Source organism: Rhipicephalus microplus, chromosome 6 (assembly GCF_043290135.1).
Source record: "Rhipicephalus microplus isolate Deutch F79 chromosome 6, USDA_Rmic, whole genome shotgun sequence".
In the NCBI taxonomy this organism is placed as follows: Eukaryota; Metazoa; Arthropoda; class Arachnida; order Ixodida; family Ixodidae; genus Rhipicephalus; species Rhipicephalus microplus.
The window spans coordinates 196819371-196891459 of record NC_134705.1 but is presented as its reverse complement, the minus strand read 5'-3'; the positions used below and the strand labels follow the sequence as shown (position 1 = coordinate 196891459).

At 47.2% G+C, this 72089-nt stretch overlaps 1 protein-coding gene across 1 annotated transcript; it reads left to right on the top strand.

Moving 5' to 3' along the window:
- Positions 1 to 15653: 15653 nt before the first annotated feature.
- On the top strand, positions 15654 to 60162 carry pros (homeobox protein prospero). Its single transcript, XM_075867470.1, has 4 exons — positions 15654 to 17593; positions 25534 to 25860; positions 58864 to 59008; positions 59789 to 60162. Exons 1-4 carry the CDS (start codon positions 15783 to 15785, stop codon positions 59966 to 59968), a joined length of 2463 nt encoding a protein of 820 aa, XP_075723585.1. The 5' UTR covers positions 15654 to 15782; the 3' UTR covers positions 59969 to 60162.
- Positions 60163 to 72089: the final 11927 nt, after the last annotated feature.

The window sequence follows — 72089 nt, the reverse complement described above, 5'->3', positions numbered from 1 at the left end:
TGCACCTATATATCTTTGAATTTCAGTATCACTCTTCTCCATAGGACGATCAGATTCCAAGGAGGTTTAAAAGTCAGATTCGTAGAGTTCATACACTGTCTTGCAAGTGTCATACGACGCTCTTCGCTGTTAAAGAGCGTCCCCTTCTTTGTATGCTACATTATAATTATCCCACAATTCTCATTATACTCACTATAGTAGACCTTTCAACCTGTCTGTGTGTCTGTATCCACTTCTAAATGAAGCCGCGAAGCAGCCTCGTTGTCTCTCTGTTATTCTCCTTCTCTCTCGCTTTGCCTCTTCCCTTTCCCGCAGTCAAGGGAGCCGTCTTTTGACACACGCCAGGCAAGTGCACGGCATCCGGTGCTGCGCGTTGTTGCCCTCGCCGATCGAGTCATGCTCGCGTTCGTCCGGCGACCGCCTTTTACGATTGAGACACCTGCACGCTCGACGATATCGCACAGGCCGCTCTGCGACCACAGGTGGAACTTCGGTGAGGAGGATTGCGAGCACTCGAAGAGCTGTTTTAGACTCTCTTTCATTACTGCTGGAATAATGACAAAAATTTGAAAAAAAAAATCTAAACAACACTTAGACCTATCTCTCGTCAGTCTCAGCGGCGGAAGGTTTTTGCAGACACTGGCATTCGTAGTGCGTGTGCGTATAGTGTGCGAATGCTATTGCTTTGGACCCAACGTTCTTAAATTTCTATTTTTTTCTCTCTTTTTGTCCATGTCGTTTTGCTGCGTCGCAGACTCTAAATGAGACGAGATTGATTGTCGCGCGGTCTTTTTCTAAACTGAGCGTCCGGTGGTCGCAAAAGGTTGTGAGATAAAGCGGAAAAAATTGTTGCGAAAGCACCTAGTGGCTTCGAGAGTGAAGTTGACGTTGACGGAGAGCCTCGTTTCTTTCTGCGAAACGACACAAGATAGAGAGAGAGAGAGATGTAATCGGAAAGACAAAAACCAATGAATGTGTTTTTTTTAGAATAAACTCGTTTCATTTCCTCTCCGTTAGAGAACGTGGGGGAAAATGTACGACACGTGTTCACCGTCTATTGCTTAAGTTAGAAGTGCGTATCAAAAAGAAAATGTCAAGTAGAGCAAAGAGGCAAGGACCTACGTAACCGCATTTTTACTACAGCCAATTAAACCAATCCGAAGTAAAATCATCCATAATTTTACTCAAGACACATTGGCGCAGTTATCTTGGGCTTTCAAACGACATTTTTTTTTTAATTTTGTGCATCGCGAAGGCCATGACACAAACTTCGAATGCCCCAACCCAACCGTTTTCGGGCGTCTGTACCGTATAGCACTCTTCACTGACTCGTTAAATGCACGAAACGACAAGGCTTTAGAACAGTATGGTGGCATGGAAACACATTCGTAAAATAGATTGAAGCATGAGTACTGACGGTTTCGTCAAAAGTCCTTGATGTGGCCAGCTGTACCGACTAGCTAAGGCCTCTTCACTTCTCGTTGACGTCACCACACTACGACGGGCGCGGAGGAGGTGCTCTCAGAAATGCCCATTGCTGCTGCGTGATCGCTGGTGTATGCTGACAAAGCTATTATTATTATTATTATTATTATTAATATTAATATTATTATTATTATTATTATTATTATTATTATTATTAATATTATTATTATTATTATTATTATTATTATTATTATTATTATTATTATTATTATTATTATTATTATTATTATTATTATTATTATTATTATTATTATTATTATTATTATTATTATTATTATTATCGTCATCGTGGGTGCACGTTAAAGAACCCCAGGTGGTCGAAATTTCCGCAGCCCTCCGCTACGGCGTCTCTCATAATCATATGGTTGTTTTGGGACGTTGAACCCCACATATCAATCAATATCATCATCGTCATCATCGTCATAATCAGCAGCAGCCTAACTGTACGTCCACTGCAGGCCAAAGGTCTCTCCCACTTTCCGCCAAAAAGCGTGCGCTTCCTGCTATACCTGCAACCTTCGCAATCCCCGATCCGCCCACCTAATTTTCTGTATAGACCCATATACCCAGATTTAGGTGTGCACGTTAAAGAACACCCTGGTAGAAATTACCGCAGCTTCTCACTTCGGCATCCCTCTGAAGCGTATCGTTGTTTCGGGACGTTAACCCCCAACAATCGTTATATTTTCAGTCTCCGAATAAGCCCATTTTGTGGTAATAATACTGAAGGGCATGAAGGGCAAGCGAGTTGGTACTGCATTGTAAGATGGCACAAAAAAAAAAAAAACCGAGGATATTTACATTTTGAAAGAGGTAGTACCTCACGGGAACCGGACCGACCCTCAAGATATTTACCAACGCGAGAATTTTACAACTTTGCGGATTGGGAGTAAAGTTTTTCAAGACTTCTTCGGGCACAGAGCGCCCTGTGTCGGCAAGTTTCGTTGAAAGTCCTCGAGGTGACTAGATGCGCCGTGTCGCGCTGCGCAGCAAGCCGCGGCTCATGTCAGACAACCAGCTGCGCTACGCAAAGGAAACGAAATGGAGCGCAAAAACGCACGCAAAAAGTAAAATAAAAGGAGTGCAAGTAAAAGACGGCAAACGACGAGGACGATGGTTTATCGGCGCTTAGAACAATGCACATCCGCCTCTTTCCCCAGCCTTGTACAACTCTTACTCGGCGCTTCGTTTTGCTTGGCGCCTGCCGCTGTCGGGCGGGCCCCGATTTGCGCTCTCGCCACACGCCACCTTCCCTTCCCCTCCCTACACCTTCTCTTCTAAGCCTCCCGCGCAAACACACTCACTCACACCCTCCCTTTCCGGCAGGTACCACCTTTTGTTCGACGCCTGCTATAGCAAGGAACTCTAGATGACTCGAGTGCCGATGTTGGGGTGAGGGCGAGAGAAGATCCGTCTGCTTCCCTCTCTGTTCCCCTCTTTCCCGATCACTATTTTGCTGAGGTCTGTAGCGGGTTTAACCTATATATAGACCTTTGTGCGCTGTACAGCCACGGAATTCTAATTAATCAACACATGCGGAAAGTAGAAGAGTAGGACTGAAAATTAACATACACAACGCTAAAGTAATGTGCAACAGTCTGGTCAGAAAACAGCACTTCGGGTGGAGAGACGCTGGAAGTTGTAAAGAAATATGTCTACTTGGGACAGGTACTAACTGCTGAGCCTAACCATGAGAGTAAAATAACTACAAGAATAAGCATGGGGTGGATCACATTCGACAAGCATTCTCAAATCATAAATGGAAATCTCTCACTAACCCTCAGGAGGAAGGCATATAACAGCTGCATTTTGCCGGTACTTACATACGGAGCAGAAACCTGGAGGCTTACAAAGAGGGCTCAGCTTAAATTGAGCATGACGCAGAGAGCGATGGAAAGGAAAATGATTGGTGTACAGACAGGAAGAGAGCAGATTGGGTCAGGGAACAAACCGAGGTTTAGGATATCATAGTTGAAATCAAGAAGAAGAAATGTACATGGGCCTGGCACGTAACACGTAGGCAGGATAACCGGTGGTCATTAAGGGTGACATACTGTATTCCCAGAGAAGGCAAAAGGACGAAGGGGAGACAGGAAGTTTGGTGGGCCGATGAGATTTAAAAGTTCACATGTATAACGTGGCAGCCAAAATCACAACATCGGGCTGATTGGCAGATCATGGGAGAAGCATTTGCCCTGCAGTAGGCTGCTGCTCATGATGATGATGATGATGATGAACACACCATAACCCTCAGCTTGCTTGTAAGCGTCTTATTTGTGAACACGCAAGAATTGGCAGGCATATCGTGGATTATTACGGAAAATTGGATGTCATGGCCTCTTTATTCACTAGGCACAGTGGGTGGAAAGATTTTCGTGGCGTGCTCTGAAGCCCTGGCCTTTGCAGCGGCGAAGTTTTTGTGTCGCACAAGCCGCACACTTGCTGGTCGTGCGATGTGAATTCAAGCGGTAAACCGTCGATGAAAATAAGTTTCATCAAGAGGTTGCCAACTACAACGAGAGCAATTGTTTAGGCTTTGACGAGCACTGATAAGGAAAATTTAATATGATTTTATTGTTTATTCTTTCGCAGCTGATTATTTAGTCAGGTACGTGATTACTATAAAATGCATACAGTTTGGCTCATAGCTGATTGAAACACGTTTTTTTTTTACATTTTGACTTTTATCATTGCGGCGCGATGGGGTGTCTAAGCTCTTCAGACAAATATGTCGAGAAACTGCACTTCCAGTACTTTGTTCCTGGTGAAAGGTGGCTCACACGTCCACAAAACTAACTAATTAACTAGCCAATTAACTAACTTACTAACTTGCTTACTAACTTAGTAAGTAAATAAATGAATTGAAGAAAATAAAGCAATGGTTCTTGCAGATATCTCGTAGCTCTTTTTATAGAGTTCCGAGTCGCATTTATAAAAAACCTCTTACACTTCCAATATTCCAGAGATAATGTTTCAGTTAATCGCGATGGGGGACATGTAATTGGCAAAACTGGCTGACCAATGAAAAAAAAAACGTCCTCACGAAAGAGAAGTTTTGTGAATTTGGCCTCTATATGCTGTCGCGTCGAGAATACGGTGTGAAAAACTAACAAAGAGAACAACGTGGGTACAGCATTGATTCGTACCATGCTCTCCTATTGTGCATATAACAAATGAAAGAAGACGACAAGTTCCTTTTGTCCCTTTGTTTCGTCGAGTTGTTTGCTCAGCACAACTATACCGTCTATACCAATTTGAAGCTTTGCCGAACAGAGTTCATTAAATTCTGCAATTACACTTTGACACGCTTCGTAAGCATATGAGCAAAGAAGTGTCCTCAAGATAACTGCATGCACATACAATCCATCACAACATTCAATTATGTTTCCTCCGGCATCGATTGATAACCTACTCAGTACTAAGCATATAATGTAGTATTTTCTTCCTGCGCGACAGCATAGAATTGAAGAGACAATGAGTCCAGATTAAGGGCCGTTCTTATATTGCCGCGACATAGTGCCTATTCGACATAGTGCCTATATGCGACATAGTGCCAATATGACCTATTCGCAGTTTCTTGGTTCGCGTAAGCTCGGTATTGATCAGTGAACGAAATCGCTCCGGCTTGTCTATACGTGAAATTCGCGTGAGCGATTGATCAGATTGCATGGGGATTTGCCGCCGTCCTTAAATCACCCTCACGTACTCACTGCACATGCATTATATCATCGTATGTGCTCACACTTTGGGTCACTATCTCCTGTGACGTACGTGCCAATCTTTCAACAGCGTTGCTGTCGAAGTCATCATACGTTACCGTTATATCTACCGGTCATTTTTTGAGAAACTATTCTATAAATTCAGTCCAATGTTCTGTTCAACGTTGGAGATTCACACGAAGCACTGCTGATCATGGCCTAGCCTGTTCAGAATCAAATTTCTGAGCTCTGATTGCATTCCACCTGCAACTTTCGAAACGGAGCCATTCGCGATCGTGAAATTCGATCAGAATCGGGTACGATCATGATCGCAGGTGACCGTGTTACATCGGCATAAATCAACGTGTGAAGGCAGTACGGTTTCAATAATTCAGACACTCAACATCTTCACTCATTAAAGTCCCCAAAACAACAATAAAAAAATTTAGCACCGTTCGCACAGAGTCACTCAAATGACGGATCGCATCAGGTCTGGTGGATACCTAGCTCTTCGTGGCTTGGCTAAGCTTCTATAGCCTTCTACCCATTTCAGCAGTCTCTTTTCCATTCTTTGCTATACTATATACTAAACTAAACTAAACTATGCTCTACTGTAAAGAATATAGGTGCAAACCACGTGGTGTAAACTTAAAGACTCGATTTCTTTATTAGCCACAGTATTGATCAGAACTAACAGACAAGGAAGGAAGGAAAATAGCAGAAAAAAACGACAGGGAGGTTAACCAGCCTATAGACAGCCGGTTTGCTACCCTGCACATGGGAGGGGGATGGGGAGATGAAAGATAGAGAGGAGAGAGGGAAGAGAGATAAAAACAGCACATTAGGCATGCACACGCGCGCACAGACAATGATGTCAAGTAAAGTATAGGGGTGTCATTATGTTCGGTTCCTGCCAGCGGCAAGCTATCTTTTTGACCCGACATTTCTTTCTCCACATTACAACTATTTTTAATAAGCATGCTCTGTACTTCCCTTGGTATCATTGTTTGTTAGTTCTCATCAAGGTATATTACTAAACTGTACCATGCATACTATACTACATGCTTGATCTCTTCTGGGACCTTGGGCATCTGCCTCAATTGCGCAGAAAGCGACTAAATCACTCCTACTTTACTTAAAGACAACAAACCTGAGGGACCGCCTGTAGACTGTGTGTGCTCCCTCGAGTGTGCTCGTGATTGTGTGTACCTTCTTATCTCTCTGCAGCCTCTTTTCTCCCCTTCATTCCTTCTCCAGTGCAGGGTAGCAAACCGGATGTGCGTCTGGTTAACCTCCCTGCCTTTCCTTGCATCTTTATTTCTCTCTCTCTCTCTGATCTCTTTTTCACCAGAACAGTTCTGCTCTAAAGCTTCTATAACACGTATGTGCCACTGAAATTGGGCGAATCTCACTGTTCGCCATCGATTGGCCCACTGAAAATTAACGAGAGAACACACGGGCGGCAAAATTCAATTGGGGGCCTCACCTTGCAGCTTCTCTTGTTAACCATCTGTATACAAAGTGCTTGGGCGGTGATTGACCACTTACCTCTCCACGTTTATGACCATCTTCTATCTATATGACACGCGACAAGCCTCGACCCAAAACAGTGCTCCCGTGAAGCGCGGATGCTCGGACAACCCGATGACCCGAGAAGTTCCATCAGTTCCACTTGACACCCAAAAAATTCCTGCGAATAAAGCAAAAGGATGAGACAACTGTACGGTTGAAGCAAGCTATACGCCGGTGCAACGACCTTGGTTCGCTGTCTGAGCGAATATGTACGCAGCAGTGTGGTCAATGACTCCGTGGGAGTATGGTCGCGCACCGCCCTCTTCACTCGACTTCCCATTGAAGAACTCAACGAACACTTGACGGGGAATTCGGACGAAGCGCCGAGAACAATCAAACTACGTCTACATGATACCAATAACACGTAAATCGTCGTTTTTAAAAGAGGACGCGGAAGTACAGACCCGTAGCGGCGTGTGACGGTGCAAGAGTTCACGCCGTGAAGGGAGAGCAGTCAGGAAGCGACGTCGAACAATCGGTGCACCGCTTCGACTGCCGAAAAAAAAAAGAGGGAAATAAATAAGGAAGGGAAGTGCGGGGATCCCGCACGCGCCAAAACGCGTGCACCCAGCGGAAAGGTCGCGAGTGCTATACGGCGGCCGGAAGCATCCTTCGGCCGGACTTCCTCTCGGGTTTGTTTAAGCGTCCTCGCGTTGTTGCAAGGGCGCTTTTTCCGACTCCCCGCCGTGCTTGTCGCGGCGCCGCAATCATCCATGGCCCTCGCAGTCGCGAACTTATCGCCTCTTGTACGAGATTGTCTGTGAAAGGCATTGAGTTCATATTAAAGCAAAAACCAATTACGGCTCGTCAAATTGCGCAAATATATGCCTTTGCCCTGCAGTGGGTGTAGTCAGTCTGGAGATGATGATGGCGATGACGACGTCATCATGACGTCACATAGAGGGACGTAACATGACGATGTCGTCACGTGACATCGTCATTCGATCAAAGGTGGCCCTATCATCGGACGCACTGAAAAAAAAAAAACCTTGTATACGGTGCAGCAATATTTCAATGCCTCGGATCTCCGAGGCATTGCAAAACTACGTCGTTGCACAAAGTTTTCTGGAGAAAAGGGATGAGCGGACTTGATGCTATCGACTGAGAAGAAGATGAAGAAAGAGAAGATAGTTTGTGAAATCGAGTCGTCTTAGGGCAGGGCATGATGACTTTCTACCGGTTTGCTGTTGTGATGGATTTGTGTTGTGTTGTTACCCAAGAAACTTCCGGTCACTTTAATTCCTACTCCACTATACTGAAGTAAAAAGCTTGTTTTTATGTTGTGCTTGAGTAAGCTAAAGCTCCTTTTCAGTTTTCAGATTAAAAAAAAAAGCGCCTACAGTTAAGGACTAACTCTTCTAGGACTGTGTGTACATTACAAGTAGGTGCATTTGAAATATGTAGCTAGACACAGGGAGAAAACTTTAGAGCATGAGCGGGCTACTTGCTAATGCTTTTGTTCTTGCGCTAATGGTGTGTGGTTGCTAAAGCAGTTGTTCTTGCATAATGCTGCTTGGCTACGCCGGCGCACCAAACCAGAAATCCGTACAGCGTAACGGACTTGCCTCGGCACCTCTAAAATGTGACCCATAGAGTTTCCTACAATAATAATAATAATGACAATATTGTATAAACTCTATGATATGAACGTACGATCGGGAGCCTCTTACAGTGTATTTGAAAGAAGTCTTCCGTTTGCATTTACTTGTGTATAGTGTGCGGAAATATAATTTACCAGTTGTCTGTACAAGAGAGAGAATATATATTTACAGAAAGGCTGGGAGGCCAGCTCGAACTACTGTTTGCTTTGGCCTGCTATGTCTGCTGGGTATGGGGGGGACAGGGGAGCGAAAGAGTGGTGAATGACGATGGTAGAGTAGGGAGATGGCAATATAGCTCCGCAATGGTGGCGCGGATCTGAAGACGTGCATCCAATTCGATGGCTTGCAAAAAAAAAAAAATGCGTTCTACGTATGACACGAAATTAAGTTCTGGTCACTGTAGTTGAATTCAATTAATATTCGTCACTGTATACAGAGAGGATTCTGAAGTGATTTATTAGGTAGGCCGGTGACCAAGGGAAACTAAATCAATGCTTTCGCACGGGTGCTAGCAATGTTTCCTTTTTTTCTTATTTTGTCTGATATTCATTCGTTATTACTTCGTTGGCTGAAAGGTCATGCGTAAGTAAAAACTTTGTCCAGTCTCGTTTAGAACAAATGTTCGGCTATTTATAATACGTTGTACTCTACCACGGGAGATCAATAAGCAGTCCCGCTTAAGACCATCGATGTGTTTATTATCAGTTGTACACGCTTTAGAGCGTTATACGCACTCTATACTATTGGAGAGTTATAAGATGTCTGGTTAGGCACGCGAGCTCTGTGTTTAGAAAAAGTTGGTAACGATTTAGAGTAGTACAGGTATAGTTCAACTATGGGAGAGCACAAAGCCGTCACGTGGGACTTTCACTTGATGAGGCCCTGTTGACTAAATTTACGCCGCGAACGAGTTCACCACGAGTGGTTCCACATTACAAAAGACAAAAGTACGCTTTTACCAACTACTGATGTAGGTCTGTTTATAAAAAAAGGTGTTCAACGATTTCGAGTACTGCGTACTCAACTATGAGGCGTTTCTTTAGAAGAAGTGTTTAACGATTTATAGAGTACCGCACTCAACTATGGAAGGCAGTGAGCCGTCTCTATACAACCACGGTGGCAGCTGAAGTGTGTTTAGAAATAGTGTTTAACGATTTAGTGCAATGGTACGTCTACCGTGGGATCGATGTGTTTAGGAAAAGTGGGTAACGATATAGAGTACTATAGGTACTCTACTGTGGGAAAGCGTGAAGCCGTCCGGTGAGGAGCAGAAATCAATGGCCAGACAGCCTGCACAAGCGTGTGTTTAGAAAAAAAAAGTTCAAGGATTTCGAGTACTCAGTCGTACAGTGTTTTTAGAAAAAGTTGTGAACGATTTAGAGTGCTTGGTACTCGGTTATGGGAGAGCTTAGAGCCGTCCCTAAGGCCTAAAGGAAGCTCTATGTGTGTTTAGAAAAAGTAGTTAACGAATTCGAGTGCATATATAGTACTCTACTATGGGAGAGCTGAAAGCCGTCCCAAGAAAATAAGGCGCACGCAGTACACACACACCACAACGTGTAATTTTGCATTATCCTTGAAGTCAATCGTCAATGCCTAACTCTCTATGAAAATCCTTCACAAACACTATAACCAAATTAATTTGTCTCATTAATATCGTATGCGTAATTACTATTCAATTTCATTGATAGAAAGCATTTGGTGACACTTTGGACAAATGCGCATGACCTTTATCTGAGACTTTTTATAGTGGTCAAAGCAGAAAGGTAAAAGACCTATTAATGGCTTCTATGTTTCGGAAAGCTCCGCTAGGGTGATTCTTCTTGACTTGAACTGCGAAAGCCCTAACTTCTCGGACGCAATCGCCGGCGTTGTGCCACGCGCCCGCGATCCCGGAGGCCATGCTTAAGCACGCTCCGCATAGCTGCGCGGCTAACATCGCAGTCTCCCTTTCTATTTTTTTTTATCTGTTTTTTTTTTCATATACGTACAGTGTACATATACATACGGACGTGAGCTGGCCATGCTACTCCCTTGGAGTCACATGAACTGGAGGCGAATAGTTCCGATAGTTCCGCCAAATAGCGAGAAAAAAAGAAACGTTTCCTCCCCCCCCCTTTTTTTTTAGGGATAAACTTTCATATAGAACGAACATAGCGATAAGACTGCTACTTTTGATCAAATCTTACCACATTTCAAACCGCGTTGCTCTTGAAATATTCAGCACTTTTAAGTTGTTCGGTCACCAAACTTACCTGTTCTCATTAACACAAACAACGCGGCCATGTACAAGAATTGTAGATGCAGCGTTTGGTCCTAAGTGTTGTTCTTGGGTCCCTGTTTCTCGCGCAGTCCTGCAGTCATGAAGCATTTGCATTTCACATTTACGTGATTCACGGTTAATTATATCAACCCGGATTAATCAGAGACTCTTCGTAGTCACTGAAATCGATGAGAAGCTTCAGCGGTGACGATTTATTTCATACTGTTACGTCACTGCACGTACAACAAAGAACGATGCTGCAACTCGGCTTCACCCACTGCGCGCGCCGCATTCAACAATCGCGCGTGTCCAGAATGCCATTGAAACTGTCACATTCGTAGTCTATAACCGTTATAGAAGCGTATAGACCAACCCCCCCCCCCTTCCTCTCTCCAACACACACGCACCCTCTCCGTACGTGTCGTGTATACAAACTTTTGTTCCGCATAATAGAACCGGGTAACATCCGTGCTGCTCACTGTCGCACTTTCTTAAAACCTTTATCGACGACACACCGGTCTGCCGTCTCAACAATGCGGCGAAAAATGGGGGTGACTGCGACCTCTGTGTCTGAGTTTCACGTTTTTCTCTTTATTTGTTTATTTCCCGGAATCGCATCTGCGCCCCCTTTTTTTTTTCCGACTCCTATTCCGGTGTCCGACTTTACTATTCTGTGTCTATTTCCCTTCTTTTTCTAACACCTTTTTTTTTTATCCTGCTCATGCAATGCGCCGAACACGCTCGCGTTATACCCAAGCAGCGCCTCGGATGAGCTCCATGGAGTAAAAGAACCGAACGGAAACCGGTGCCACTTTTTTTTTCTTTTTTTTTTTGCAACATCGACCGCGCACGCCACATATCCACCTTGTGTGGTTGGTGCCGGGTGTCTCGAACTCTGTCCGTATGAAAAGAAAGAAAGAAAGAGAGAGAGAAAGAGAAACGTGGTCCAAATGGCCGCGTCCATGGCCTCTGCGCGATTTTTCATTCTCGCTTTGCGAGGCAGACATCTCTCCCCCTTCCATCTTTTTTATACGCCACCTTGCTTGTTTGCTTTACTTTTGCCACACGGGAACCCCTGATCCGATCTCTTCCTAGTCCTTTGGAGGGGTATGTGTATGGATTTGAGCAGAACATGGGTGGGTGACGAATATGAGAATCTATTGGTGGCGGCGCACCGACAGTTAACTATGTATGACCTCTACGACACGCCGGTGAAAATTCCGAGAAAAGTCCAACAGTTGGTGTGATATATGTTTCTACAAATGTAGCTTGGTACTCAGTAGGTCTTCATAAGAAAGTACGTTCGAGGCTAAGAGAGACAGTCACCACGAATAGAGGGGAATTTCAGAACGTTCTGTATACGGGCTGGATCCGCTCGTAAATGGTTTCGAAATTTTGTTGCGTTTCTAAAGCGCTTTCGTTGCCATCATGACGACATTACTGCGTCACAAGTTCTGGTGATCTGTGACGTTGTTATGACGTCATTTAATGTCGTAATCACGAGATGTTTTCTTTAAGTCAATGGTGTTTAACGCAGCGGGAGCTCAGTGGTCAATATATCGTGTTCGATCAGGCGTACCTATAAGTATAGAACTCTCGTTTGGGTTGTTTAAACACATTTTTGAACACATGTAGCAGGGCTGTGTGAAAACACACGAACGACTCATGTTCTCAGCTTTGTAGTCTGTCTATAGTGGCCCCTAAACTTTCGACGCTGACTGTATAGATATACTCCGTCACATCTGCGAAATCGTCGCACAGCAGATGTTCCGCACCTTCTACGAACACCGACTGGATTTCGCGCTGCGCATCGGGTTTTGTGTCACCCCGTATAGGTGCACCGTCTCCTCGGCGCCGATCGTCGAACTGCGCTACGATGCGCGCTGCAGAACACTTCATGCGTTTTCCGTATTCGCGAAACACACAGGCTGCAGGTGCTCTACGCAAGCGCTGGACGTGGCGGCGTTGCCATTAAGCTGTTCGAGCTGCACCGTAAACAAGGCGGGCGATTTGGAGAGGGAAGTCCGGGAGAGAGTGATAGGAGGATATTTAAAGCGGTACTACTGTCGACGCTCGAAGCGGCACCGTGATAGCTGCGTTCGTGAGTCGATAATACATTAACACAAAAGCCAAGCGTGTGGCTGTTAAGCGAGTATGCGGTCAAAACAGAGGGCTGTGAGGTTGCTGTAAGGTTATGGGTGATTGATATGTGGGGTTTAACGTCCCAAAACCACCATATGATTATGAGAGACGCCGTAGTGGAGGGCTCCGGAAATTTCGACCACCTGGGGTTCTTTAACGTGCACCCAAATCTGAGCACACGGACCGAAAGGTTATGGGTGATTGTTGCACGAAACTAACGCACACATTCGCTCTGATTTTATGTCAGCGTGAGATATAACCAACGGCATATGTGTGTAGTGATCATCGAGGCTCACACTTTATCGGACAACTCTCCCATCCGGGTGCTTCTGACCTTTCGCTGCCAAAGAAGGCTTAACCGTATAGAGTGATGTTTGGTTTTTATCATCAACAACTATGTTGGAAGTAAACTTCCTTGATTCTTGATCATTTTTGTGTGCACGTCCAAGAAACGTTACTCTTCAGCACTTTTTAACACCCGGCTTCTTATACGTTAGCAGAGCCACTGCCTGCTTCTCACATCATTTTTTCATGAGTGCTTTAGTTAAGTACATTCGAAAGTTCGACTCCTTGATTTAGCAATGAACCAATCAAGACTAGCTCCGGCAAACTGAGATGGAGTTCCCGTAGCGTCATTCCGCAAACGCACACCTTACAGAGTCAAAATGCAGCTTCTTTGGCAAGCCATCGCTAAATGAATTTGATGATTGTTCGCTTGATTGATGAGGTTTAGCATCAAGTGACCGTTTGTAAAGCACATTTCCAATTCAAAGGTTGCACGCTATTGCACATTGCACAACTTGGGCCTTGTTCCTCCACAAGCTCTTATTAGATAACTTCCATCACTTGTTTAGGACTCCTTTTTAGTTATTCCCGTCCCGAAGCCCCAGCAGGTGGGAAGGGTTCCTGACGCTTTGTGACGTCACAGTTTGCTTTTATACCGAAGGCGTCAACAGTGATAGATTATTTGTCTAGATGAGCCTGCACCGCATTAAACCTTTATTCGAAGGAATATACGAGGGCAAACAGGGTATCGGGTGAGCCAATAATCGAGCGCCAGTGTCTTCTTCAGCTGAGTGGTGGCGCTGCCAACCGCGCGTATACATGAATACTGAGCACCTACCTATAGACTACATAGTGTACCCCAGATCGGTGTTCTTTTGTTCTCCGCAAGCACCGTACTGCATAATCAGTCCGGGACGAGGCACGTAGCTCTAGTTCGTTCGGAGAGACGGGGGGAGTTGGCAGGGCCGTGAAATCGCCTTCCGGTTGCCGCTTTGTTTTTATCCCCGCAGCGACGACGCGTCATTGCCACACGAGAGAGCTCGTTCAGGGCACCATACACACACACGAGTGAGCTTGGCGACCCTGGTTCATCGCCTACGCCGCGCAAGGACTTGCAGTCCCAAGGACGTGCCCTCACGAAAAGCGTATACGCGCTTAACACACGCGGACACCGCCCTCAGAAAGACACCGAAAACATGTGATGGAAAAAGAAACATAAACAAATGGCAAACGGGTGTTCCCGCACGGTATAGCGGGGGTGACAATGGGATTGTATGGTGCAGAATGGGTTGATTCTTTTTTCTCCCTTCTTTTTTCTTAGTGAATCCCCTCGGGGTTCTCTCCTTGATCGCTTCGCGACTCGCATCGGTGGTTGATGCTTGTTTCGCAGTATCGCCGGTAGTTGCTGGCACAGGGAGAAAGGTAAATGCGGCGTATTATACGCGTAGTGTACGCATACGGCGCCGCGCCGTAGTCCGGGTCCCCGACGCCGGTCGCGCAGAGCAAGGGCGACGTCGCGATTCCGGGAAGTTCGGAACGTCGAGGTCGATGTTGTCGTCGGTTATTGAGAAAGAGGGAAAAAAGCACACCAAAAAAAGAAAACCCTCGGCTCGGGTGCCAATGCGAAGCCTCCTGTGGCTTTCCCTTCGCCTCCTCCCGTCCTGACGCCGTCGGCACAGACGTACGCACCCTTCGGCATCGTGAGGCTTTTGAGCGCATTGCCTGTTATGCTACTTACTGCTGCTGTTTCGTTCTCTCTCTCTTTCACGCCACTTTTCCACGGATTGCTCACTTCTCTTTGTGTATTGCGAACTAGATTATTCAGCAAAAAGAAAGCAAGCACAAGAAACGAGAATTGGAAGGTGATGAACTTAGCGCCACACGCGTACGACGTTCGCATCTCCTCCTGTGTCCTGCTCCTGGCGTGCACCACTGTTTGTCCCGGTTCAGGGAGAGTGAAATGCTTCTTTCTCTATACTACGGTAACGCTACTTCTTACTACACCATCACTACGAATGCTCGTTCTCCTCGCATAGTGCGCTCGATCGAGTCGTCCTAGGGACGCGGCGGGCGAGGGTAAGACGGGAGGGGGGGCTGTAAGACTGGAATGGGGGACGGACAGTTGTGGGGGGGATTCGAAAGTGGGGGCTCGCGATTCTAACGGGGACTCACTCTCCACGCGTCTCGCACGCGTTCTCCGCACGCGCGTGGGGGCTCATCGGTGCCCGGTGGCTACCTTCCAGACCTCCTCCACCCCGACATCCCCCCCCCCTCCCACTACTCTGAATCTAGATGAAGGAAACGAGCTCTCACTCTACCGTACGCTCAGGAGAGATTCCCCCCTTCTCAAATACGAAGAGGGGGGTGATTTTCTCCCTTGCCGATTAAAGAAAGCAAAACAGCGAGAGAAGCCGCGCAAAAGGAAAAGAAAGGTGGGTTTGCTGGCGGCGGCGGGCCGTCCCATCTGCCGCAGCCGGGCCCATTGTGGCGTAGCGCGCGCGCTCCTCTCCCTAGCGGCGGCGGCGTTCCTTTGTGGCGTTCCTTGGCGTCGCCAGCTGTCCCCTCCTCACTCTCGCCCTTCTCTCGGCGTGCGCAGGTTCGGCCAAGTGTGACACACGAATGCCGCGCTGCCGTCGGCGCTGCTCGGCGTAGCTGCTGCTCCTGAGGCGGCGGCCCTCCTCTTCCTCCCCTCTCCAGCGCTCCGTCGGTCCAATCGGAAGCCTTCGTCTTGGCGTGATGTCATCGGAGGAAGACTCGGCCGCCGAGGGCCAACTCAGTTTCGCACGCGCCGCGAAGGCCAAGAGGAACACGGCGCGGCTCCCGCGCGTCGACGCCGGAGAAGTGAGAGTCGTCGTGGCACCCCCTTCGAACGGAACCTCGCTCGACCTGCGCCCGCTGCGCAATGGCTTCATGAGCGCCGACGAGCACCTGGACCAGGTCGAGCGCGGCGGCAGCGCACACCTCCTCCGCGACATCCTGCAGGGAGGCCGCGGAGTCGAGGAGGACGACGAAGACGCCGCGTCGGCCGACGAAGAGCGCGACGACGACGACGAAGAGATGGCGGCCTCCGCCGCTGCGGACGGTGCGGGCAGCGCGCGGGGCACCTCGGACGACGAGACGGATGCGAAGAAGGCGCGCGTCGAGAGCATCGTGTCCAACATGCGCCGCGGCGGCAGCAACGGAGAGGCTCCGGTCAGCGCCCCGGCTCCGACGGTCAACGGGTGCAAGAAGCGCAAGCTGTACCAACCCCAGCAGGCACTGTCCGGTGCGGCGGACGACGAACTGCGGCTGCGCAGCCGCGCCGGGGCGGCCGACCGCGACTCCTTCCGCCAGGAGCTGCTGAGGCTCAAGACTGAGGTGGCCACTATGCAGCAGCGGTACGACGAGATGAGGAGCGAGGACGAAGATGACGAGATGGAAGAGGATGGAGTTGCGTCCGATGACTCGACCGCCGCCGGCGGCCGGCTGAGTAACAACAACAACAACAACGACGACGACTGCCGGGAACTGACGACGCCCCCTTCAGAGCTGTCGACGGACGCACCGCGCTCCTCTCCGCTGCGGGACGTCAAGCCTCCCTTGCGCGGTGGCGGCGGTGACTCTGCGATGGGCAGCCCTCCGGGCACACCACCGGACGACTTCCGTCACACCCGGCTCTCCGACGCCCCCCGGCAGACGTGCATTGTGAGACCTCCGCCCATGGTGTTTCCCCAGGACATGGAGCGGTTGGTGATGACCATAAAGACCGAGATGGCGTACGTCATTCCGCGAGTGATCGACAACGTGTTCTATCGTTACGCGCGCAGCCAGGCGCCCGACGGCCTGGCTGCCGCAGCGACGGCAGCCGCGGTTCAACAGCACCCTCCCCCGCCGGCACCGACGACGGTGGCCCGGAGACTGGACGGCGCGCCGCCGTGTCGCGACGACCAGCGCAGTATGCTGACGCAGATGCTGGACCGCAAGTCCCCGCGGACCAAAGTCCTGGACCGAAACCGACTGAACGGCCACCGAGGTTCTCCCGGCGGTCCCACGGAGCGCTCCTTCTTCCCGGGCTCTTCGTCGACGCCCCTGAAGAGCAGGCACACGCCCCCGTTCTCGTCTTCGGAGCCGGTGATGCCCGAGCAGACCGAGGCCATGTCGCTGGTGGTGCCGACCAAGAAGAAGAGGCACAAGGTCACGGACACGCGGCTGGTGGGTCGCGAGCCCGGCAGCCCCTCGTCCAAGGAGTCGCCGGGCGGCGGCGGCGGCGCGGGCTTCCCGCCGCCGCCTCTGGTCCCTGTGTCTCTGAACACGTCGGTGGCCATCCCCAACCCGAGCCTGCACCACGCGGCGGCCGACGTCTTCTTCCACCACGTGGACCAGCCTCGGCTGTACGATGAGCAGCCGCTGCCCCTGATGCTGGCCGCCCACTCGCCCGCCGAGGCGCCCCCGCACCGGTACCCGTCGCTGGCGGGCCCCAGGGTCCCTCCTCCGCCGCCGCAGGACAACGACTCGGATAATAGCCAGGAGTACGACTCCAGCAGCATGGCCATGATGTCCTTCCTCAAGTGAGTACCCGTGTTTCCTCCCATCCTCGCATGCTCGCTGTACTGCGGGCTTCACTGCCTCGCACGCGTGCATTGAGTGAGAGTGTGACTCGGTGGTTCGAAAGGGGCGGAGCTCACACGGCGATCTCGCTGGAACAGCGCGGTGTTATCATCATCATCACCTTCGCAATTTTTTTGTCACTTACACAATCGAGCCATTGCACAAGAGAGAGCGAAAGTGGAAAGCTGCAAAGTGGGAGAGCGGAGAGTAGATTGATCATGAAAACTTTGCTGCCCGAACGAACGGGACACCGAACAAATTCGTCTATCTGAACTTCTCAAAAGAGATTTATCTTCAGTGATACGTTGCGTGCAGACACGCATGTACTGAAATGGTATTTTAAAAAATGATCTAACGCGCGTGCATTAAAGTATACCGCAAGCTCCGGTAATGATAGGGAAAAAGAGAGACCGGAGAAGTAAAAATTACTGGAGTTGGGAGCGCGTTGCTTGAACACGTGCTGGTCAAAATTGACAAGCGTCGCAGAGAACGCCAACCCGCCATTTATAGCAGCTATGCGCTAAAGTACGTGGTTTCAAGCTTGCTAACTATACGTGAAGTTTGAAAGTTCGAAAGGTAGTCGTGCGGGTGTTGCGGTTTGAGCAGTTTGAACTAGTACAATATGAAATATAAGACCGGAAGTAACAGTAGGAAGGCAATCCCATCGTTTTGGGCACAATTCTCAGTGTCGAGCTGATACTGTTCACTTACATACCAACGGTAAACTAACTTTCAGACAGGAAAGTTTTCGCCATTCTCTTTACTATAGTACACCGTGCCACCAGGTTGCGTTACCGATGTAGCAATAGCACGCCCATATGTATTCGCATGGTTCAGCTTTAGGTTAGCTGTTCTGCCAAATTAAAATTTGAAGCCACCTGTATGTGACACCGTGCTTCCTTTACAGTGTGCTTCCCATCTATTTCTTTCTTTACTCTTCTTTCAATCTCCCCCATCCCTTCCCCCTGCGCAGGGTAGCATAACGGTTATGCCAAACTGGCCAACATACCTGCCTTTCCTCTCTTTCGTTTCCCTTCCTTCTACAGCTTCGTAAGTTTTACGCTATTTTCAATATGAGCAAGCGATTTCTTGCCAAACTACGTAAGTGAAGAGCGGACAAGTCCGTCAGTCCCGTATGTTGGAAGGCTAAAGAGTATGTTCTATACAGGGGGGCCTTATAGCACTTCAGTTTTGCCCGTTGTGGGTTAATAGGGATAACGGTGAGACATGTGGCCAGGCTTACTGTTTTTGAAGTATTTGATTGATTGATATGTGGAGTTTAACGTACCGAAACCACCATATGATTATGACAGAGCGCCAAATAGTGGCGGGCTCCGGAAATTTCTACTACCTGGGGTTCTTTAACGTGCACCCAAACCTGAGCACACGGTTTGAAGTATTTACAAAGAACCGCTTAAACTGCAGAGCCACCTTTTTCAGATGCTTCAGTAGTATTACTTCAGGCAATATTATAATTATGCAATAATTTCTGAGGTTTAACGCCCCAAAACCACCGTATGATTACGAAAGACGCAGTCGCGGATGGCCCAGGACATGTCGACCCCCTGTGATTCTTTAACGCGCAATTAAATCGAAGTACGTGGGCCTCCAGCTTTTGCGCCTGCGGAGAAATTGAGGGCTTCACGGCCGGGATTCGATCCTGAGACCTTTGGGCCAGCAGACGAGCACCATATGCACTGGACCACTGTTGCGGGGCAATCATTGGGCCAAGTATTTTCTATTAAACTATCAGAGGGCCTGAAAGAGAACAAACATTGACAATTGTTGTTTGCCAGCATGAAAAGCGCGACAATTAGCGCGTCATAAGCGTAATTAAGACATTCTTTATGTCAGTTCTAGTACGTCATTGTTTATAGGAGTTGTGTTAAGCTTCGAAGACATACTGTTTTGTTAGAGCATCGGACTTGTAAGAATGATATATTCTATATAACGAAAGGTGTGCTTATCCGAAAGCTTGGAGTTAACTAGCACACTTAACGTGCTTGTTGGCTAATTAAGGGATTTATGGTCGACGTGCTTCAAATTCACATAAAAAACAGCGCCAATAACGAGGCACAAGAAAAGAAGGAGACAGACAGTGGCACTGACTTACAACAAGATTTATTTGCTGGAACCGCACAATATATACTTGAGCAGTATCTGACAAAAAAAAGGGGGGAAATACAAATCAAAGAAAACTGAATTCACCTAACACCCGAGTTTTTTTTTTTTATGAGAATCATGTCGTACCAACTCGCCCAAGCATCCGCGTTAGCTTCAAATTCATCTATAACTGACTATAGGTGATACATTAAAAATGAATGTGTGTAATAACTTATGGCGTTTTACGTGAAAAAAAGCATGATATGGGATTATGGGGTGCGCTGCGGTGGAGATCTATGGACATTTTGACCGCCTGACGTCCTTTAGCGTCCACTGACACCACACACCGCACGGTCCTCTCGCATTTCGCCTCGAACTAAGTGCGACCGTCGCGACGGGGATCGAACCAGCGACCTTCGCGTCAGCAACCGAGCTATACGCAGCCACTGTACCTTCGCGGTGGACGTAAATCTCGATTATCACTTCGCAAAATGAAAGGAAAGTTCCCATTCCCTCGAAATTAGCGTGTGACTCAATATCAGTCACTTTTCCTGTGGCGTCACGGAGTTCAACTGCATTTTCCTCCCACACTAGGGATGATTTGCCAGAGAGAACAGATGTGTACCTGTTTCAGTTCATGTTGTTTTTTTTCTTTATGTGTTCATTTTTATTTTGGATAGCTACTTTTTTTTTGCTGCAGAACATACAGAAATGGAGTAGCCGCGGTAATAGGTAACCTCAATGTGATGATGTAGACGCGTCACAATCCACATCATCGCGCTCAATCGCTCCACAGCAAGCCGGTTAAAACAAAACAGCAACTTGGTAGCGCAACTTTTTGATTTCTCTTGAACTTCGACATCATTTTTCTTTATTGACCTGGTGTAAAAGTGGACGTCGGGAGTAATGAGCGATTTCGAAGCGTAAATTTTAAATTTGTTTGTTATTACTGTAATTTATACTCACGATATAGGCTATACTGTCTGGTTGGTACGGCAATTATTAGTACGGCAAAAAACAATTATTGCACTATTTCTGTTTTAAGTACGTACTTTCCTCTTTTTGTTAAGATTATTTCATACTTGAAAGGCCTGAAAATTGACATTACCGATTCTCGGTCAACCCTCCTCAATGGGTATGAGCCATGGCTGAGAACCAATCATCATCATCATCATCATAATCATCATCAATAAGGCGTCGAGTATCCTTTAGCTGTTGAATTGATGGAGCATATATACAACACAACAAATACACAAGCAGTGGAATAGCGAAAAAATCAGCGACACTTGCTAATAAGTCGCGCAAGGAAAAGTCACATCAGAGATGATTGGCACGTTTCATATTCATATGGGCACTAAAGAGAAACAATGAGTTGTTTATAGATTGATTAACTGCACTGAGGACTCTAATGTCTTAAGTTTCACTGTTGTAAGTTCATTATTAGCGGAGAAAATCGAGGTTGACGTTCGACTTTTGAATTTCGCGCCGTGATCTCTGCAAGGTGACGTAAGAAATTCCACAATGTATTTTTTCGTATTTTCGCGAGGTCGGCTTGATGTAATTTTCTGAGACTTCGTATGCTTAGTCTATGGCACCCACTGACTACAATGTACTTCAATTTCATTGAATATACGCTACGTAGGACCAGGTAGACGCCTTCGAAAATTGATGACGTCACAGTGTTTAGTGCGGGAATCTCCAGGTGGCGCCTCCTACAGCAGTTTCTTTCCGCGCGTTTCCTCGTTTACCGAATGTCGTGTCGCATTAGGAGTGGCATTTCCGGGATTGCAAAATTTTACTTTTCGGGGTTGCGAAACTGTACTTTGAAGAAGCTCTTGTAGTATTTAGCGCCCCCTTTAACCATCGGTGCAGAATGCTTGGGTGGCCATTGGGCGAGAGCCGTATCCTGATGACGATAATGTTCGGACTACGTCGTCATCATCCTCATCAGTCTGACTATACGCCTACTGCAGGGCAAAATCCTCCCTCGTGTTCCGCCAATTAACCCGGTTCTGTGCTTGCTGCTACCGCGTTGTATCCGCGAACTCCTACCTAGGAAGCACCGCAAACTTTGATCATATCAGCTCTGTTGCGAAATTTCTATAACGAACATATCTGCCACAGAAATGGGGGAAATCTCTTCACGTTTCAGCTTCTCCTCTTAAGTTGCCAACAATCCGTACAGAATGATTTCGATCCATCATCAACCTCATTCTCACCGTCGTCAACACCCTCTCCATACTTTCTTTACCACCTCTTTCCCTTACCTAACGCTGAGTAGCAGGTCATAAAATTGATTCAGGCCGACCTCTCACTCTCGTAATAAACCTCTCTCTCCTGGGCAGTGATTGGTGGCACGCTGGTTCATGATTATAACAATGTTCCATCTACTACACTCGGGAAACATCGAGCATAGCAGCTCGGCTGTAAAAACACGCATACGACAAACAACACCATCGCAACGTAAATGAAAAAATGTCGAATCAGTATTGTTTCTTCATTATTATGGGAGTGAGTCTGCACACGTGGGCAACGTAACAGTTAGCACGTCATAATAACTATGACATGTGCAGAAGAGACTTAATGTGCTACCAGCATAAATGCCTCAGTGATTTCCAGTGTTGGCCTCCGTCTTCGCATAAGTCCAAACGCACTAGAGCGGAAGCGGCGAAATCCCCATGGATGATGTTTAGGCGTTTCTGGGATTGTATACGTCAACATCATCTGGCGAGACGCGCCTCTCATCCGTCAATTATTATTATTATTATTATTATTATTATTATTATTATTATTATTATTATTATTATTATTATTATTATTATTTGGAGATTCAAAACACTTCATGACACAGATGGAGTAGCGAGAGAACAAGCAGACAGTTGCCGTGTTCGCTTTCTTCGGGATGGGGGAAACAGAGGAAAAGAAGGCAGGAAGAAAGCAAAAAAAAAAGAAACAACACAGACGTGTAATTGAATAAGTGCTTACATGAAAAAATCCTGCGTGGTGAACTGAAGCATCTACTCTATCGCAGTGCGTATACGTTGTCCGCGCAAAGAAGTGTTGATTTGAAGTTCCATTACGAGCAACAAAACACGAAGTTCGCTAACTGTGTGTGTTTAGAAAAAAAAGTGTTTAACGATTAAGTGTTTACTCAGTACTCTACTACAAGGGAGCCATCAGGCACTGAGAGCTGCGCGTTGAAAAAAAAAAAAGAGTCTAACGATTTCGAGTAGTTCGTACTCAACTATGAGAGAGCAGTAAGCCGTCCGGGCACGTGTATAGAGAAATTCATCATCATAAACAGGGGAAATTTACTTCGTTTAGGCCCCGTCACGGTGGTCTAGTGTCTAAGGTACTCGGCTGCTGACCCGCAGGTCGCGGGATCAAATCCCGGCTGTGGCGGCTGCATTTCCGATGGAGGCGGAAATGTTGTAGGCCCGTGTATACTCAGATTTAAGTGCACGTTAAAGAACCCCGGGTGGTCGAAATTTCCGGAGCCCTCCACTATGGCGTCTCTCATAATCATGTGGTGGTTTTGGGACGTTATACCCCACAAATCGATCAATCAAATCAATCAATTAACTCCGTTTAGAAATAGTTCCTAACGATTTAGCGCACGAGGTAGTTGACTATGAGAGAGCCTAAAGCCGTCCCGCGGGCATCACACTTGATGCGTAAGGATGAACGGAACGCGGTGGATATTCACGATGACTGGTATGGTTATTTCACTATATACGGTGAGAGTACGGCAGCTTCATCACTTCCCGACTAACCGTCAACGTGGTCCCGGTGAAATGAGAGCGTGACAAGCAAACGTTTCGGACAACTGGTCGAGAAGGAATGTCAGAGGAGGTCAACTGTTGTTGTAACATACGCGCAAGTAACTTTTATTTCAAGATTATTGATAATTACTCTTACAATCAAAACAGTACGCGAATGCGTGGCTGCATTGTTGTCTCATTTTACGACTTGGAATCGAGAACATTTTTGTCAGTTCTTTTTACGAGCCCCATTGCGTACTTATTTATTTATTTATTTATTTATTTATTTATTTATTTATTACATACTACAGATCCTTAGGTCCAAGCAGGTAGACAGTTTCAAAAACGGCATAGTTGATACAATAAGTGACATGACAAACGTAACGTATAATTGATATGTGGGGTTTAACGTCCCAAAACTACCATATGATTATGAGAGACGCTGTAGTGGTGGGCTCCGGAAATTAATTTCCACCACCTGGGGTTCTTTAACGTGCACCCAAATAGGAGCACACGGGCCTACAACATTTCCGCCTCCGTCGGAAATGCAGCCGCTGCAGCCGGAATCTGATCCCGCGACCTGCGGGTCAGCAGCCGAGTACCTTAGCCACTATAGACCACCGCGGCAGGGCAAACGTAACATATAAGTAAAAACGAGTGAGAAACAATTTTATATGTCCCGTCTTGAAGGGCCACGAGACGGTAAGGGATCCCTCTCCCGGTATGCATAAAATTATTTTCGACAAACTTGTCGTCTTGTAGTGACGTGTTTTATCGACTTTCATCGTCTGTCTCACGCATTTGTTATAATCACTGTCTCTCTAACGAACTAGCACAGACTACAAGTAACGTTCTCCTGAACTCACTTGCGATCTCTCTTCATCTGCAATTCATCTGAGTTTCGCGTCAGTCTCAGCATATCAGCGTCTTATACATTTGCACAAGGCACCACGCATATAGAACTCGAAACATTGAGGCTCGTGAAAATGAGTCTTTTCATTTTCGGCTTTTTTTTTTCTTACTTCTGTTTGATATGTGATTAGACAGCTACTGATGATGATGCTGATGATGATGATCCTTTAGCATTGCTGGCACTCGCCCACAAAGGGGAATCGGCCAAGAACCGGGCGGCAGGAATATCAAGAGAGTTAGCTATGAGTCAGGCATTCTGGTTAGGTGTGCATATTTAGGTGTGCATATTTGATTAAGAGGTTGATAATGTCAGGTGTGCATAGATTTGATAATGTTAGGTGTGCATATTTGATTAAGAGGTTGGCCGGTGTCACACGTGCCCGCAGTAAGCACAGGACCGGGTTAAGTGGTGGAACGGGGGAGAGAGGCCTTTGCCCTGCAATAGGTGTGGTCAGGATGATAATAATAGTAATGACGACGACGACGACGACGACGACGACGACGACGATGATGATGATGATGTTGATGATGATGATGATGATGATGATGATGATGATGATGATGAAGCGTCTGTTCTTTGTACCGTGGTTCGCGCTGCTTCCCGTTTCCTTGAGGATGTACCAACCGGTAAGCAATCCATGGCAAGTAGTGATGACGATTGCAACGCACATGTAACGCGCCTGCTGCTACTTTTTAGCTCTCAGAGGTGTCAAACATAGCGCGTGCAGGTTCCAGAATTTTTGAACATGACAAATTCGCTGCACATACCATATACAACTCGAAAAACACTGACACTGTAGAGTCCCAATGGGGGATTCTTAAGAGCGAAAGGAAAAGAAAAGTGAGCCCCGTAACTGTCTGCTTCAGTGAGCGACACCTCAACAGTTGCTCACAAGGGATGGGGGTGAGGTGGGACAAAAAGGGTAGGAGTAAAGGTGTAGAAAAGAGGAAGAGACGTGAGGTGGTAAGCCAGAAGAAGCGACAGCAAACTAAGGGGATAGGAGAGATAGGAAAGATGGAAACAGAATGGCTAACGTACCCTGATGAATTACATCAGGTTGATGAACCTCGTGATCTGTGCTCAACGTTCAAACGCGCGCTGCATTGTGTACACCATTGCGCAGGTACTTCAACGGAGCCGGTGGCCCATCGTCGCACGCCCCGGCCGCGGCCGGCCTTCCGGGAGGGCCGGGCAGCCAGAGCGGCAACCACGGGAGCAGCCGGGGCGACAACGCCTCGGTGGCGTCGGACTCGCCGGGCTTCAAGTCTCTCGGGGGCGTCGGCGGCGGAGGCTACACCACCACCCTGACGCCCATGCATCTGCGCAAGGCCAAGCTCATGTTCTTCTACGTGCGGTACCCGAGCTCGGCCATCCTCAAGATGTACTTCCCGGACATCAACTTCAACAAGAACAACACCGCGCAGCTCGTCAAGTGGTTCTCCAACTTTCGGTGAGTCCACCGTCCATCTCCCATATGCTCTTCCTGTAGCTTTCTGTAGGTCTTTCCGTCTGGTGCGATGACGAAAAGCGGCACTGAAGCACCGACGCGCGGGCAGCGAACGCGAAGTAGAGAAATATAAGAAGCACATAGTAGAACCACCAGCCAACGATCGGGCGTTGTGTCTGTTTGTCAACGTTGCACTATTTATATATGCACGTATAACGCAATCGTTTGATGACCACGCAGTTTGTCAAGGTGGTTCAGTTGCGATTATTTAGTGCCGGGTGTACGATCGCTTAATGTTGGTAAACACTGTCACAGTTATTCAGTTGCAAGGCTATATAGAGGTGACTTTTGGCACCACACCAAGTACCATTACTATTATCGGTAAACTGTACTGGCGAATTGTATGGTATATGTACCTGTAAGTGGTATTTCTATAGACATACCTCTAAATTGTAATTTATGTGTTCAGCGACTGCACTGTAAGCTGCACTAGGGAAACATCAATACACCTCGCCACATATTTCCAGAGGAACATTTGTCCACGAATATTTCCTGTCAATTTACGGGCAGGCACCTTCCGAATGTTGCCGAAATAAAAGTTGACGTGCCGATATGCGCACAAACAGGGACTACACAGAGGCGTCGGCGTTTCTTCTGTCGGACATCTTTTGTTCTACTTTAAAAAAAGGGGGGGGGGGAGATTTTACTGGGCACAGCTGCCTTTAAAGAATTTATTTGTTTATTTATTTATTCATACTGCAATCCCTATTACAGAGATTTTAGCAGGGTGGTTACAGATATAATTTTCACAATGTTGGCACTCAGGAATGCATAAACCAAACGAGCAAACAAAAAAATAGAATCGAACCACATAGACGTGTTCATTAATTGAATGGCACCGAAACAACTGCACATTTTCGTCGGGGATCCCTCTGAGAGCTTTGCAAAGAATCAGCAAAGAAACACACAAAAAAAAAGATCTTTCAGAACGAGACACGAGCGTGGCATGAAAAGCTAAACCTTTCTCTCAAGTGCGGCAGCTGAGACTATAATAGAGTTATGTACTCGCAGTTATTCGAGATTCCGACAAAACAGGTGGCCCCGAAAGAAGTGAGTGCATACAACACTCGATATGAAGAACAAGCTGTTACGAATTTGCAGCTCCAAAGAGACCACATACAAACGACAATGCCTCGGTCAAAAAAAAAAAAACGCAACGTCACAAAAGCGTACGCAAACCATCACAACCACCGCTGCCGCCACTCTTGAAGGAAGGTCCTTCTCGCCACGCGAGCTTCAAGCACCGCCCGAGGGTGCTGTAGCTCTATTGCTTTCTGTATTTGTTTACCATTTCCCTCAAGTGGCAAAGGTTGTGGTGTCCTCGCCTGAGAGAGAGTTACGGCTCCGCTCACCCTTGTTCTGCCTTTTAGGGGCGAAGCTCCTTAGGGCGTGGGCTGTGCGTCCCCTGTATGTAGCCACCTCTAGTTTAGTTCTTGCAGTGTTCACTATATGGCGGTACCGTCCCCTGTATGCAGCCACCTCTAGTTTAGTTCTTGCAGTGTTCACTAGATGGCGGTACCGTCTCCTGTATGTAGCCACCTCTCGTTTAGTTCTTGTAGTGTTTACTAGATGGTGGTACTTGTAGCTGATGATGAAAAGATGCAAGATGTTATAAACTAGAAAGCGGTACTTGTAGTTGATGAAAGACGCGATATCTTATAAAATAGGAATGATGTCACATATGGCGCGTGTCATTGGTTGAAGGCAGTCGTTCGATTTAGTGCGGCGACGTACGCTAGGGGGAGCGATGTAATAAAATCGAGTAGGCAAAATGTACAGAGGATTCATGGTTTACCAGGTTTACCTCCGGAGCTTCGCCCACTCATCATCATTCACTTTTTCCTCTACGAGGGTCTCTGTGTTGTTTACGCCAGTTCCTTTCGCATACCCATCTTATTATCTTTACATTCCCTCAACATACGTGCGGTTATCCTTGTTGAAAAAAAAAGAAGAAAAAGCTCGGCCAATAAGCGGTAAATAACCGAAAGCGCGTCGGTCCCCACCGCCACGAAGCTTGCTTACCTCGGGGGTGTTTTGGTCGTCGACGCCGCTGTCTGCGATAGAAACTTCAGCAGTTCGTCTTAAGTGCAGAGCTTGAGCTAGGCCCATTGTTTAAGGCTCCTGCTGTGTCAGTTTTTTTTTTTTTGTTCTCTCTTTTCTTTTAGGAATCTTGGCAGTCGGGGTGCCGAGCTTCGCGAAAAGATATACTCTGCATACACGGACGATGCGCACACGTACACGCACTCTCACAAAGCTCCTCGCCCGCTTCACCTTCCTCCTTTCATCACTCGTGATGACAGAAGAAAGGGGACGTGGAGGTCCCGTTATCGCCCACTGCCTAGGGGGCACGCGCGGGCAATTTAACCTGAGATTGGCAACCGTGCAAAAAACACTGTGTGTGTATATATATATACCTTATTCTTTAAGGGGAAGATGGGGAGAGTTAGGTTTGGGACTGGGGGGAGCACAATATCCAGGACGTAATTTTCAGTCCCTGAAGGAGGGCGCAGTTGACGTGTCTGCGAAAACAGCTGGCCCAAAACGGGGGAGATAGTCGACCGAATCGGGGCGTTGGTCTGGACAGCCCTTCTTTCTTACAGCGGCCCTCGGGTTGACCCCGGTCCAGTTCTAAGTAGCGTTGGAGACCGGGGGAAGGCGGGTGGGGGTGGACGAGATAGTTTGTCCTCTGACGGTTGAAAAAAAATGGTGGGACGCATCTCGGACTTTCGCGGGCTTTGTATAAATCGCACACTTGCGCGGGGACACCGAGCTGTCTGCGTTAATCACTAACCGCTCGAGTAGCGCCGAACTCCTCCGCGTGGGGACGCGTCGATCATCTTACGCTGACTGCATTTCCCTGCTTTTGTATACTGCGCTTTCGCTGCGTACTCAGCCCGTATCCCCCCCTCCCCCCGGGAGGGGGGGGCATTGTCCTTTAACTGATGGTGTGGCCGTGTTCTGACGGGCACGCCTTTGGAGTCTTGGACGGCGATGTATAAGATATGACACAAGAAGGCGAGAGCTATGCTCTTGTTGGCAGGGTTAACCGCGACACGATCGCATAGATCAGGCGACCCGTTATCACGTATTACCCCCCACCATTCTCGAAAGCGGTTAATCGTGCGCCCGTGCGAGAGTGACCACTTGTCGAGAGTGGGTCATTTAACGCGTGTATTCGTCGTTGTGTAGACTGTCATGGTAGCTGCAAAAGCCGTTTGTCAACGTATACTGAACGGAAGAGATGAGATATACCCAATAGTGTGCCTAGGTTCCCCTGCATACGGTATTCCTTATGCTGAACTATGCTGAACTTTCTTGCTGTCAAGACGTACTTGTCCATAAGCAGTGATATCTGAAGTGCAAAATTCATGGAATGTGCCGTAGTTGGTCCACCATGTAAATGCAACTTTTTACTTAGCGTACACGAAGAAGCGGAGAGGAAGCGGAACTAAAACATGGTTCCCTTTTTACATGTTTACCTTTATGCCATTGCTTGTACCTAGACTGGTCATAAAAGGTAGACTGGTCACAGGATAAGGGAAACGAACAAGCACACGCCGAATATAAACTGAAAGGTTACGTTGTAATGGAAAGCAAAGTAGGCAGAAAACATAGCTCATGATGATAAACGGCAGCACCATTCGTCATTATGGCCACATGTGCGTCTGCCTTTTCATTTTTCCGTGAATGTGCGACGTTATATCCGTTGTATGTAAAACTCAATTTTCCCTGCCATCATTCCATGCGAAGAAGCTAAACATTCTTTCTTTCCTACTTCGGTTAATTAACGTTTAACCATTTTAATAGAATTTGTCGGTGATAGTGTGAGACGGTATTCATTGCTATTGTACTGCTAGCGAGTGTTAGACGGACTTGTCTTCGTCGCGCGCGGAAACACGCGTTTTGTGCAACCGGTGAATCGATGCGCAGAGTTGGCATGGTGGCGCCGCCTATCGGCTGTTACTCTCAACAAAACGCGCCGGTCGCTCGCCACATGCTCACCGTCCCAAAAGCCAGTTGCGCTCGATTTTCATTATTAAGCCCGTGGTTTCTGGACTGGACGAAAACGTGCTTTTAGTTACTTGATCTTTGTTAACTAATGGTATAAATCTGCACAAGGTTGCAGGCAAATGAACTTGAATTCGATTAACATCATTTGATATTCATAACCGGATCGTATTATATATATATATATATATATATATATATATATATATATATATATATATATATATATATATATATATATATATATTTTCTTCATTTACGCGACTGCTGCTGTGAAATACGTTTTAGGCAGGAACTGTGTGTTCACCCAAGCATGTGATACCATAGGCGTGCGCAGGTTCAGGGAGGTGGGGGGTGAAGCTTCGTCGTAGGCTGGCATGCCCCCCCCCCTCCCCTCCAGCGTCGTAACCAGGGGGTGGCACAATGGGCGCATGCCCCCCCCCCCTCCCCCGAAATTTTTTTCGCTGTGGCATGCAAAGCGAAATATGAAAATTTCAAGGCAGTGTTCTCTCACTCCCACCCCCGGAAAAAACATTTTCTGCCTTCGCCCCTGCCCTCTTTCCTATTATGCCAATGTATGGTGTTGACCTCGCTCCCCCCCCCCCCCCCGAATCGCAGCCACCCCCCAATACCCCCGTGCACACGCCTGTGTGTCATTCGTTTAGTAAGAACTATAAATTATACAAGGTAAAGAAAGAATGATTAAACAATGCTTGCGCTCCACATAAACCCTTCCTTTGTTATTTATTTGCGCAAAAGCAGCCATACTTTCTGAGGCTTATCATTGAACGCTTCTCTGTCGGTCCATGCGTGTCGTTGGGCAACGTGTACGAAGGAAGCATTTGCAGGCCATCACGCTTACATACTCATCATCATGCGCAGTTCATCTCTTCCTAACATATACTTATCTGGGCTGTTATCGACCTCGATGACAAATGCAGCTCCGTCCAAGTCAAATAGGACTCGTACAAATCTGCCGTCAGCCAACATCGTTTCCTCACTTCTGTGTGACGTCACGGTGGCGACCAACTTTCCTCAGTATCGCCGTCAGACGGTTCCGGAATCGTGTTTCGAACGCGTACAGCCGAAAGGGACGAGCAGATGCGGTACACTTTTGTGTGGACCGAGGTCACGTGGCGTTCGTTCTTAAAGCATTCCCGTTCGTTCCTATCATCACAGGTGCGGAAGGGTATACAGTCGGTCCATCCTGTGTATTCAATTGCTCTCGCTCGACTCCCTGCGCGCATTGAAGCATTCTAGTGCTGCGGTGCTCCGGCGACGAGTTGTGAAATGGAGCGGGGGCATCTTCCATTGAGCATTTTTGAAGCGTATTGGTTCGCACGCGCGTCTTTCATAATCATATGGTGGTTTTGGGACGTTAAACCCTACAAATCAATCAATCAATCAATCAATCGGTTCGCACGCGGCATAGTGCATTTTACTCGGTCGCTGATCCGGGTTAGTCTGCGTGCTCCGGCAACGCGGCATGTTACCATTCTAAAAGACAGCATTCATAACTGGCATCGACGCAGTATAAATGCTGATTCGAATGCTTTCATTTCTGTACCTCTTTTGTTTAGCAAGTGTATTCTAATTTTTATACTCTTTAGCTTAGTGAATACGTGCCGTTCCGTCGATTCTGTGTTCTCTGTCAATATTCAGTGATTCCGAGCCTCCCCCCCCCCCCGTCTGATGCCTGTTTTTTTTTCGTTGGTTCGTTCATTCGTTGTAATTACGTATGCATGTGGGACACGTCTTTTAATATGCAACCCATCCTCAGAACAAACTACCATTCTGAGTTGTAAGACAAAGGAAATGAAAGCATTTAAATGGGTGGTAAACTGATAGCACTTTCTTACACTCGCCCTGGGAGCTATTATTATTATTATTATTATTATTATTATTATTATTATTATTATTATTATTATTATTATTATTATTATTATTATTATTCACCCAAAAGAACTTCGGCTCTCATCTTTGTAAAGTGTGTACGCATCCACTAAACTAGATTACAGCTCTGTAAACAAGAAAAAAAAACACCAATCAAGAACTAAGGAGCAGGAAATGTGTCATGAGTATATCCTAGTCCACATTTTAACGAGACCGCGACACGTAAAAAAAAAGCTATGTTTAAACTAAACGTTTCAAAAAACTATATATATAACAACGAAGCGACAGCGTTGTGCACTCTGCTTTAGTTATGGCGATGGTATTTACGAAGCTATTAAATATCCGCAGCTGCAGTTGAGCACCCCTCCCCCCTCCAAACACACTCTCAAGTAACCTACTCAGCCAAAGTGAATCAAACTTCTCTTGGCGCACTTAAAGCGTTGCTCGAACAAACAATTTGGAGAATCGGATTCACTTCTCGACGTTTTTATTTCATCCCGCAGTTTTATTGAGCATGACCCAGCGAAATCGAATTACGTGTGCGCACATTGAAAGTGGGCGCTTCGTGAAATTTTTCTTTCAATCCTTTAAGAGCCCCAAGGCGTCAGCAGCCAGAGTTTATCGCGTCTAAACGGTGTGTTCGGACGACTAGATTCATTAAAATTAAATACGGGAAAAATAAGAAGATAGCGCACGAGGAAGGCGGGCTTCGCCGCAACATCCGCATGCCTTACAGCAACGTTTTAGCTTCTTTGCAGTGTCTGCCTGCCTTGCAAAGCAGCCTCCTTTAGGGAACGGTGCAAGGGCTGGGCAACGCAGCCCTTCTTGCAACCATCTCGCCCCCACCCCCCCTTCCCCCTAAGTAAGCCCCAACTAGCTTATGCATTCGAGCTCCACCGACAGCGCTCGGTTCGTTAATTAGGATAATTTCCGCTCACGCTGATTTCGCTCGGCTGGGAGGAGCCTTGATTTCTGCGGGGCGAGCACCTTCGGGGAAGAGCCGGGGCATCTGGCGTCTTGGCTGCGTAGTTCGCACACTGTGGGATACTATAAGTAGCCAGGAATGAAGAGGGGAGGGGGGTATTCAATAAAACTGCTGAGAGTCTACGCAGGCCTCCCACGGGTTTTGAGCGGAGGAAAAAGCGAAGGGTGTGAGAAATACGGTGATTTGACCTAAGTTGCCCGGAGAGACGACTCGACCGCATGAAACGATGCAAGGGGTAATATGGAGGTGGTGTGCAGATTTGCGGGCCCTTCGGGGTTGAAGTGGCGTTCAAGTGTATCGACTCACAGCTTGTTTCACCCATAGGGAGGTTCGGCCTATATAGTGCGTATTTACTACCGTAATATCGGTGAGACCGTGCTACTTGCTGCGAAAGGAAAGATGTTTCAAAAACCGCCGCTAGGGCCTTTAGTAGCGCTGGCTAACGCATCCCGTAATAAGTACGCATGGTCAAGTGTACATCAATACCCAAGAAAGCGTAAGATACGATTACTTGAGAACAGACGTAGCTAAACAGGATTAAATCGTTGGCGTCCATGTTGGAAAATGTGTATTAGGGTTCCTGTGTTCCCGACAGGGTTCCACATTGTTTATTTCGTTTCACCTTTTCTCCATCATTCCTGGGAAAGATAGTTTCTTTGAGCGCTTTCTCTGATTTCATTGTCTCTTGTCTTCGTGGGCAAAGTTCTTTTTGGCGTTGCATATGTCGTTGCCAGACCTGGAAGGCCAGTGTTGCCAGACAGCCGCCGAATATGGGGGCTATGTTTTCTCGTACAGTTTAAGCTTCCCTGTAATGTTTTCCTATCGGCTGTCGCTGTTTTTCAAGTGTCTGGCAACCGACTTGTGCAACGCCAAACAGAACCTTTCCGTTTCATGTGGCCGTAAACATCATTGGATTGGAGCTTCATTATTCCCTCTTACACACTTCTCATCTCATCAGTGCAAATATGAAAACAAGGGGGAAAAGAAGGAGGGTCACAGTGCAGTACATTACTTTGCCGCAGAAGAAGGTTATCAGTCTTTTGAAAAGTTTGTTCGACAGCGTCTTCAAATGCCGCTTGATTTTTTTTGTATGTATAGCATTGTACTCCGCAGTCGCGGAAAATAAAGATGCAAAAAAGTAACCAAACGTTCATCGTTTGTTCGCTGTGTCTGTTCCTTTCACGCTAATTGTCAATTGTTCGCATTTCACTTAATCATGGTCATTAGTGAGTCACTCGTTACGTTGATTACAACGGAACAGTCATCGTCATAAAAAAAAGAGTTCTATGCCGAACATTCGCTTAAGTTCTTCAATATAGCTCGTATAGACGCTCGGTCCATCCCAGCTTGTCCCTAGTGCCTTGTGCAGGCGACTCTTTATCGGCAACACGAAAAAAAAAAGTACACTGGGCGTTTCTTATACGCAATCTAACGGTAGGGTTGCAGTAATCAAACGCCCACCGTGTAAAAAAAAATTGCTGTAAAAAACCCAACAACAACGGAACGAAGCAACCGCGCATTTCCTGAACCCCGCATATGACATTAAGGGTGCGTAAACAATGCGCGCTTTGCGGATGGCTTCGTCCCCGCCCCCTTCGCAAGGCGTGAAAGGCTTCCTCAGCTAACGCCGAGCGAAGAACGTTAGCGCCAAGCCAAGCCAAGCCATGGCCGAGTCGAAATTACTCAAGAGATAAGCAAGCCGGAGCCGCTCCGCAAAACAACGGTCATTGTCGTAAGTTGATGCGAACGCACGGTCAGCCACGAAGAAGATTGGCGCACCAGGGGGAGCGCTGCTGCCTCCTCCACTCACCGCCGCCGCTGGTTTGTTTGGTGCGGCAATGCGCGCCGCGTGGTGGTGCTCTGATGAACCAGAAAACAGACAGCGATGATCGTCATGGGAAAGGAGTCGCTGCCGAGTCCTCCCTGTATGTTATGCGTACTTCTCCAGGAGATACTGCAGAAGGCCGATGGCAGGAGCAAGTCAGCCTGAGCGTCCGCCGCGAATGAGCTTTGTGTATTAGTGAAGGGTAATGCTGTTTGCCAGTCTTAATCGTGTTTTGGCTCAGGCGTTCTCCGAGCAAACCCTTTCCCGCCCCTTCATCTCGGTGCCTTTTTTTTTTTCGCAGTAGCGGTTCTCTCTTCCTCTCGGTCTCTTGAATGCACGTTGTCATTAACTCCGCCTGGTGGTTGGTAGTGCCGGTCGCGGTTGTTGTTGGTGCCCTTCCTCCCCCTACACTAAATCTTTGTCTCGTTTGATTTTGCGGAACCTAGTACGAAGAGAGCTCTCGGGTACGATTAATTTGGACCCGCAGCAGCACAAGCAGAGCTGGTGATATTCGCGTGGCTGAAGACGAGCTATGTTGTTTAAAGGATCCCCGATGACCTCCGCGGCGTTTCGACTCAAGAGAAAAAATAAATATAATGACGTCAAGGAAGGGGAAGGGACTTCAAATCAAGCGCGGTTTCGTGTACTGCGTTTCTCTGTTGCGCTCTGGGTGGTTCTTCTATGTGGGGTTTTCTTTGGTTCGTCGGGCTGTGATCAGGTGTTGTGTACGTTTGAAAGAAGAGCGAAAGGGAGGGGGGGGTGAAGGCGCGGCAGATGATCGCTTGCGATGACGAACGGCTTAGTGCTTGATAAGAAGCTCGTTGCGAGGAGGCTAGGGAGAGAGAGTTCGCATTGCTTGTTCGTTAACTTCGGGGTGTTGTTGATACCGCGCTTGTTTTCTTGTTTGTTTGTGCGCAAGCACTCGGCTCGTGCTGCGCTTTTCGCACGGGCCACGGACCATCGCCCGCGAGGGAATCGGGGAAGAACCGAGCCAGAAGCACTTTCCCCGTTACCCCGTCACCCACGTTTCTTTCTTTATTTCTCCTCCTCCCTTCTCGCCACTGCACGTGATACACACGCACAAAACGCCTTCGCTGCCCGCGTGTTTCTCTTTAGCCGGGTTTGTGCGCTCGGCCTCGCTACTATCGGTATAGTTTGTTGCTGTTTCTAGCAAAGCGAGGCGGCCGTCGAGAGGGGGGAGCTGGGGAAACTGGGAATGCGCCGAGAGTGGGAGAGGGTTCAGTGAGGCTGAAGATAAGAGCAGCTGGGTCGGCACACGCCTTTCTCCCACTTTCGCGCCGTGCGTCGAACGAGCCTCACCCGTCGTGCCGACCGGCGTTGTTTATTATTTGTCCGCGAGTGTCTTCCTTCTTTTTTTTTTCGGGAACCACCACGGACGTCGAGAAGAGATGCTCTCTTGTTCTTGCGGCCTGAGTTCATTAAGTAGGAGAGGAGGAAGGAGCGTGGAACTCGGAGTAGTTACGGAGAAAAAGAAAAACAGCGAGCGCCCTCTCACGTCGACGGGCGAGCTTGTAGGTGGAGCCACTGTACGGGGATGGCTTTCAGCGTCCTAGATGAGAGCTTTGAGAAAGCGCAACTAGCTCAGTTCGTTAATTACCGTCGGGAAGAGGCAACGTGGGACGATACGTGTACGACAGCGAGGCAAAGGGTTTTCGTGGGGGGCGGGGGGGGGATGTTGGAAGGCCCAAGGAAACCTTGAGCGTTCGCGGAAAATCAACAGTGACGCTACGCGAACGGAGGCAGCAGGAATAACACCACAGTGGGGGTGAAGATGGAGCGAAGGAACGTGTATCTAAATTAGCGCCGCCCCCTTCAACCTTGGGTCTTTTCCTTACGCCTCTCTCTTCTTGGCCGTTGACTTTTATTGACTTTTATTGCGAGCGTTCAGCGGCTTTGGGTAGTCGTGCGAGGATTGGCTCATCTTAGAAGGGAAAACGTCGCTAGCGACGAAATCCCTCTAGCGGCCGCTGCTGGGCTCTTCGCGCTAACCCCACAAGTTTTTGTTTGTTACTTCTGCCCCGCCATGCCAATCTGATGATGCTCGAGTTCTGTCGTGTTGTTTTCCGAGGGGTGCTTTCCGAGTTGATGGAAGCATGCGCTCGCAGCGAGTCCGACGCCAGCCGGCTAATGACCGCCGACGCGCTTCTTTTCTGCGCGCGGTGATTCCTCGCAACATGCACTTCGGTCGTCTCCTTTTCTTCCTTTATTTCTTAATTTTTCCCCCGCTTTAAGTGTGCCCTACACTTAGCTCGCTTATACGGCCACCTTTATTTACGGCATTGGGAAAAACAGTTCCCGCCGTTTTCCTCCCCCGATGGTTTCCACGCCGTCCTGCTGTTTCGTCTGTGGCTTTCCCGAAATGATTGTCAGCGCTCGTTGCGGCAGCCAGTTTGGTTGGGTTCTTTTGCGGCCGCTTCCTGGTTCTCCCGCATTCTAATGACGGAACGTGACTTCGTTTCTCCCTGGCATTTCTTTCCTCCTCATCCCATCGTTGGTTTCCCTCTTTCCGTTTCCATGTTCGTGGATAGGGTTGGGATACGGTGAAGCATACATGCCTGCGCTTCACGCCTATGAATACATGTGTCTATTCTTATGAATACACTTACAAGGTATATACAGGGAAAACATAGTCAAGCAGACAGTACGACGGTTCTTCTCTAGAGCACCACCACATCGCGCTCTTCTTCTTGCCCAACTTCACCGTGATCGTAGGTAAAACACTGTAACAATATTACAGTATTAAGCGTGCGTCACACAATGTGGCAGAGCACCCGTGTGTTAACACGGGCTCATGCTTTCCCGGTACATAGGCGAATCTTGTACGTATCCCTACAACGGGATAACTGCCGCCGGCAAGTCGTCTTTTCGTCCACTTTTCTTTATTCGCGTTTACGTTACAATCACTCCCAACTATCATCCCCTAAACTGTCCTTGGCATGTGTTCCCTCAAGTGTGCTCGTGATTATGCGTATCTTTCTTCCCTCTCTTCTATCTATTTTCAGCCTCTCCATCCGTCTCCTTCAGTGCAGGATAGCAAACCGGGCGTGCGTCTGGTTAACCTACCCCTGCCTTTCCTTGCATCTCTCTCTCTCTCTCTCTCTCTCTCTCTATATATATATATATATATATATATATATATATATATATATAGTTTTCAATAATAGCAAGAACGCTTAACACTTCTACGCTCATATGCAAAAAGAAAAGAAAGGGACGACAAACTAGTGTGCACCGACCGGAAGAGTTCGGGACAGCGGCAGAAGGTCCCGAACTCTTTCGTTGACCCTCACTATGGCCGCCCTCTCGTCCATCGCTCGAAGCCACGGAAAAGGGGGGTGGGTGGAAGGGCCTGAGATCGTTGCGCCGTGAAGACTATTTGCGCAGCTGCTATGACGGGGCTACTACAACGGTCGCACGCTAGCATATTTCTTTTTTTCTGCTTCCTTTCTTCCACGGCGGTTCTTTGTCTTGGTTCCCGCCGGTGGTCGTTTGCAGTTCTTGGGGCCGTGCCACGCTGCAGCTGCAAACACGCGGGAGATCGCCCAGCAGACCTGCTGCCCTTCTGTAGCTCGGAGCTTTGCTTAGCTGCCGTCAAGCCTTCTTCCTCGAGACTTGGAAGAAAAAAAGAAAACAAAATCGAAGGCTCCCCTCTTCTCTTTCCTTTGTCTCGCGATGTCATCGTCATTAAGGACAAAGAGGAAGGAGAAATGATTCACATGGCGTGGGAGCTTGCAGTCGGGTCTGCACTCCTTCTCTATATACTTCTGAGTTACGGCTGTGGCACAGTTGATATTTTGGGCATTTTGTTGCATTATCGACGAAGAAAAGAGCGCTGTTCAAACAAGGACACCAGTAGAAGGTTACAGGTGCTGGACCTGTAGACTGGCAGGGGGTTAGACCTTGCGATTCTAACAAAATAGAGTGAGCGTCGACAGCTACGTTCATATAGAAGTCCGCGGATGCCGTAAGCCATGTCCTTAATTGCCTTCGACCGTGTTGGAACTACATGTTATGCATTAAAAATGAAAAAGTTACTAAATGTGAGAAGTAAGATACCTATAGCATATTGAAAATAGAAGTGTGATGATGCCACGTTGACCTAAGTAATATAGAAATCATTTAGTGTATCCGGCAAGTAATAACTCCATGCTTGTAAACCATAGTCAGTATGCGGCTGCGGAACAGGACGGTTTTATAAGTAGGCGCCATACTTAATCGAGCATTATAATGTGGTAGGGAGCGACACCTTTTAAAGATGGAGGCTCCAGGTAAAAGCAGTTGCAAGAAACATCGTAATCGACTTTAATGTTCTTGTCTGTACATTGACGGCAATCCCTTCATACCCCTTCAGCCGCTCTGCTTGAGAAATCTCGCTTGTTTTCAACGGGAGATTGTTATTGCTTCGTATTTAATGCTCTCCTAACTGGGTATATATATATATTGAATATATAGCTCTCACGTACATATTCTTCGTTCATTACGAAAATAGCTCTATAGGGGTAAAGAACTTCGTCCGCCGCCGTACTCAATTAAAGACTGAGTTGGTGGACGCAGGAACAAAGTTTGGAAACTATGGGCTGGGAATATGATATATCTCCCCCCCCCCCCCGTTTTTCTCAATACCACCACCACTCCGCTCTTGTTCCGTCGGTGGGATTTGCACTCAATCCAAGGGTTTTCAACGCCGCGCGCCCAGCCGGTGTTAACGAGAGAGAACGGGGAGAGGCCGCCGGACAAATGAAACGTCCCGTGTTTGTCCACGGAACGATGCGCACGCGAAGTTCCTTGCCTTGTGCGAAACAAGCGGTTCCAAGCGGCGGCATTGGGCTTTCGATAGCGCTGCCCCACATCTCTCTATACAAAAACGAACGTCGCCCGTTGTGCAGCTGCTTCTCATCTCTCCATGGCTCTGGGGCTCTGAGCGTTTAATTACCGCCTCCACCTTTGAGAGAAAAGGCGCCCTATCGAGGCACCCCCCTCCCGAACACACTCGCGCTTGCCAAGAAGACGTAATCTTCCACCGTGCTTATACTATAAGCGTTTTTAATCCCCTGTAGCTGCACCGTTCCGCCGAACGAAAAAGGCGCGCGAAGCAACAAAGTGTCGCGCCCTTGTGGAACCTTTACAAACATCCCAGGGACGTCCAAACCCCTCCGCTCCGCCGTGCGCGGGGTTCCCGGTCAACGGGTCCCGGAGAGCTGACCGAACGAACCGTGTCCCCGTAGATACACCCGTACCATATGTATATGCAGTCGTTCGCACTCGTTGATCAGCAGTTGCGTGCATTGTGTGAGCTGTTTGGTTCAATTTTTGTTCAATGTTGTTCGCGTAATATTTAACACGTATACGGTCCGTTTTACTCCTTCGAACTTTGATAAAACTGGCTTCGAGTCCCTCCTTCGTGACGGGGAGGCGGGACTCACACTCGGACCTTCTCCAACGTGCAATCTTCTCGGATATTGACGGCTAGCTCGTGGCATCATGAACGCAGGGTGTTCACGTACTGATGCCCCAACATGGCGGCTCTGGTGACGTGAAGACACCGTGATCAGTAGGTGGTTAACCAGCAGTAATGATACAACTACAGAATTTTTTTTTCTCTCGCCTGTGTTCATAAATCACGAAATTAATAACTTGCATGTCATGTGCGGATAACATCAACGTGGCATCACCACTTGACATCGTCGGCGTGACATCACAATACACGTTGGTGCTGCAAAATGGTGGCTTCAGTGACGCCACTGCAAGCCACATGTAAAAGAGTTCGCGCCGCTATAATAATTCTCCCTTTTATCCGACATTCACGTGAGTACTTATCGGTCAAGATCTGTTTTTTTTTTCTCTGTGTGTTACCTTTCGTTGTCTTAGAGGTGCGCCAAATCGGACGCTGAATTGTATATCATAGACATTACTCCAATTATACATGCATTATCTCGAATTCATCGTCGGACAAAGTGGGAGCTACTTGGAGAATTCGAAATAGTATACCAGAGTGTATCTACAGGTGTATCTTCGGGTGTATCTACGGGGAACATAGTATTGTAATATTAATAAACGCGCATAGTTCGTTACCGCTCCTTCTTCCTTTTCCCTTACTTAAATGTGTCGCAGACACGTGCGCCTCTCTCGCTGCACGCAACTGGTCCGGCTATAGCGTGATCACTCGCTCCCGGAGAGCGTTATGCCATAATCCGCGCAAATTGCTGGCGCGTTCTTCTTTCCAAACACGCTAAAAGTATAAAAGGAACTCGTCCTCTCGATCCGCCGCCGCGCAACCATGCAGCCGGGGCGGGCAGAGCCGTGCGACGCCTGCTGAGCCGAGGGTGAATCGCAGGCGCCGTCATGACGATTTCGAAGCTGTTCTACAGTGTGGTAGGTGCCCCGGTGTTGCCTGCTGGGCGTCCGGAACGCTTGCGAGATCTCGCTTCTCTGGACTACGATAAAACCGAACGTGACGTCGCTAGCTGCGCGTCGCTGTTTTAGGGGCGAAGCTCCTTAGGGCGTGGGCTGTGCGTCCCCTGTAGCCTGTATGTAGCCACCTCTAGTTTAGTTCTTGCAGTGTTCACTAGATGGCGGTACCGTCCCCTGTATGTAGCCACCTCTAGTTTAGTTCTTGCAGTGTTCACTAGATGGCGGTACCGTCTCCTGTATGTAGCCACCTCTCGTTTAGTTCTTGTAGTGTTTACTAGATGGTGGTACTTGTAGCTGATGATGAAAAGATGCAAGATGTTATAAACTAGAAAGCGGTACTTGTAGTTGATGAAAGACGCGAGATCTTATAAAATAGGAATGATGTCACATATGGCGCGTGTCATTGGTTGAAGGCAATCGTTCGATTTAGTGCGGCGACGTACGCTAGGGGGAGCGATGTAATAAAATCGAGTGGGCAAAATGTACAGAGGATTCATGGTTTACCAGGTTTACCTCCGGAGCTTCGCCCACTCATCATCATTCACTTCGTGGATATAGCGGAATTTTTTTTAGCGGGGGCGTTGGAGCCGGACTGACGCTAACTCGCGCCCTCTCGTGGATGAACACTGCACCACTGCCGTGCACCGAATGTTCGTTTTCTCGAACGTTCCGTTTCAAGTATCCCCCTCGGTTGTTTCACGCGTGCGGCGCGCTTTGCAAGGTGACGGCTGTGTTTGCGGCCAGAAGGGGGAGGGGCGGTCGAGGAGGTTGGGTGAATGAACACAGCAGATTCGTCGGCAATTTTCAAAAGTTTCGGCTTCGAGAAAGCGACCGGTATGCGGGAGGAGAGAGAGAGGGAATGAAGGAGGGACAACTAATGCTTATTAATGGTTCGGAAGAGAAATCTCGGTCGTCTTTACGCTCCTCTAACCGCGCAAACGTCGCTAAGCCTCGTTCGCAAAACGGAGGGTGTATACTGCGCGTAGTTCCGGTTCGGCGCGCCTTCGCCGTAGGATGTACCGCTTTGTTGGATGTAGCTACACGGGAAAAACGAGGTGCCGTCGATTGGGGAAGTCGTGAACTGTGAGAACTATGGGGAAACAAACAAACAAACAAAAGCGGCGAGAATGAAAGGGAACGTTCCAGAAGGAAGGGGACAGAGGGACTGAGTTTCGAGTCGGCTCAAAGCTGCGAGCAATTGAGGGGGCGGAGCTTAATGGTTCGCGCGCGCGACTCCGACTTGCAAGCTCGAACTGTATACATAGCGTGAAGGCATGCGAATTGCATAGGCGGCGGCGATTCCTGCAGAGTGACTTTAACTGTGTGCAACCGTAATTTGGACGCGGCGTGACGTGTTTGGCGCTGTTGTTTTAAGGCGCACGAGATTGGTGTAGCGATACATTAAATCTGTTATTTTATTTGCAACTTTCAAGGAAAGCGAGTGTCTCCGGTACATATCTGTAATATAAACAAAGCGTCCGCAGTGTTCCATTCCCTGTGGAGGGGGGGGGGGGTCTCAGTCGTCGTCGTCCCCCTCAATATTAGATCAATGTATGGAACATACCCCGTGCGCACGCATATGAATATAAGATCTCAAGGTTGGCGCGCCAGGCCATCAGAGTTGCCAGGATATATTTTGTGCTACCCGTGTTGGTGTGTGGCTTTCGATGCGGTGGAAGCTCCACACGGTCTTGTCTTGTAAATCAGCGCAGTGATTATCGGCGCTTGCCGTGCTTGTTTGCAGCTTTCTCTAAGGATTAAGGCAGAGGGATTAGAAAGGGACAGAATTGTTGCAATAAAGGTGTTTTTCGCATGTGCTCTCATTGAACTCGTTTCACTCGTATTAAAGGGACTATGCAATTTTGCTTCGCCGGGTATTAGTTCACATGTTCCACGAGGTTACCTTCAACGCGTTGTAGACGGTTTCGTGCTGCGTTTAGGGCAAACTAACATCAACAAGAAAGGCGGACAGTGTAGTGTTGAGACGCCCTTATGTCACGTAGCTCTAAGCCACCAGAGACATTGTTTAAGGTTTATCTTTGGTCTATCTTTAGCCTTTGGTCTATCTTTAGCATCGACAACACGGTACTGAGATGTTGCTTCCAAGATCCTTGTGAGAAAGCGTGGCCTTTCAATGACACGAAGAACACGAGTAAGGGTTCATGGGCAACATTACAACAACTCACGTGGGTTTCTCGCTTCGCGCTTTTTGGGTGGTGGGAAAGCCTGTTCGCTAACAGAATACCGCGATGACTCTTTCGGGAGGTTGAAGGGTGACGGCCTATAGAATAAAGAGGCGTCGTTTTTTTGCGTTTCTTGGAAAGATCAAGGTGCCGATTCGACTCGTAAACATATACGCCGAGGGTGCGCTGTTGTGACAACAGACAACATGTGTAATCGACCGCATGCTTCCGTGCTCGCGTAGCTGAACACATCCGTCGTGTCAGAGTCGCGTAAAGACTGCAGTGTCGCCCGCCCCAAATAGTGCGCCAAAGAAACAAGTCCTCGCCTTTCTGTTAACGCACTGACTTCTTTTTTTTTTTTTTCTTTTCGCGAATCCAGCAGCACGGCTAGCATCTTGGTGGAGGCTCACAAAAGCTGTCCCGTATAATTCTAAGTCGACGCGCTAGGTTTTGTCTCGGCGCTGGCGTCGCATTACTCAGCGGTCCATATCTCGAGTCGAACCGCCCAGCTGCCGCGAAGAACTTTCCCGGCGCTCCGGCAACGGCGTTGTCTTTGTTCGCGCTAGCGAAGCGGGCGCCGTGAGTTCGGGCGGCATTTCAGGGTGCTAAGTGATGACTGTCGTAGTGCACGCGTTCAATGCTGTGACAAGGCGTTCGCAGCGCCCTCGTGTCTCTGCGTTAGCGCAATCGCATTTCCGGAGAACCGGGAACTGCGGTGATGTTTGCTACACTTGATGCAGCCGTCCGGAACAGAAAGATGAGCAGAAGTCTTATCAGACGTCGCTAAAGACTGCTAGCTTCGGCGCTTGTTTAGGACACGTCCCGAAAGAACACACCACATGGCTTCGCTTCAGTCGGCTGACGTACGAAGTCTATCCCTATCTCTAACTAATCCTTAGTTTGCTCGCAAAACTCACGCAATCCGCCTTTTTGACGATGCCATGGCGCGCCCACCCTTCACCCTAGCGGAAATGTCGCGAAACGTCTCCCCGTCTCGGAGACCTTCGTTTTAGCAATCCTAGTTCTTTCGACCACCACCGTAATGATAGAGGGCAGCACAGGAAAATTGTAACGGCACGAATATTTCAATTTTGCGCACTGCATTCCAAGAAAAGGCAAACGCGCTTAAAAGAGAGACAGAAAGTTAGGTGGGCCGATGATATTAAGGATTTCGCGAGTGTAACGTGGCAGCAGCAGGAACAGGACTGGGTTGATTGGTGGAACATGCCCTGCAGTGGGCGTAGTCATTCTGATTGATGTACACTGTCCTCCTTTATGAAAGGGAACACGTCAGCGCGTGGCCGGCGCTCTGTGGCGGCTGCATACAGCGCCATCATCCGAAAGCCAAAGAAAGTACGTCGGCTTTCGGGCGTCATCTATTGGCGAACAAAATAAAGAGTCATGGCTGTTGGACAAGCGGTTCTAGATAACACTCTCACACCGGTATGATCACGGGTGGTCGGTTGATGTAGCTAGGCAGCCGCTGCAAAGCACAAGCCGTGCGCTCGCGTGTTCCCTTTCATAAGAGACGACAGTGAACATGATTATACACACGCATACTTCAAACACAATTTCGAACATTAAAAGAAGAGTAATAAAACGCACCTCCCTCCCCTTAAAAAAATTCTGGCTATGTCGATACCTTTAACTGTTACATCTGTCCAACTATTACCGAGTCTGACGTTCGCTACTAATCAGATTTTTTTTCTGTAATAGCTAATCGAATCATGACACCACCGTCTTTGACGCTCGATCACGCAAGATGGGACGTGCGAAAGTCTTAATTTGTTTTAGAACATGGTCTCTGACGAGGGCTGCAGACATAGTTTTCTGAATGCCTGTTGTTACGTCAAAACGAGAAGTTATTTTAGCTTTCTGCGGCGCTAAGTTGTTGGATGAATGTATTTAGGGTGGTTATCCTCGAGAAATGCCTCGTAAACGCGTTTCTTTTTTTTCTCTCATTTTCTTTTTTATATTGCGCCCTTTTCTGGTTCCAATTCCGTTTGCAACAGAGATCGCACAAGAACATGCGAGCGACGTATTCGTTAGAGTTCTGATTTAGTACTTGGTAGAGTAATTGTTTTCAATGATGCTAAGCAACTTCTGATAGAACTGCGTTGGTCCAATCTACTGTATACATGCATACTGTAACTGTGCTATATACGAACTGAAGTTAATTCCGCACTCGTCGAGACAAGAAAACACGCGCCCTCGCATCGTAATGACACGCATACATCAGTTAACTTACGTAAGCAGTCGTCTATACATACGTTGTTATCTAAATCCGTCACTGCCGCCGCCCACCTTAGTGAATATTCATCGAATCACCAGCGAGCAAAGTTTCCAGCGAGCAAATTTTCCAGGAAGCGCGTCCAACGCGCCCAGACTCTCACCGCACTCGTGGTCACAGCGCACACTTTTGAACTTGTGCGCCATCTCTCGGGAGCCGGCAAGCACACGAGCCGATGGGAGAGTTGGGTCCAGCCACGCCAAGAGAAAGAAAGTTTTGAGAGGCGGCGCTTATGATTACGAGGACGACAACTGCGAGAACGAGTGCGCGTTTTAGGACAACAACGCGGGCTTGTAGGAAGTTGCGAGGACTAAAGGAGGGTGGAGCGGAAGCGAGACTTTGTCGAATGCCCCCGTGGGCCGGCAGAACGACCGACTCCTCTTACTGAACCTGACAGTCAGGAAGGTTTGCTTTCTTGTTTGCTGATTGTGATTCGGCTCTCCGTACAGAGTGACGACATAATTAGGGAGAAGTCGCGGCAAACTGACCAGGCCTCTCCACCCCTCTCACCTCTTCCGGTCGAGGGCTTGAACCGCGAGAACATCTTCGCTTCGTTTGTTCGGGGAGGCTATGTCAGCTGCTATGGCGCCCGCGTTTTCTATAAGTGGCGCCCCCTGTGGGGATTCCGCCGCAAAAACGCAATCTGCATTGACGCTCTATTCACGGGCGCTGCGCTTCGTCTTCTCAAGCTGCAGCGTTCTTTTTTTTTTTGGCGCCGCAGTCGAGGCTGCTGGTGAAATAACAGGGTTTATGCATTCGAATAAGTAAGCACGTGGAGAGGAGATGCACGCGGAGGGAGAGAACGAGTATACTAGATCTGTGACACGACGACAGCGCCGCAGACAAAAAAAAAAAAAACACAGTGGGGATGTTTGGCGGGAAAAAAGGAGTTGGGGAGCAGGTAGAGTGGGGACATTTATAGCGGACGGGCAAGGAACGGGGAAGCTGCGGCGAAGGACAAGTTGTCGACACGTCGTTCTCTTGTCCACCGGGCGCGAGCGAATGCAAATTCGCCGCCTGTCTTGCCATGCGCGCGTTCGCCCCCAACAATAACCGAGTGCTTCGTCCTTCTTTGATGCTTCTGCATGCGTGGCGTTGCTGACCGCAGAAGCCCACGAACGCGCACACAATGGAGCTCTACGCGACGGACTACACGAAATAACGAGAACAGAGAACGTTTAACCGAGTTACCGACCAGCGAGGTCCTCTAATTTTTCGGACCTTATTAGCCGCCGTCCACGCCGGGAGATCCCAGAAGGGCGGCGCATGCTTATGTTTTACGTCTCGTTTTTTTTTTTTTTTTTCAGAACGCGTCGCTCGATGGTGGTCGCGTCGGACTACTTCCGTAGCCTGTATTTCGCAGCGTTTCGTTGAACAAGGATATAAACGTGGCAAGAGTTGCTAGGGCGTAAAGGGCTACTGGAAAAGGGGGGGGGGGGGGGAGGTGCCTTTAAAGGCGATATCGATTGGCCTGCGTTGGCCTAACGGTGTATAATGTTATTAGCGTCCGCGGGGGTTAAGGCAACTTGGTTTCCCTCTCCGCTGTGGTCGCGCTGCTCCTTTTTTTTTCTTTTTTTTTTGCATGTGTGTGTGTGTTTGCAACTTCGCTGTCGTCACAACATTTCGTGTTTACTAAGTGCCCCTCCAGTGCTGGGAAAAAAACGAGTCGGGAGCAGGGAGATTGTAAGCTGCTCTTGGTGCTTGAAAGCCAGTCTGTCTAGCATATAAGCATCGATCGTGTGGTATACCTTGTGGGCAAGTTCTCGGTATGCGATGAGCAGCGGGTTGCAAAGCGATTGTGGTTAACGTTTCTTTGACAACATGCTCGGCTTGGATTGCGTACTTCGACTAACTGAACCGTTGTTCAGAGCGCAGCTTCTCGAGTGACGACCGAGTGCTCGATCTAAACTTGTAAGCTTGTACGCACGACATGCGCCCACTTACGTTTGTCGTAATATTCGTGACGTGGAAGTTCCTATAGAATTATCTCATATATAAGTGTGCGGGATTTCGTGTCATTTTGAGGCCAGTTATGATGAAACGAAGTCACTGCCTGAGCAGTGCGTACACTCTTAATCAGGCCCTGGCTAAATGCTGGTTATATCCAGGAAACCAAACCAAAAATGTCCGGTTTCCTGACTATATATAGCATTTTAAGCGGGACCTGATTAGAAGTATATAGTACAGACATTTAGTAACATGGTTTGCTACAAAAAAATACGCAAAGAAGGGTTGTGTGCTCGATCCCCGACCCCTGTTTTTCATCGCAAGTTTTCATGTTTCCCTTTCTGCAATTTTGTGGTTTCCTATGTTAAATTATGGTGCACAGGATTAACATGTGAAGCTAACACGTTCGATGCCGTTGTTCTTCACGAGCTGTGATTTATTGAAGCCTATTCTACTGTATATAGCTTTTGATTTATCCATCACCACATTCAAGAGATGCGTACTTTGATGACATCAACTTAAATAATGTTACGAACACCCTAATTTACTTTATGGGTAGTCATCCAAGCTTTGACAGGTATCATATACCTGTATAGCACATGCCCACGAAACCTGAAGTGCAATCGCGGAGACCCTTCTAGTTGGCGTATGCTAGCGTTGCGTCTTCGTTATACTTCCTACTCAAGCACAAACTCATAAACTACACATGCCGAAAAGTGCGGGCGTCGTATTCGTTGGTTTAGTGTCTCCTATAGTGTAATGCATCGTACTTCAATCGTCGCATGTTTTTTTTAACACATGTAATGTTGTGTTTTAGGATTTCGGACGGCTCAGTGCTAACCCATAGTAGAGTACCAAGTACTCTCAATCTCTAAACACTGTTCTAGAGACACAGTCGTTGCAGGAACTGTTTTCTTTCCACAGTTCGTTTGCCAGTTTACCTGTTCGGCTCAAAGCTCTCCCACAGTAGAGTAAATCGTACATTTAATCGTTGAGCATTTGTTCTAAACACACCTTCGTTGTAAACAGAAAACTTCATGTAATGACGTCAGTTGTAATGGTATAACACATTTTGATTAGCCACGTAGTGCCGGCCGGTGGCTGCGAACTCGTGTTCGCATGCATGCATATAGCTCGCTCACACGTTGGGACGCATAGTTCCTACGAAGCATACAAAACGAACCAATCGAGGCTCGGGAAATAACGTTAATGACGAAGCTATAGATATTATATGTACCAATATGTTACACCTGTACAGTGTTGATTGCTCATTTTGTCGTATACATGTTTGTATGCTTCGCTCGGATGTATTACGCAAATGCTTCCTTTTTTTTAAGGCAAATACGCCAACATTTTTTGCATCTTTTGAAATAGATTTTTTGTCGTTGTTGTTTAAGCATTAGACGTTTCGTTTTATCACACATGTACAGTGATGATTTCTTTCTTGTCATAGACCTGTTTTATTTTACGCGTATGATCCCGAATGTTTTTATGAAAGTGTTACCGCTGCTGCGATGTGTTCGGGGAGGGGGAAGGGGGGCCTGCGGCCTTGTCAAGCTGGCATCACGCCAGCTTTTTCTGCAGGTCTCCTGCATCATGTATCCTTGATGCGAAATAAAGTTATTATTATTATTATTATTATTATTATTATATGCATGGTGAGAATGTTCTTCCGTGCACTTGCACTGGCACGCGCGACTTGCGCGGGCGCCATCTTTCTGCGGGCAACGTTCAAACAAAGGGTCCCGTAATTTACGGCGCTTCGCTCTCACCCTTAAAGAAAGAGAGCAGTTTGAACGTTAAGCCTCTCATTGCGATGCACGCACGTTCGCCCATGCTTCCTCTTACAGCGCCAGGACTCTATTCTTCCCATTCGTCTTGCATTGTTTGTTTCGTTTCAGAAATCGATCTCTCTTCTATCCTTAAATACCACTCGTGGCTTGCGGGGCATTGCGAGGGTTAAAAAAAAAAAAAACGTCGGCACGTGGTTTCTTCCGATTTCGATGTTTGCTACGTGCTCGATTCGAAGGCGCGGTTATATGCACAGCCCTCTTACTGGCTCCCGCTCAATTACTTAAGAAAATTTATAGACTACTCACTTAAGAAAATTTATAGACTTCTCAGGCACTCTTATTTCTTTCTATTTTTTTTTTAATTTTTCCTAGCACGATTCGTGCAGCTGCAAACGTTTCCTGGCCAATTGGATGCGAAATCGTTATTCGTGTGGACGTTCGTTTACACATTGTTTCGACGCAACGAATGTCTTCCCTGCTTTCGTTTCGATAAAGCAAAGTGTCTAGTTTGAGCAACCGTGCTTGCTTATTACTTTCTTGCTCTAAATGTTGTAAAATCTTTCATTTCGTTTTGTCATCGACTTTCTTCCCGGCTTGGACGAGAACGTGGTGAAATCGATGAATCATATCGAGGCTGATACAATTTAATGTAATATTTGGAGTTTGACGGACCGAAATAACGACATACTGAGGAGCACAGCATAAAAGGGGTCCGAAAATTTGCAATATCTGATGCTTTTTCTTGTCCATTTTTGTCTATTTTTTCAGGCGCACCTTAAATTTAAGTACACCACATCTATTATTTCGTCTCCGTCAAAATGCAACCGTCGGGATCAAGCGCGCTACTTAAGCACCGTAATCGCTGTACCACCGCAGCGCCGTGAGAGGTCGTGGGATCGAGTCCCAGCCGCGGTGACTGCATTTTAGATAAATCGAGAATGCTTGAGGCGCGTGTACTAAATTTCCGGAGCCCTCCACTACGGCGTCTCTCATAATCATATAGTGGTTTTGGGACGTTAAACCCCACTAATCAATCAATCAATCAATTGAGGCGCGTGTACACTTCAATTTAGATGCGTTTGAAAGATAGCCGAAATTTCCGGAGCTCTCCATAGCGGTGGCATAAGGCTGTAATACATCTAGTCGTTCAGAATGCGAGAGGTTCAGAAATCTTCGCAATGCACAAAGGGGGGGGGGGGAAGCTTATTAAACCTACCAGTACAGGCCACGCATTGACAAAAAAATAAAGAAACAAACCGAAGTGCGCAGTTGTTGTTGGCAAAAGCTCACGACAAACGAAAGAACGGCAGTGCACAGCGTTCTTTTCGTGAAGCCTTTCGCAAACGTGTACGCCTTTTCGCATGCAGCGCTGACATCAGCCATTGTCTTGGGGCCTGACCGCCGGCACAGGTGACCCTTGTCTCCGGGCGCGATAAGGAGAGCGCTGATTTCTCATTTGCGACCCGTCGCGCTAATTGTCTCGAACCGCCTCCCAGTTTCTTCTCTTCTTCGCCCATTTGCCTTTTTTTGTTTTTCTTCCTTCGACTCCTGTGCGCTGCCTGTTGTCATGCGCTGCAGAAAGCGTATCTGTCGCTCGGCCAACCTCGCTCCCCTTGGCTTCGGTACCTGACGACAGTTAATCTGTTCGACGTCCAAGGCACGCAGCTGACCTGTGTACGCCGCATTGATGTTGATTTCCTTTAGAAGAATATTGAACTTATCCCATGTACAGAGCATGAGCGGAGGGGTTCCTCTTTCTCGTGGGCCCGTCCTATGTACTTCATGTACTTATTTTTTATTCACCAATTACTTCTCAGCGTCCATATGCGTTGCAGTAGCAGAAGGAAGAAGGTTACAAGATGGAATAAAATCAGCGAAACTTTTATATGCATGGGCGCGTTGCAGACTTTCTGTAGAACTCATTGCAGACCGCTTTGCATTTACTAAAAACTCGTCCTTCCAAGTATGCGTCTTAAGTCCGCGTGTACAGCAATAACTAGGACGACGATGACAAAAAGATAGCGTATACGAAACTTTCCGGTTGCTTGGTTTCGTTATTGTGCTAACTGCTGCGCGACTGTTTTACGCGAGGAAAGTACACATAGACATACATGGGTGACCGACAAGTGTGGAGCTTAAACGCATACCTTCGAGCCTTAAGTGCAATGCATATCGTGTAATTTGCTTGTATAGGACCAACAAGTGACCCCAGTACACGTCTACTACGCTTATGTCTGTCTCTATAGGAGGACATTGAAGTTACGCTTACCGGCAGATTACGGATTACGGCTTTCCAAAACATGAAGTCTAAATGCCAAGAATACAAGTCGGTACAACCAATCAGCTATACACTTATCGAACGCAAACATCCATATTCAAAATTACGTTACCAGTTTGGAAAACCGGTTCAGTGAGACGAAATCGGAAGTGTTCGGGCTGCTACGATGATTTGCAGATACCGTGTAGTTTATGAATTCTGAAATTAACCCGCAAGGGCTTCTCGCCTAGCGCTCGAGTTTGCTATTGAAATATGCTAAGGCATTTTTCCCGGCTAGTAGTTTGGGGTTCATCATTCATATGGCTATAGCGCAGCATGATGAAGACACAATTGAGCGCTGTTTGACTCTCCCTCTCTCTTGTGTCCTTGTCGGTGTGTGCTATTGAAAAAAAAAACGTTAATACCACAATCAATCAATTAATCAGTTAGCCAGTCAATCGATAAATCAATCGACGTCGCCACCATCATCGACGCCCAAGCATTCAAACTACATCGAAACCATCATATCATAACTTGCATTATGATGTTAGCTTTTCTATAATCCACTCCATCATGTAATAACCTCTCTGTCCTTCCTCTTTCGATCGTCCTCCTCCTTCATTATGCAATATATCAACAGGGACCTTCGAGGTAATAAAATAAATTAATTAATTAACTTAGAGCTTTGAATTAAAGACAGTATAATCCATCCTAATACTAAGCACCCCCGCGCGTGAGACATGCCTGTGAGTCCGTGCGCACCGTCGTGCGAAAAAAGAAAAGAAAAAGAGAACTTATCAAAACCTTATCCGGTTTCGTGCCGATCGTGCCTTATCTCACGCCTCGCAACATGACATCGTCTATTTCACGCCCCATGGGCCACAGCCCGGTCAACACTTCCTCCAATTGATGCGACGTAGACGGCGTGGGCTACCGTGCGCAAATAGACCAATATCTGACACTGATAGCAAGGTGTCATACATTCCTTGCACAATCGCGGTTGCATCGTGTTGCCCGCACTTGTGAACAGAGGTCTCTCTTTTTTTTTTCGGCATATTTGGAGAGACAAAGATACCAGGTGAGAGAGCAGCAAAAGTGATTGATCTTCCTGCTACATGCACCCGAGTGAAAGTGAGGACAAAAGCTTCTATCTGTTCTATCGCTCAATCAGTAGCGATATGATAGAATGACCTGGTATGGTGCGAAGTTATCAGATGAAAGGTAAACGTTTTGACGGCACTGCTTGTCTGATTGAAGCTACGAAAAATTCTTGGGGACACGGGATGTCGCTGGAGCCGGCGTCCAGCAAGCGGAATTGTCTTCTTCAAGGCTTCAACTGCATATACCAGTGCATGCATATGCATGTTTCCTACGTTTTTTTGTTTTGTTTTCCATCGAAATAACACCACCGCAGCCGTGATTTAACCCGAGCATTTCATGTCAGCTGCCAGGCATGTACCGTAACCATCATACGTGTGAACACGAAGGGGGGGGGGGTGACTCTCCCTCCTGTCACCTAAAAGTCTGCCTCCTAAATTCACTTCGTAAGGAGGAGTGCTGCGACGAACATTCCACTCCCCCCCCCCCCCTCACCCTGCGCACGCCTCTTGTGACTATTGACCACCATAGTGGTTTACTGGAGTTCTGTTAAGTTTGAAATGGCTAAGAGTAAATCAAGAAGGTTTGCTTGACGACTGTTGACTTCTGTGGACGTTATGGTGGTGGTCGGTTTTGACCACTCTAGTTGATTACTGAATGTTTACGCTCATCCACATTTACAAGAGGTGAACACAGCGTGTATTAGAGACCTCGTAGAAGCTGATGCTTGGTTCGTCGTTTGGAGAACTGTTGAATTGTTTATCGGCGCCGTGATTGTCCGTCGTGTGACGGACATTTCCACCGTGAAGTAGAAAATAAACGTCCTAGTTTCGCGGGCCTGAATATTAGTGAGGTTTCCACCCTACATGTGTAGTCGTTCCTGTACATTAATACATATAGCGCGGCACGGGAGCCTTCTATTGTGAATTCTGCTGGGAATCGAACCAGCGGCTTCAGCAGTCCCTCTGAGACATACACTGCGCCCTATACACCCGTTGGCCACGCGGTTGCATCCGCATATGGTCCGACACAGCATCGTGCGTGCGCGAGTTCTTATCGAGGCAACCTCTGCCTTGAGCAGGGATGCGAAGAAAAAAAAAACAATGGACGGTGGTTTCACAATGGAAAGATGGGGCCTGTGCTATACTGAAGCATCTATAGTGCGTGGGACGCCCTTCCGTCCGTCAGCAGCGGAGAAGATAAGGAAACCGTCGTTATGGCCTTTCTCTTAGGCCGACTGCTGGGTCTCCCCAACGCAGCGAGCACACGCTATACACATGTCGACCGAGTTAAATGTCAGAAGTTGCGGCAGGATGCACACCGTCGACGCTGAGGAAACTAACGAAGATTGCAAGGCTGGCTAATAGATATTTCACTTTTCTTTATTTAAAATGATCTTTAGTAGCTCTTCAGTGATTCCGCATGGTTCATGGCCGCGCCTTTGCGGAATTTGTGCGACTGAAGAAATGTAGGGGGACAGACAATTATTAAAATCATCACATGATTCACACCGTCGACGCTGAGGAAACTAACAAAGAAAAGATTGCAATGCTGGCTAGTTGATATTTCACTTTTCTTCATTTAAAATGATCTTTAGTAGTTCTGAATTCAGTAATTCCGCATGGTTCACGGACGCGCCTTTGCTGAATTCGTGCGACTGAAGAAATGTACGGGGACAGACAATTATTAAAATCATCACATGAATTCCAGATGATCCGCAGACTCCACAAAAAAAAAAGCACGACACTAACGTCAGAAAAACAACTGCCCCGAAACATTATTGCGTGGTGTTTTTTTTTTTTTTGTATGCAAGTTAACATCTATGCTTTTGATCATGTAGCTGGAACCACCTCGTTCATCGAGAACACGAATGGAGAAGAAATCGATAAACGTTATTGAAAACCAGCGATTTGATTGGCCCTGCCAGGCCTCGCACGTGGGGACGTCGAGGTTTTGCCTCCTCACGGCCTCGCGGGCTTGCTGGGTAGGCCGTCCTTCTAGGCACGCACACGTAAATAAGTAAAAATAAATAAATAAATAAATAAATAGGCGCACGTTCACAAGTGCACACGTATTTAACGTTTCCCTTCGTCTTGTCTTTCGTATCTTTCTCGGTGCCTTAACCGCCCCCTTTTATCAAGAACCACACACACCTAGCGCATTCAAATACATGTTTTCACACCAAATAAATACAAAAAAACGCCCAGACACGCAAAACTCGGGCGTTTAATAATGCCCGTCGTCTTATAATTTAAGTACGCGTTATGCAAGCTCCTCGCACTTCAAGCCACTCGGCGCAACCGCGGTTGTAAAACGAGAAACGCGTAATCTCCTGAACGCTCTAACCGTATAAGACGTCGCCCGGCTGGGACGGTGTAGTGTCGAATTAAATTCGCGCCCGCCGTTACAAAGAAAAACGAAGCAAGAGAATAAAATAAAGCGTGGTCGAGAAGCCGCGTCTGTGGGGTGTGTTGCTTTGTCTCGTCGGGCTCCGGCGCGAGGTGGCAGCTCTTAACGATGCGCGCCTACACCGTCGTATACCTGTCTTCGCGTTCCCTTATCTTCCCTAGGGACGCTTCCCTTTTTTTTCCGAAGGAGTGATGAGGGTGGAATGGGGTGCGACTCCCTCTCTCCAGACGACCACGACTGAGCGCCCCTGTCGTCGCCGCAGTGGCAGAACTTAATGGTCCGCGAAATATTACGTATCGCCTTCAAAAACTTTTCCTTCTTACATCCTCTCTCGCTTTACTTGCTCATCTCGCTTTCTTTCATTTCATCTCCTCTTTTTTCTTCTTTCCTCGACCATAACCCCTACCTTTATCGCGGTACAAATAAGGGGGAAAAGGGGGGAGGGGAAAAGAAACAGAATTTCTCGCGCGGGAGGGACTCGGAGGGATCACTAAGGAAATAGGGAAGGACGTTCCCGATTTTTCTTTAAGCTTTTCCCTTTTTTCGCCACGTTTTATTGCGCGGAAAACCGAGAAGCGATGCGACCGTGCATACGCAAACGCGCTGGCACAAAAAAGACAAAAAAAAAGACAGAGTTATGTGAATATGAGGTTGGGCGTGCGCTGCAAGAGGTAATGAATATCGCTGACACTTTGCTGGACCTGCAGCCGACTCCGTTAGGAATATACTTTTTTTTTTATTCACGCTACTCAGAAGACCGCGAGCGCTTGCTGCAACGCACTTAGCAGATAAGAACGTTAGCCACTGGAGAAAGGTCACCTTTTTTTTTTCTCCCTCTTTTTCTTGCGCTTCTGCGGGGACAGTGTCCCTTTAAAGCCACTTCGGTGCATTACTTCTCTGCCTGGCTGAAACCCCCATTTTAACGGAGCGTTCCACCTCCGGTCCCAGCTAAGGACCCACAACTTGGCTTTTCCTCGCGTCCTTTTAGCCTCTTCTTCTTTAAGCGCATTTCCTTTTTCCTCTTTTCTTTTCTTTTTATTTCAGCGTTCCTAACGCTGAGGCTGCATGCATGAGCAAAAAAAACTTAGATGCTTTTTGCTCCTTCTTTTTAATCTTTACTCTTGCCACCGTACTCTTCTTTAAATAATCATCGTTCTGTGGTCTGAGACTCCTCCTTTACACTCTTAAAATACTCCTCCCTCTCACCTCCCTTATGCTACTTTCCCTCGACTTCCCCTGCAATGCGCGGGAGCGCTGTGATTAGCCTTACCTTGTTACCTCATAAAAATAACCTGGCTGCTGGCACCCACTGTCTTGCTTCCTTTTTCTTTCCTTTTTTTCCCGAACTTTCGAGGCACGTTGTTACGGCGCGCTTGTTCTTCTTATAAGCGCGCGTATAATATGCTTGACGTGCGTAGCGAAGCCGAGCTCGGTGCTTCGCTCTTCTTCTCATTAACGCTGCTCCCTAATCGCGCCGGTGGTTTTTAAGGCGTCGGCTCAGACCGGTGCTCCTTCGTTACTCCCTAAAGCCACTCCCTCCCTTCTGCCCTTGGGACGCAAGGCATTGGGGAGTAGAAAGGGAGTTAAAGGTTACGTTCCGCGTCTTGGTCGGTCGAGAAGATAATGCGCGTTCAATTAGGGGCGTGTTATTTCCGGCGACGTCTCGGGCTCCACCGCTGCTGTGCATACGAGGGCCGTGTCCCGCGCTTCCCCAATTCTCTCGTCGTCGTTCCGCTATTAATCCGCTCGTTGGTGGTAATCTCGTTAATCCTGTCCCACGTACACGACTGTGAGCATGTTACTTTTGCGCGCTACACGATATGTGATGGCCTCGTTCTTCCCTGCGCTCGCGCTGTTGTCCCACTTACGTAATCACCACTGCGGTTCCTCGATGTCAATTTGGGTATCACACTCTGAGGCCAATACGCCGTTCTGAGGTTAACGAAGCAACCGCGTTGTTTGCGGGTTCGATCCCTATAAGAATGCAATGTGCGTTCGTTATTAGAGAGTTTTAGTACTGCGTACGCTGCGTACGTGGCGGCGTTGCGTACGTAAGGACGCCACGTTCTGCGTAGTGCGCATGCGCAGACCGCAACGCGCACGTATCGCGTTACGTACGCAGCCGCTACGCACGCACGCATGAGATGCGTGCGTGCGTACGTATGAGCTGATCGCGCCGCTCTCGAACAAGTTCGCGATAGCGCGAGACTTCGTTTTGCAAAATGGCGGCATCGAAGGCAAGCACCGACCGGCTCTGTGGCTTAAAATATGGCCATAATCTGGCTATAACACTTGGATTGGCTCACATTGGCTGTCAACAACACGTGCTTCTATTTTGATCTACCAGATGACGCAACACGCTTCACGCTCGTTACGTACGCGGGTACTACGGCGTTCTAAAAGCCGATTAGTGGCAAACGACGCCACGTAACGCAAGGCGCTTGCGTAATGCGTACGTAGCACCATTCCGCAGTACTAAAACTCTCTAATAACTCGTCTATAGCGCGAGCGTGTCTTTTGGCTTTCCTTCTTTCATTAGCGCTATGCAAAGCCAAGTAATTTTTCCGAGCCTCCCGTCGTTAATGGCGTATTGATTAGCAATGCTTGTGTGCACGTACATTGAATGAAGGAAGCTTATTCTCTGTGTTTTCTATTATACAGTATGGAACGTGTAGAAGTCGAGAGGGAATATAGTGACGATTATTGTTACCATTATTGTGTGAAGCAGCTGTGTAAGCTGCTTGTCAATATTACTGCTAATATTATTAAAATCTGTATAACTTGCTAGTGGTTGTATATGGTCTATCTTCTGTAATCTTTGCTTTTAAAATTTTAATTTTGTCTTTGAAAGCTCAGTGACAAAGTGACATAGTGTAAAACATTTTAACAATTTGTATGGGCCATGTGCCTACACTCAGATGAGAGTGGCAATATTAAAAACAAACAAATAAATAAAATTATTTTTTTTCTATTGTCATCAACGTCTCTTCGAACGAATGAGTGTTGATTGAAGATAGGTAGCTATATATTAATTTGAAAGTTTCGATTAAAGTAGAAGCAAATAAAGATGCAGTTGAAATTAAATGTAATGTTAGACAGTTGCAACATGGAAACAAACAGGTTAGTGGCGCAATTCAAATGTTGCAGTGTACTTCAATTTTATAGAAGAGCAGGTCAACGCAAGAATGTTTCAGCGGTAAAAATGCAAAAACACAGCCTTCGCATAAACCTTTCTTCAGCATGCTATCTTGGTGACATGCCGATAATTTTTTATGTGGTGCTCGTTTCTTGTGCCCATTACTGAAGGAGGTATAATACAAATACAGTCTGAGTGTAGTCATCGTCTCTCTCTATCATGCCAAGTCTGTAGTCAGCGGTTAGAGTATATACTCAGTTATTTTAGGGGCGAACTTCTTAAGGCGTGGGCTGTGCGTCCCCTGTATGCAGCCACCTCTCGTTTAGTTCTTGCAGTGCTCACTAGGTGGCGGTACTTGTAGCTGATGACGAAAATATGCAAGATGTTATAAACTAGACGGCGATACTTCTAGTTGATGATGAAAGATGCGATATGTTATAAAATAGGAATGATGTCAGATATGGCGCGTGTCATTTGTGGAAAGCAATCGTTCGATTTAGCGCGGCGACGTACGCTAGGGGGAGCGTTGTAATAAAATCGAGTGGGAGAAATGTACGGAGGATTCATGGTTTACCAAGTTTACCTCCGGAGCTTCGCCCACTCATCATCATTCACTTCGTAGATATGGCGGCACTTTTATTTCACCTTCCTTCTCTAGTATAACAGTTTTTTTTCGTTCTTTTTCTTCAGGGAGTTCTACTACATCCAGATGGAGAAGTACGCCCGTCAGTCTGTCAGTGAAGGAATCAAGAACGTTGAGGAGTTGAAAGTGAGCGCTGACTCGGAACTCCTCAGGGTCCTCAACCTTCACTATAACAGGAACAACCACATCGAGGTACGTTTGTCTTGTCAGACCGCTCACTCTTATACTGCCGTATCATTTTGTTTGCCTCGTCAGAGGATGAACTGTGCAGAATGTATTCTCTTCCTTCCACATATGTTGGGCTTTCACTCTGTTTATTACACTGCATGCAGAAAAAAGAGCACCATTGTGCTCAGTGTGTTCATATTTTGGCACGAAATGCCAAAAATTTTGCCAAATAAAACAGCTGATGTAAATCTAAAGCCATCTTTTCATCCCCCCTATGGTATTTCATATCGTACTTTAACGTCACCAATTGTGGAATGTCCTCTCCTTCCTGCTACTTCACTTTCATCCTTCACCTCACTTATACCTTACTGTCTCGGTCTCTATCGTATTCCATGCCCACGGTGTGCCCCATAGCGTATTATATGGGACGTTAAAAGAAAGCTTAACGCTTGCAACTTGCTGGCATCTTCATGATACCACGAGTACGGCTATCTGCTTTAGATAACAACTTTTTAGTCATTATCCCGGTCATGTTAGCCTCCTTCATCACCTAGCTTGCTAGGTGTCGGGTGGTGACTACGGTAATTTTAATGACTACATGAAGACAAATTACGGTAAGACAAGGCATCCTGTTACGTCTCGTGCGAGCACCGGTCGTGTGCTCTCGCACGTCGTGCCTTCGTTGTCTCTTCAGTGTGCAACCACACGCAAAAGTTGGGAATCTCGCCTTTCAAGTTTTATCGTTCGCGAGTAAAGCTCGGGTTGCGTTCTCACACGAGCCGTTGCCTCCGTGCCGCGACACAGGTGCCCGAAAACTTCCGGTACGTGGTGGAGCAGACGCTGCGCGAGTTCTTCCGCGCCATCGTGGCCGGCAAGGACCAGGAGCAGTCGTGGAAGAAGGCCATCTACAAGGTTATCGCCCGGCTGGACGACAACGTGCCCGAGTACTTCAAGTCGCCCAACTTTCTCGAGCAGCTAGAGTGACGCCGGGCCCCGCCTCCAGCCCTGGACCTGCTGGCCGCCGCAGCCGCCATGAGACCGCAACCGCCGGCGCCATCTTGCTGGTGGCGCCTGGCCGCTCCGCCAGCGCCGCCGCTGCCCCCGACGGCGGCGGCGGCGGCGGCAGCAGCTGCAGCGGCAGCGACGGCAGCAGCGTCCTGGGGCCGAGTCTGGTGCCTCTGAGCCGCAAATTGCAGGATGGCCATTCACTTCCACGAGAACGAAAGACAAGGGCCGCGGCGGAGGGAAACAACGAGGACACCTCGCGAGGCGACGTCTCCGACGCAACGCGAGAAGAGACAGGAGTATCCCTCTGCGCGCGCGCATGCTCCGAACAGGTCGGAGCGTTTACAGTGAGGTAAAACACAAAGAAGAATCGCCCTCCATAACTCCACCGTACGAGCAACTTCCTCCTTCGACGCACAGTTGAACGGACGACGCCTCTCCACGACACAACCTGTGACTTGGTAGCTCAGCAGGGCTCTGCTTCAGCGCCTATCTACCGACCAGGATGTTGAGTGTCCGGTCTTGGAGCTAGCGTACTCGCATAAACACAGCGCTGCCTAGAAGAAGACGTCTTCCCTAAGCCCCGACCATACCGAAGGCTAGCAAACCACCTCTGCCGAAGGAGTGCCTAGCATCACTTGGATGACCAGTCCAGGACTGGTACTAGAGGAAACTCCGTGTCGCCGCATCGCAAAAGACATCTGACGATGCGTATCAGCGACGGAGCTTTTACGAAAGCTTGTTGAGTCATGCAGTCGCGTTAGACGTGGGCTTCTGCAGAGCACATGAAGATCGTCGTGCTGTGGTTCTCATCGTCTTGCGGAGTGTATGGAAGAACGGTCCTTGGAGCAGTACATGAAGGCTCCGCCATTTTACTGGTGGTTTCATCCATTAAAGGAGGAAGGAATTGCTTCGATCACAGTCTCGGAAATGACGTCAGAGCTGGCCGCGCGCTGGACAAAATGCTGTGCACGTGATATTACTCGGCATTGGCGGGCTTCGCTTCGACGAGTGATGCTGTCACTGGAAGAATCTTGTTTCGCGCCTAGTCGAACCGGCATTCCGAAGGATCTCGCCGGCTGTTTCTCCATTGTTTGCCGTCAACAAAACAATAACTGGACAACGTACGATCGACACTGTGCTTGTGTGTGCACGTGACGTGACGTGGTAGATCACGTGATCGTGCTTGCGTCGTCACCGCGTCACTCGAGCAGACGACAGACAGGCGGAGGACAGCATGCCGTTCTGGAACTGATGCACTGCTTCCGTTGTCGCACATGCATTGATGAGTGTTTCGTCTCGGTGATTTCAAGAGGTAGGATCTGCAAAGCATATCTCATTGTGACTATACATATATATAGTGTTGACTGACGGTCGTAACCGTGCCCCCCCCCCCCGAGAATCTTGTACATAGAGCATCATTATATATTACATAGAGCGTGTGTAAAGATATCGCAAAGCGACCTTTTTGTTTTTCCCCGTTTCCATCCTTAGAGTGTAAGATGTTCGTATACAATGCCACACTGGGTATGATATATATAATATAAAAAAGCACTCCACCAAAGACTAGCATGTATACACACATACCTGCAATGTTTTTTTTTACTCTTTCCTACTTATCTTTTTATGTCAGGGGAGAACTTTAGGGAAAAGCTCATTCCTGAAAAAAAAACACCAAACAAAACTTAACGGGCTTGTTGAGATGCGGTTGGGAGTTGGAAGTAAGTGGGTGTTACACCAGTTTTTGCGCAGTCCTGTATACACACATCGCCATTTAGTACACGATATATTTGCTTTTTTTAATGTTTAAGTCAATGCAACAACGCACGTGGCAGTCAAACACTGCCAGCAGTCCTTAGATTTCGTGTCGTGATTTATACCTTATTCCTCGCTTTTTTTTACGTGACGCAGAGAGATCAAAACGCCTATATACATAGACGCAATTCATCTTGCTGTACAAAATGTCATTATGGAGTACGTATTTTTTTAAGTGTGTTTTCGCTTTTTTGTGATGTCTCTTTCCGAAATTTTCTGTAGCGAGTGGTGCATTTGTGTCAGTGTGTTTTTGGTGTGCTCGAATGTTTGCGATCACGTGTGGCTGTGAATGTTCTCTTTATCACACTTTTTTTTTTCATGGTGGCGTTGGCCACTGTTCTGTCCCGGTTACGTGCCGTATGCCTACAGGCCTTCCATGTGCGTCTATAGCTGCATAAAGGTTTTTTGTAGGACGGCACTTTTTTTTATCTTTCTCCATCTTGCTAACTTCATTAGTATTTTTGATATATTACTCCTTTCTTTAGGATAGGATGAGTGCGTGAAGTCCTAGTCGGCAGGGCGCGCTAAGGACTGCGCGCTTGCAGCGCCCTCCGTTGGTGTGACCCGCTGTGTAATTTGTCTGTCGAGTCAACTTTGCATTCCTTTCCTCCTCGTATTCCATCTCACATTCTGTTTATAATTGGCTGCAATGGAATCTTCCTTACGCACATATCTAGCCTGGGTGATCGGTTGTTTTAATGCCTGACGGAGAAGTAACTGGAACACGATTAATTGTTTCCGGCCCTTGAAGTGTAACGTAAAGTATAAACTGGAATATACACTGTAATCTACAGTTGTCTGTCCATGGTTTGACTGACCGCTGAACAAAAATTATCATTCAGGTTTTCTGTTGTTTTTTTTCAATCCCGTACCTATTGACACGCAGCATTCATACATCGTATCGTAGAGATATGTACTCTCACACTGTACCTCAGCCACTGTTTCGTAAATTCGCACCACTTTTGTGTAGTCCTTTTTTCCCCCCTTTCGCTTCCAAATGGTGGCGATCGCTAAGCTCATGATAACCTGGAAGGGACACTAGATGAAAGTGATACAGAAACTAGCTTAAGTTGACTTGTATGTGCCCGTATGCATTTCGGATCTCTCATTCCACTTGTGACGTCATTGAGCTCTGTTTCGTGACAGCGATGGTGGTGTCGCCACTTATCAACTTTTTTTCTATTGCATTGGACTCTCGCTCGTTGTTCCAGTAATTTTATGGTTCTAGTTTTTAAAGTGGCTAATTCCAGTTATATAACGTTGCACATTACACCCAAGCGAGCTTGGAATATACATTTTCATTTAGTGTCCCTTCTAGATTAATTAGAGGGTTAGTGAGACGCACCGAGATTACAGCTGTTAAACCAAAGACCTATAAGCTATCTTGCTGTTTCTTCGTGTTTGGCTCAACTATGTCCGTGGTCTATCGTCCCCCTTACCCTCACCGGATGAATGCTAGTCAGTGTGCGCCGTCACTTTTTTTTTCTTTTTAAATGTGTCCCCGTATGCTTAAGCACTGAAGCTTATGAGCGTGTTTTAATTATTCTTAGTGTTCTTGTTTGTTTGTCGCGATCCGACGCAGAAATATCACCTCGAGTTTTTATGCTTTTGGAGAAGAAAAAAAATACCGTCTTGACCGGCCGCTCGTGTTACCGCGTATGTGCTGCTCGCTGGCGACAGTGGCTCCATCTGCGCCGGGCGTGCTTCAGGGAGTGGCCACGTGGTAACACAGAGGCCATATTGTTGGTACGGTTTTACAGCTTTCCATCTCTGCTTTTGTTCCCGGAGGTGCTTTTAGAGGTTAGATGAGGCTCATGTTCATCGCCTCAGTGCAGCTATGATTTCAGGCGTGGCTTAGTCAGATCAGGTCGAGCGTGCCAGCGTGGCCAACCTTGCGAAAAGATGCACAAACTCATCCTGTCTATGTGACCCGGTCATATCATCTCAGCTTGATTGCCTAAGATAACTTTTTGTGTTACCAGTCTTCATTGCTTGTGTTAAGTGATGCGACGAATAGGAACGTACCAGCGAGACCTTGCCAACGATACTTGCGAACGTGTATAGGTGTACGGTCTTATCACTAGTCATTTAGAGGAAGGTATGAGATATGACGCCCACTATAAAGAGTGCGGAGATTATTTACTTCTCGAGAACAAGGAAGTTTCTCGAGAACAACCACGAAAAAGAAAAACTTGTTATGCATTACCGCGACTGCCAGAATTACCAAAAGCGAATGAAAGCGTTTACAGGGTTATGACTAACGCATTCGTTTTTCTATAAGTGACAACCCTGGTAACAAATGAGAAGTAGCAGCGAGTTGCAGTAGTAGATGCACTTTCCTACAAAACTTACTCAGCGAAACATGGCGGCTTTAGTTTCCATAAAGGGATACTTCAACTTCAACGGTGGTTTGGCGGCAGCTTGAGAACAATCGAGTTCATGCAATTTGCCTACGAAATTGTCTCGACTTCTCGTAAAGTGGTCGGCTTATACAAAATATAGAGCTTCGAATGCAACGGTTTGCGACTATCCGTACGCAGGTTGACAGAAGATAACTGCCGTGCGGACTGTTCAGTTAACTGTGCTAGTGCGCAAATTTGCAAATACATAACGTATATGATAAGCACGCCGACAGGAACATTGAAGCTATTTTCATTAAAACTACGGAGATAAACACAGGGGCGATGGTAATTTTCACTGTCCAACTTGATTATGGCTCCGGACTTCACTCCTGCTATATTTGTAAGAAATGTTTTTCCGATAAGCTGGTAAGCTGGTTTTGCAATAAATGGTCGAACAGTCATATTTCTGTTTAAAAAAGAAAAAAAAGAGAACCAACAGGATGTGACTAGCTACGCCGGCTATTCGAGATCTATTGGCACGCTGCCTTCGCTCGCTTATATTTTTTTTATCTGGTTTATCCTTCCGCTCGTATACTAGTGGTCGTCAGCGGCGACTAGTGCATAGACAGTGTTGCAACCGTCGGGCGGTGAAACCCTTTGTGTCGCGCTGCGTTCGAATAACGTCGCTCGCCCGGCTGTCCAAGACAAAACACAGGGCGCGTCGTCTCAGATTGTCGCCGTGTTGTGTCTTCGTTCAACTGTCACCGCACTCCGAGCGCGACGGCTCCGGAAAGCGCGGCAAGAAAAGAAAAAAATTGAAACGCGCACAGGGATGCCACGCCCACTGCTGACGCACATGGCTGTACACGCAGTACAAACTTCTCCTCTCCGTGAAATAACAACCCGTCTCCCGTGAACGCAGTGCGGGGAGCTGCGGGAAGCCATCAATGAGTTCCGTATTGTGTTACAACCTGAGAATAAATGTAGCCTCGCCTCCTCATGGGTTTGTGCGGTGAACGCTGCTACGCATGGAAGTGCATTAGTTGTCCTCTAATTTAGTCTTCGATTCCGTAATATTTCTCTCTCCTTTCCGCCTGGCCCAGTGTAGTGTAGCAAACCAGGTGCATATAGTAAACTTCACTGCCTTCCCGTCGGTGTTTCTCTCTCTCTCTTTCTCTCTTTCTCTCTCTGCCTACACCCGTCGCTATTCCGACCAGAGAAAAATTTGCATGGCAGCTCCATACAATTCCATTTGTCCACTCTCGCGACATTCAGTTCATCAAGTGAATTTCTGTCCGATGATTTCTGTTACATAAACACGCGCTCGTGTGGCGAGTTTTCGGCCAAGAACTTGGACCTCCTGCCGAATTCCGGCGAATTTTCCGACATTACTGCCCGTAAAAAAACCTAGGGGCAACCAACTCTTATTTAGTGATATGCGTAGTGTTTACATTAGCGGCAGAATAGCACTAACAAGTACTGCGGAAACCACCTATAGTCCGTCTCTCTTTCACAGATGTATGGCAGGTGCGCCCCAATCGTGGGGGCGGTTCTTCTATTTATTATTGGTTCGATTTGATTGATTGATTGATATGTGGGGTTTAACGTCCCAAAACCACTATATTTATTATTGGTTCGCAGGCGACTACAGCTTTTCTGTAAACTTCGTACCCCCCTTTGTGTGGGTCCCCTCGTTGCCGGATTATTCAATGACAGGTGACGATTAGGATGACGACGATTCTCAATTCTTCGTAAACTGGACTACGACGTCTAGTCACCGTCTCTTCCATTTGACAATAAGCTGCTCTTTCGCCTATTGCGCTTCACGATTCTATCTCTTTTTTTCTTACTATTCTGATTGACTGATGCATTCCATGTGGGGCAAGCGATTTTTTTTTTCTTTAAACGTATCAGTTTCTCACTAGCGCCACCAGGGTTACAGAAAATACGTATCGTATCCGGAAACCAAAGTGTACCCTCGTGAAAGCTAGTCAGCCCCTCTTCACCTAAGTCCCGGTAGACTAAACCGTTCGCCATTGCCGCTATGTTACCCAGTGACGTAAAATTTATGTACACCTGCTTGCGAATATGTCGAACTTCATCGCTGTACGCACGAATTCGGCGCGAACAAAGATATCCAAGCTCTAAGCCCAGACAATGCAGGAATTTTAACCAGAAGATTTCGTATCAATTTATTATTTTCTTTACGAACAATGATGCACTAACCACCACGATTACAGGAACTACAGTAATGAGTTGCCTATCTTAAACGTTGCTGCTTGCTTGGTCATGTTTTAATGTGAATTTGTTTTAGTGTGTTGCATAAATGGATGCGTTAAAGTATACCATAGCACTCAGTAGCTATCAGGAGTACCATATAATGCACATCAGAGAGCTCACGTGTCGTGCTGACTCACACTTAACAGAGCTTCTAGCTCACGCTTACTTTATACGAGTGCGCATAAGAACACAACACATTTAATTGCGCAATACAGAACAAGTAACGTATGCTTTTTTGTGTTTTCGCCTTTTGTGATTTTTTTTCTTTTAGTGCGGGTGGCACTCTTGTTCCCACTGTCGGCTCTCGATCGATCAATCGTCTCTTTCAAGCTGTGTACCTTTCCGTTTGCGTTATCGAACGAAAAAATATTGTGACAAGCTTGATCGTTTCTACTTATTGTGGCAGTTGTCTTAATTTATGCCGTGAACAAACTGTGGCTTCATTGTTGCCCTACTAATTAATTCCCTTGTATACGTGAACAAGCGGCGCGTTTTTGCTTCGGCCACTACGCGGCTATCTGCCGTGCTCCCTTAAGCTTTCGTTGCAAGTTATTTGTTTCTATCCTAATGTTTTCTGCCGAACTTCTACAGTGTTCAATTGACTTTCTTTAGAAAACCTATTAGATCGACTTCTGAGGTTAGCTTCTTTTTTTTAATTTCAGCGTTTGTGCGGGCATTAATGCTCATTGCCACGGCACCGTCACAAATACACGTACCCCGGTGCCCGGACCGCTGTGTGCTTTAATTGATGTATCACTCGAGCCAAAGAATCAAACTAAAACTGGCCTAGCTTCCTTACGTACGTCCCACATTGCACCTTTTTACGCTGTATAGTGAGTCTCTTTTTTTCTTTTTGTCGATCTTTCCCTGTCACGAATTGGTAGATTCTGTTTTTCTCGTCTGAGAAATATATTCATCGTGTGTGTACATCGACTGTATCTGGGATGCGAACGAAGACGCAAAAGTTCAGGGAGGCGTTCTTCCGGTGCGTTTGAATAAAAAAGCACCTTGTGGAAAAAACAACAAGTAACTCCTGAAAATTCGCTTCTTGATTGAATCAGTTAAAGGGACACTAAGGAAAATAAAACTCTACATGATTTCAGTACAACTGAAGCAAATTGACCACCCAACTTCGAGTCAAAGCCGAGGCTACTGAATGTTGTGATGTCACTTACTCGAACATGTCTCACCGTCCTCGCAATTCCGAACATTTTGAAGTCATATTCGTAAAGGATTGCACCACACTCTGAACGAGTTTTGTTTACTTCAGAGTACATTTAGTTTTTTTTTCCTTTACATTACAAACAAAACATTTAACCAGACATGAGAAGACATTTCGAAATCGGTGACGTCACAGGTAGTACGAGGAAGTTGAGGAGGTGGCGCCACCAGTCTATAGTTACTGTGGATTTTCTAATTTTCTCTTTTCTAGCTTACTAAAGCCTACTCGCGTTATTGCAGAGGCGCGATTCACTGATTAATCTCTACTTAACACTACTACTTAGTGTCCCTTTGAAGAAAGGACGGAATAAAGAAGTGACTTGAACGCTGTGACTCACTCTTTGTTGTACCGACGAAGGGAGCCTAAATTTCTTTCAAGTGCCTTTTCCTCGCGCGCCTCTTTCAAGCTCTCTGACTCGGCGATCCATCCCTCCAGTGTGCGTGTGGGGTTCCGGCATCGCTTCCTCGATGTTTCGATTGTATGTGTCCACCCCAGTCATATTTATACGTAGCACCTTAACTGTGCGACGCCGTGACCTTCCAGAAACAGTTGCGAGGCTGATTCAAGTGTCTGTACTGCCGATGTATGTCGCGTAGTTGTTCATTCAAAACGATAGTATTCGTTCAGACCGAAAGAAGGTTACAGAAAGAGCTGATATTAGCCATCAGCATCAGCTCGTAATGTAGCACTAGAATTCAATGTTAGCTTGCGAATGAATCGGTTGGCTCCAAGCTCATGTCTTTCACACATTCCTTTACCACTTGATCTTTTTACAGCTTACAGTTTTTGAATGTCTCGTTGCGATCGTTTAAGCTGTCGCACTGAAGACATGAACCAAGTCATATGCCTGCGAAGCAAGTGAATTCCATTTGCGAACAATGGACGACAGATTCCAAGAAAGAGTTATGATACTTATACATATTGTGTACACACCCGAGGATAAGCATATCAGACTTCTTGCGCCGTGTTTGAGAAGACGTGCCCCATTTAAACATATCCTCTGAGACTCGCAGCTTGCGCGTCACTCGGGCTGAAGATCTCTGAAGCCAAACATTGGAGGTGCAGCGTATCGTGATGATCATAAAAGGTCGCCCGCGTTTCGCAATTGCTCGATTTGGTTTGATACGCGCTTCGATTATTGGTGCGTCCCATTATTGTTGCTGCCGTTTGTGAGAGCTCTTTATGCAACAAACGCAACAGACCTGACAGGCATTGCCTTCCTGTAAGTGTGGTTACCCCTGAGGAGCATTATTTACATATGTCATTACGCGCTTCCACATACAGTCGACATGTTTTCATGCAGTCGATTACCGATGACTGTCAACCGACTGTCATAAGCAACAAGGGAACCTACGCCAACTTGTACTGGGCGCCTTCGCGGCACAGATTTCTGGACGTACAGTAAAATGAATTGAGCTCCTGTGTGGTTTGTTAGGTTCCCATATGATCCACGTCAACGTGGGGTCTCTTTTCCGCCATATCATTGTCCCGTTGCCTCACCCCTGGCAGTATCTACCGTGATATTCAGCTGCATGTGATCAGGAACTTTGTAACATCGATTATGGCAAACACAACAGTGTAGATCATTTCTCTTTAGTCTTTCCTCTCTCGTTTGTCTCGTTATTTGAACATATCCTTTTTCTCTCCTATACACTTCGCGATTTTCCTTTCCGAACAGATGCTTCTGAAACTAGTAGTTGCATTGACGTATACGTTCGTACGGGGCTCATTCGTAGAGTGTGGGCGCTGTTGTTTACTGCCTGAAATTTCTTGCCCTTTTATCGCCTCCCCGCCTACTACGCGTATAAACTTTCTTGTATGACTGAAAAAAAAATGCAGCAAACGTTAAGCGCGTCTTTCGTTCGATTTACCCGGTGAGAATTTGTGTACCAGCTCTCCAACTCGTCAACATGTCCATCTCACCGCGTCAGATCGTTTTCGGTGGGTCAGGACGGCTGCTTCACAAACGATGGCCCGTTTGCTGAAACTTTTTGTTGAGGTGTGGCAAAGTTAGCGTGATACTGAATGTCCCATGAATTCCTTGAGCGCGAGTCAGTTAAAGGTCGATTGACTCTCACGACTAAAATCGAGAGAAACCCAACATGCTTACTTGAGATTTCTAAAGCTACCGAACAGCAAGAACACGCTGTTCAAATGCAAACAAGCATTCCATTCCACGATCACAGTTTTTTTTTTCGTTTGTTCGAAGTGATTATTTGACATTATACATGTACATGAGTGTGTTTAACGAGTCATGTTAAATATGAACGCAACAAAGATTTTTATATTGTGTGTTGGGGGGCGCGTCTAATGAGATTTCAATGCCACCGAGTCATGCTTGAGAATCTTTTGCCAGCCGCGCCTTCGCTCCAAGTGTACACATTCCGGGCACCTTTTTACGTGTCTCAGCTTCTGTTAAAAAACACCCACAAACAAAGAATTGGAAGCGTTCGCGGCTGTTAACGCGTGACCGTTTTATTTGAGTGTGTTCGTGTGTGTGTGTGCCCGTTGGGAATGACGCTTTACCAACGTACTATTTGCGTGCAGTGCGTGTTGAATGCTGTGTAATGGTGAAAAAAAAAACGCAGCTTGACGGAGTGATCCAAGTGATTCTTGTACTCCAGTCCTCAAATGTTCTCCGGTTTTTTAACCTTTCTTAAAAGTGTGTGTGAGTCAGTTTCTGAATTGAATGCTTGTTTGTGATGTTATGACGTGAGAGAGAAACAAAATGGTGACGGTAAAGAAAACAAAAAATGTGTTATCGCGTGTACAAAGTATACATATTATACGCATATCTATAAATATACATAAATATATATAATATACATAAGTATAAATATTTACGTTGGTGATTGCGTTTCCTGATTTTTTTTTTCTTGCCCTCTGTGTGACGTTACTTTGCACCTTCCGCGCATCATCACATGTATAGGCTTGTCGATAGCAGGGTTTATTGTTTCACTTCCCTATCTCCAGCTGTGGAAATGTTTCGAGAAATAAGAAGTAAGGCATATCATGGTAATATATTCACACAATTATTATACATACAAAACACGGGGCATATCATCCTTACCACATGTTGACGAGCAGATTAACTTTTTCTATACACGTGATGTCTGTTCTTTCGACAAACCCAGTTGCTCTGCTGCTGTTCTTTTTATTTTGTGTTTTGTGAATGATGCACCTGAAAGCCTCGGTCTAACCGAATCTTGGGAAGGTGCTGTACATGCGTTCCAAAGGAAGAGCTGACTTAACGCAATGCCTGACGCGAAAAACGGCTCAGTGTTCAATAGAGAAAGTCAATACAGCCCCGCCTAATTCTTGAATTTCTATTGAAATCCGGTACATCTTTCGCACCCGTGTTGCCGTCGATGTTGTATGTCGCTGGAAATGGTGAGGCTACTCATATGTGCCCGTGCTACCTGTAGGGAAGATTATTCACTCTCTAATCTCCTATTACTGACTGGCTTGAAGCGCTATCGTGTGTAGTACGTAAAAAAGAGGGTGGGGTTTGTCTTACTGGTTGTTTGAGTGTTCTATATAGAATTCATCTGCTCGCACCTAGATTTACAAGCATAGGTACAAATTTTCGTTTCAGAAATTTGCTCTCAATCAATAAACTGAACGCCATGTGAATGAAATCTTAGCACAAAACGCGTAGCCTCGCCAGCTCTAAGGTCTCTCATTGTGAACGTGCTCCATGCTTGGCGGTTTGCCGTGATTCTTTGCACCGAAATGAGTGGTATCGAGAGCCTCGTCATGTCAAATGAGTTAATGCAATGCTGTGAAAATGAGAATAAGTGTAAGTCAGCAATTTTTTTTGACGCCCCCGCTGTTGAATTTTGCGTATTTATTGAAGAATGTAAGAGGAATCTCTGTGCTTGTCTACGTTCCTTCTTGCCACTGGTGTTGTTTGTTAAGTCTCGAGCAAACGATGCGTCTTCGAAGACATCGGCGGTGGCTGCTATCTCTTACCGAGCTGCGACTTATCGCGTCAGCGGCACGGGCGGGATTTTCGGCATCTCGGACTGTTTGAACTTTACTTTTTTTTAGCGTGTGCTGTGTATAGCTAAGCCTGCCAGTGACTGTCGCCACCACCAACACAACCCTCGACGCCCTTCCATTCCATCTTCGCTCTCTCTCGCTCAGTTACAAATAAAAGCAAATTTATAAGAAAGTCACACTCGTGTCCCTGTGTCACTCGTTATTTGTTCTTCTTAGCCGCAATGGAAGACGTGACGTCACTCGAAGATGCACCCCTCACCACTCAGAAGAAGTGAAACAAGGTATAATGATGCGATGAAATACATGCGAAAAGACCGTGTGTGTGTGTGTGTGTGTGTGTGTGTGTGTGTGTGTGTGTGTGCGTGTGTGTGCGTGTGTGTGTGTGTGTGTGTGTGCGCGCGTGTGTGTGTACGTGTGTGTGTGTGTGTGTGTGTGTGTG

Coding starts and splice junctions, on each gene's coding strand:
- pros (XM_075867470.1), top strand. CDS start 15,783: ATGTCATCGGAGGAAGACTCGGCCGCCGAGGGCCAACTCAGTTTCGCA. Junction 17,594..25,533: donor GCCATGATGTCCTTCCTCAA/GTGAGTACCCGT, acceptor ACCATTGCGCAG/GTACTTCAACGGAGCCGGTG. Junction 25,861..58,863: donor AAGTGGTTCTCCAACTTTCG/GTGAGTCCACCG, acceptor CTTTTTCTTCAG/GGAGTTCTACTACATCCAGA.